This window comes from Mytilus galloprovincialis, chromosome 1, assembly GCF_965363235.1.
Source record: "Mytilus galloprovincialis chromosome 1, xbMytGall1.hap1.1, whole genome shotgun sequence".
In the NCBI taxonomy this organism is placed as follows: Eukaryota; Metazoa; Mollusca; class Bivalvia; order Mytilida; family Mytilidae; genus Mytilus; species Mytilus galloprovincialis.
The window spans coordinates 41,049,906-41,120,296 of record NC_134838.1 but is presented as its reverse complement, the minus strand read 5'-3'; the positions used below and the strand labels follow the sequence as shown (position 1 = coordinate 41,120,296).

Here is a 70,391-nt window from a genome sequence, read left to right as displayed (position 1 = left end):
TGCCATTTAATTGTATAAGACTAAATGTAGCATATCTTCATTACAATAAAGCAGACATTTTGCACTTGTTCTTTTATATGTATCTCTCAAAGTGTCAGAGAAAATGCAAAAACAAGCAAAAGTCACTATTGAGAACTTGACCTTGACCTTTGACCTTGACCTAATTTTCTAAGTTAGGACCCAGGGGACTCAAATAAAAACATTCCAGGGTTATACGGTTAACGGTTTATGAGTTAAAAAAACATACGAACAAATTTATTCCGTAAAGGTAGATAACTCGTATAAAATTTCATCGAATCGCTTCGATCCAAATACGCCAAAAATTACTGAGGATATAACGAACAATTTGTAAAAAGAATTTTGTCGATATCTTTTTTTGTTGCGAAGGAGATGCACACAGATGACAAACAGTGAATAGGGAGATAACTCTTACAAAGAAAATGGTTCGGCTTAGCAGGGTAAAATTTAAAAGCGCATAAACTATACGATACCATATTAGAAATATCTAAGTGACATATTGCGAAACAAACATTTATCGCAAGAACAAAATTTGGCGGGAAAAAAAATAATAATCAGAAGAAAAACAATAAGTCTTTCCACAGAAAAGTGGAAAGACTTAATAAGGCACACATTAAAGATTTTCTTTTTTAAACAAACTTGTAGTTAATTGGAATCGTGGACAGCACAAAGACATATATTATTACTAGGATTGAAACAAAATTAATTAAAATGGTTGCTATTTAAAAAAATATTTTTTCAACGAAAATAAAGTCTTCATAATACCTTATGGTTTCATATTTACATCTAATTAGCACCAATTATAGATTTGATAATTCTTTACAACATCAATATTTGCAAATTTTGTTACTTTTGAAATCATACATGTAAAATCCGAAAAATGCTTAATTATCTAAATAAAACTCCCGATCAATTATTTACGTTTAAAGCCTTATAGTGAGATTCTATCGAAATTTAGAGAAGTAAAAAAAAACTTGAAATCAAACCAATTGGATTATCTCCCTTTTCCCAGTACTTTTCATTTCAAGTGTGCAATATAGCTCTTCATCTTTTATATAAGCTTTGGATTTCAAATATTTTGGCCACGAGCATCGCTGAAGAGACATGTATTGTCGAAATGCGCATCTGGTGCAAAAAAAAATTGGTACCGTTAATTTTATTATAATGGTAAGATGCATTCTGGTGAATAATTTAATCAGAACTAAATATTTCTATACATTTATGAAAGCTTATCGTCCTACATCCTGGCTATTTTATGTACTTATATTTTTGTATTGCATTGTTGTGCATGCTTCTCGCAGACTGTTTCACACCAAATTGGTTGGAAATGTACCGATTATATGTTCTCTTAGATCGACACTATGTGTCTTTTTCTTTACGTTAGATATATTTGAATATGTAGTTTATGAGAATAATAGATTTAATCTGTAATATCCCGGGTGCTTTGTGCCAATCTGATTAGTTCTGAACTTTCCAACGTATTTTTTATTGTTCATATGTTATGCTGTTAAACCCGGGGTTAAACCACTGTCCCAAGTAATAATACTGTTCAATATCCCCACCCATGCATTCTATATGTGCCTGTCCAAAGTCATGAGTCTGAAATTCAGTTAATGTCGCTCCATGCATGGTTGCTGACTGTCATAATTATTTCTTATAGATATAACTAATAAGCGTTGATTCTTGAAAAAAATGATTGCATTTTCATAAATAGGGCCGTTGGATTTTTTGTTAAAATTGTTTTAAATATAATCAAAATTATGTGGAAATGTTTTCGAAAAATTGTATTTTAAAGTGGAGATATACTTATAAAGTATTATCATATTACTGAATGAGTGTAGTTTATAAATAATCATGTATGGACAAGGTTTAAGGTGTTACATATTTGAAATATCATGAATATTAAGAGATTGTATAATCAAATAAAGCAAAAGTCCTGTTTTGATTTTCTAAAGGCACAAAATTACATATTTTCACATATATTGGGGAATATTGAGCGCATGTTAGTAAAAAGAATTATAATTTATTGGGCGCATGTTAGTAAAAAGAATTATAATTTATTGGGCGCATGTTAGTAAAAAGAATTATAATTTATTGGGCGCATTGCATTTGCTGTCATGGTGGGTGATTTGGTTGTGTTTGAAAAAACGTCTCGTTAATTATATCGTGATGGAAAACAAGTGAAAAACTATAAATATTTGAACTAGATCTTACAAAGATTTAAATTTTTATTAAAATAATTGTTTCTCCAATAGCTCTTTACAACCATGACAGCTGTTTATTCGGGACAATTATATAATTTTTAATGTAAACTTTGTTGTACGAACGTACATGACTTTTAGAACGCACCTGCGCATGTGAGATTTCCGCGGCGTTTTGGTGAATGTAAACAGAAAGATACGAGGACCGAGAATACTGAACACAAACAGAGAAAACCTTATGTAAATGGTAAATCACTGGAGATTTAAGTCATTGTGCTTCTGAAGGTTATCGAAATGATAGTTTTAAACATATACTCAAATTTAAATACGTCGGATATCTTTTTTAAAGATAGTTCTTGTTAATTCCTTTGTTCGCAATAAATCTTCATCTAAAAAATCTTATCCACCTGCCTGCGAATCCGTGTTGTTTAGAAAACATCACAACAACTAATACCCCAGTCCCACTAGGCCACGATCGCACTACGATCTGTGAAAAAAATGCAAATTTTGATGATCGTGGTACGATCGTGTAGGTCGCAGTAAGGTCGTACCACGGTCGTGGTGAGGTCTTCAAGATCGTGAAGAGCGTGGCCAACTTTAAACATGTTCAAAACAATCGTGGTGCGGTCGTGGCGAAATTAGGTCGTAGTAGAAGCGTAGTGAGAGCGCACTTAGATCGTAGTAAGATCGCAAAGGTCGCTGTACAATCGTAGCGAGAGCGTAGCGAAAGCGTGATTTTATTCGGAGAGATTGCGCTACGATCTCACAGCGACGTTATCACGACCTTACTACGACCATCACGTTCTCACCGCGACCCAACTTCGCTTCCACTTCGACTCTACCACGCTGTTCACGACCATAGTACGATTCTAGCACGCCCTTGCCGTCCTCATCACGATCTCCTCACGACCTTACTACGTTCACACTACGACCATCATTTATATTGTCATTTTCACATAAAATATATAAAAAAAACTCCCTAGATTTTGTTTGTCTGAATGTATTTATCCATTTGCTCTAACGGTTCAACCATGCTTCTCGTTTTTATATAGATTAGACCGTTGGTTTTTCCCGTTTAAATGGTTTAACATTAGTATTTTTTTGGGCCCTTTAGGCAGCAACCATTTGATTTTCTGGGGGGGGGGGGGGGGCTATGGTTTTTTTTTCTGTGCAAACTTTTTTTTTCGCCTTCGGCGAAGAACAATCTATTTTTTTAGCGACAAATCGAAGACAATTATTTTTTTTCAATTTTAGCATTACATATAGTGGCAGCTGAGGGTGAAACAAACAATTTTTTTTACTCAGGGTCCAAAACAAATTATTTTTTTCACCAAAACCTGGAAACAAACTTTTTTTTCCAAAAAAAAACCATAGCCCCCCCCCAGAAAATCAAATGGTTGCTGCCTTATAGCGTGCTGTTCGGTGTGAGCCAAGGCTCCGTATTGAAGACCGTACCTTGGCCTATAATGGTTTACTTTTATAGATTTTTACGTTGATGGAGAGTTGTCTCATTGGCACTCATACCACATCTTCCTATATATATATTGACACATCTGTGTCATCTCTGCTATCGTTCACTAAAATATCGTCATTTGAGCTTTATGGACCAGCAATAGGTTGTAATTTAGGTTTGATTGGTCGTTCCGACATCTCTTGATGACAAGTATTATACTACTTATGTGTATAGTATTAGTTTAATTGAATTCTGGAGCTGGCATGTCATTTAACTGCTAGTAGTCTGTTGTTAATTATGTATTATTGTCATTTTGTTTATTTTCTTTAGTCACATCTTCTGACATCAGACTCGGACTTCTCTTGAACTGAATTTTAATGTGCGTTTTGTTATGCGTTTACTTTTCTTCATTGGCTAGAGGTATAGGGGGGGAGGGGGTTGAGATCTTACAAACATGTTTAACCCCACTATTTTTGCGCCTGTCCCAAGTCAGGAGCCTCTGGCCTTTGTTAGTCTTGTACTATTTTTAATTTTAGTTTCTTGTGTACTATTTGGAGTTTAGTATGGCGTTCATACTTTTCTCCCTCTGCCTCTACATCAACCCCTACAACCACGCCCACGTGTTATAGTAGATTTTGGTGGCATGACTGTATTGTTTCCGAGAAATCTCCGTTTTAATTAGAAAAAGAAGGAATGGAACTATATTGATATGAAACACGATTTTGACGGTATTGCTGAGAACGTAGTAAGATCGCGGTATGAACGTAGTATAATCGTGGTTAGAACGTGCTATAATCGCAGTAAGATCGTGTTGCAATCGGATAACTCGTGGTATGGTCGTAATGAGAACGTGAAGAGCGTAGAAAGATCTTTATAAGCGTAGTGAGGTCGCAGAATAAGCGCGGTGAGAACGTGGTTTAATCGTAGCGGGATCGTTGTAGAAGCGTAATTAGGACGTAGTAGCATCGTTAGAGCAACGAAAATTAAAATTTTCATGCCGCTCATACCGCGACCTCACCACGATCTAAATTTATTTTAGATCGCGGTGAGCGTGGTGCGATCGTGGTCTAGTGGGACAGGGGCTTAAAGGTCGTGCTAAACCATCGCACTTCAGCGTGACCATCGCATTTCAGCGTCCCCATCGCACCTCCGAGTCCTACATATAGATATAAGAAGACGTCAGGGTATGAGTGCCAATAAGACAACTCTTCATCCAAGTCACAATTTAAACCATTATAAATCAAAGTACGTTCTTTAACACGGCGCCTTGGCTTACACTGAACAGCTAGTTATAAAGGGCACCAACAATGACTAGTCAAACCATTCAAACATAAAAACCAACGGCCTAATCTGTATATATAAAAAGGAGAAACGTGAAATATTTATGAACCATATTAACAAAAAACGAAAACCACTAAACATCAGGTTCCTGACTTGGAACAGGTGCAAACAAATTCAGTGGGTTGATACCAACCTTCACCCTTACCTGAATCAAAAGCGTAACAACAACACATAAAAAGATACAATATAAAATATCAATTGAAATGGCTTAACTCAATCAAAAGATATATTAACACAAACAAGTGAACATACACTGAATGAATGAATTGATCTATGAAACAATGTAAATACAAAATCGATAAAATAAGGGGTGAGATGTTAAACAATATCAGAAAGACAACCATGTTTATTTGTTTAGTTCGCACATCGTTCTCAATACAATGGAATTGTATGCAACTGTCATACAAGTGATAAGTTTGGCTGGCTGTAGCTCTAGGTTGGGTCCGCAATTTTCTGTACTTGAGAAGATGACTGTGCCAAGTCAGTAGTGTGACAGCAGTATCAATTCGATGTTGTGTTTGAGCTTTCGTTTGGTTTTTGTCGTCTGATTGGGGTCTTTCCGTTTTGTATTTTTGTTATCTCACTTTTTGTGCATAAAACACGGGTACAATGAATCTCTTAAAAAAAACCCACAGCTTAGTAAAACAAATCACACCATCCACCACCATCACCACCATCACCACAAACAGAAATACAAACAAAAATGGTCCAGTTATAGCCTGACTTAGTACAGCTGGCAATATATATATATATATATATATATATATATATATATATATATATATATATATATATATATATATATATATATATATATATATATATGGACCAGGACCATAGATAATTTTTAAATCATTGGTTTTTTTTCTGAAATGCAAAGACATTTGAAGACCTATAAAACATATGTAGCAAAATTCAAAAATACAAATACTGTTCCCTGTTAGACAGTATAATTAATATTGAACCATTTGATAGATTCAAAATTATTGACTCTATTGTTGTCATATACGAATACGTTTACTAAATTAAATATTGTGACAATACCTCATGACTTCTGAATTGAAGGGGCAGCAAGAAATACCCTTGTCACGTTCCCCCGTTACGAAGTACTGAAACAAAAGAATGTTAACGTGTACGGGGTGAACATAGGTAAGTCCCAAGAATTCGTTTACGATGATTGTTTATTGGCCGAAGCATCTTTACACGTGTATCATACGTTCGTGCAGCATGTTGTTTATATCTCGTAAATCCAATGTTTGACACTTATAAGCTATTACACTCTTACAACATTAACTATTAATATCATGTGCACCAATTAACCAATAAAACTGTCGTTACGTGCATCATTTGTTCCTATTCAACAGTATCAACACTGACAAACCTAGTCTTAAGAATGTTTGGAATTCTAGTCTTACACACCTGCAGCTATTCAAAGAACTCTTTGTATTCTTTTTATTATTTATTCCAATATCTGTAGCGCATGAAATTATGATTGGTGAATTACGGCATTGTTTTAACACAGAATCTACTAAAGCATGAAAACCAACAAATTGATTTTTTCCTTGTACAAAGAAGAAGATATATAGTCCTTGCAAAAATATTATGTGCACCAATAAGACCGCAACATTTGCAAGAATTCCATATTCAAGCCATGTAAAATTATTGAAATACGGCGGTCTCTATTGAGATCAACGGTTTTGACGAGAAACAACTGCAGTATATTTTTAATCAGAGAGTATGTACATTATGAACTAAATCTAATAAAGAAGCAATAAATTATGAGTTGACACAAAAAATATAAGAAGCATAGACGTTTACCACTCTAATATATATAATAATTTTATAGAAAACTCAAATGCATTATTATTTTAACTCGTATATTTATTATTCTTAAATCTAAGCGTTGTCAATATTTTACCGTTTAGATTTCAATTAGAATATTTCTGTCTACAAAAACCAGTTTGAGAATTTTATGAAATCGAAAAAAATGAGTATACTAGACCTATTTTTCACATATATGATTCTCTTATTATGATAGACATGCATAACAAAAAAACATATACATTGTTTCTTTTAATCTTCTAAATAGAAAAATAAACTAAAAACGTTCGAATATATTTTAGAAAAAAATATCTGGCAAAATCACCTTTTAATCCTACAGAAAAATCTCATCATCAAGTTTATCATTTGAATCAATATAATATTCTCTAATTATATTCATTCGTGATTCTTAACCTGTCTAAGGGTCCGAGACCACAATTATTTCGTAGTGCATTTCTTTTAGAATATAAATGAAAATAAAAAAAATACCACCTGCGCTTTCTCAAAGAAACTTTTACAGTGTGTTGTACTACTTTTGGGACAAATTATGTCAAAATTATAGAAAACGTCATCGGCTCTAACTCAAAATATGGACAATTTTATGTTTAGGGCGTCTTGAAATCTTTTGACAGCTTCCGAAGTGCTAATTTTAAACCTTTTTTAGCTGGACCAAATCACTACTTTCCTTTAAAATTCTGGACCCTAATTTGTATACAGTGTACTTTCACCCCCCTACATGCAATTTGAGGCATTAAACATGGAGAAATAAATTTGGAAGGGGTATAAAAATTCATAGCAAGTAACCCACTGTCAACACTAGGGACTATATTTGTGACGAAAATCAAGGGACGACAATTGTGGTCTCGCACCAAAGGGATATCTTAACTGTAAAGCACCTACTCTGATATTATATATTCTGTTCCGAACCGAAATTTTTTAACAACAAAAGCCATAGGTGAACAAAGTTATATTCAACAGTTATTATTCTTAGGGGAGCTTTAAAAAGTTTGTTAATGAAGTCCGATAATCTTTTATTTGTCATAAAGTACAATGGTTGTCGTTTTTTCATGTCTGTAAAATCTTAATTTTTTCAGAAATAAGTTTTTTAATTGAATTGTTTCATATAATTCATGTCGATGCCTTTTTATTGTCTACCATACGATATCAGTTTTCTCATTGTTGCAGGCCGTATAGGTTCCCTTTAATTGCTTAAAATACACCGCATTTGAACTTTCGTGGATAGTTTTCTTGTTGGCAATCATACCACATCTCCTTATTTATATATGCCTATGGTTCAGCTGGGTATGATACTGAATAAAAAAAGTTTTATGTACTCGAAGATACAGAAAGTACAATTTGAAAACCGCATGTATTAAGTGCATGCAACTTTTTTCTTGAATTGAGAACCTTATATTTTTCGACAAACTCAGCATCAGATAAGAATTTAAAACAAACACTGGCTCTGTTTTCTTTTGATATTTAATATAAGTAAAGAAGGATTGCTCTGCATATAAAATAAACAAAAGGGTCAGCGTACTTTATGATGTGTGTAATTCAAATGAAATGGGATTATTGCCTTCACTTTTATCTCATAAAAATAACGCGGTATCTTTTCTTTGATTCAGTTTGATTTACGGCTTTCTGCCAGATGAGATTTGGTTCAAGATTGATAAGAAATTTGTTAATTTGTATTTTCAGATAAAACAAATGATTTCTAGAGGTATTTACTGTTTCAAAGGATTAAACAGAAGTTAAGATGATAGATCTAAAAATCAGAAATTATACAGACCGTTAGGTATGGTTGCAAGGAGAAGCGATTTTGATCTCTTCTTTGAATGTACCCTGTTAAAAAGGTCGTCTATTTTATAGCTTTTCTTATAAATTTAAATTTCAAACACGTCAAACATCAGCTCTGTAGAGTAAATTTTAAACACGTCAAACATCAGCTCGGCAGAGTAAATTTTAAACGCGTCATACATCAGCTCGGTAGAGTAAATTTTAAACACGTCAAACAACAGCTCGGTAGAGTTACTTTTTAAATGCCCTGCATTGCAGTAACTTTAACAGAAGAATTGTTGTAAGAAAAGTGTAAGGTACTGTGGTCGTGCAACACGGGTCAAAGTTCAATTGCTGACCGAACGTGACTATACATGTATACATTTTTAAAGGAAGCAGATGAAGCCTGCTTCCGGGTGCTGGTGCGGGATTTTCTCGCCGTGTTGAAGACTGTGCGGGACAGTATACGTACCAACTGGATATCGAAGTTGTATATAAAAGTGGTAAGACAAAAATGTACAAGTCATACTTATCCCCTCCTCTTCACGAACCAAAAAAAAAAAAACAAAACCTAAAACAAAGCAACAATAAACAAACAAACATCTGAACATCGGTAGTTTACCTATCTTCAAATCTCCTTATCCATTTTGAATATGAACCAAAATTATGCAAGTAACTCTATTTCCATATTGGATTGAATTTGAAGGTAACGATTAATGCTTTTGATAAACAATGTACAAAAAAAATATGATATCATATTACCCCCGGCATAAGGAGGGGTTCGTATTGCCTGGTCATTAGTTTTCGATGTTGCGTTTTGTGTTCTGTTGTTGTTGTTGTTGTTGTTGTTGTTGTTGGTTGTTGTTGGTTGTTGTTGTTTTTTTTTTTTTTTTTTTTTATCTTTTTCATTTTTGCCATGACATTGTTAGTTCATTTTCGACTTATGAGTTTGGATATCCATTTGTGATCTTTTGCTTCTCTTTTATAAGTACTCCAAACGTTTGAGTCGATCAATCGATCCATCGATCGAGAGTTCGAATACTAGTATATCGTACATACAAACCAAGAAGGTTAACCATTTCAAAAATTATAGCTTCAGTAACGAACAAATTGTTGCTGAAAGTTTTAGGGGGAAAAAAAACAACGTTTTCTCATGAGAAAGAATGATAAAATCTAGCAAACGAAATTTTGTCAAGATGTAAAAATTCTCAGTCCGTAAAATTACATAATTTAAACTTGAGAAGATGTTGTTTCCTCTTATTAACATCTACACACAATAAATATATCAAAACTTTCTTTTCGTTTTCTCATCAAGCATTTCCTGTAATTGTGAAGTACTGTGAGTAACTAAATACGTTACAAGTATGCTTCATGACTTCCTCTGCGATAGTATAGTCGGAACTACTGATTGTAATCAGTGGTTAAGTTTATGCATTTGTATTTAGTTATCGACACGTGTGTTGACAGAGGTTCATTTGAAGTATATCGTGATGATTGTACAAAGACAGCTTCAATGGAACCGTAAAATCTTGATAATGATGGATTTTAAAGCATGTGTTTGATTGGTTGATTTAAATACTAAATGTTTTATACATATGGACCTGACAGAAAAGTCTTGATTTTTTTAACTTGACGCCTAGTAATATATAATGTGATTTGCAGCTTTCTAGAATATAATTACAAAGGAATTGTTAAAAAAAATTCTAAATTTATAGTAATGGGATTAAGTAAGCAAAACTTGTGACTGTGCAAAAATAAAGAATTATTTAAAACATGTGTTGTAAAACGCGCAATCACACAAAGGGATTGGATTATACGTGATCGCTGCAAAATACAAAAATCACAAAAAGTTTAAAACATTATGTAACTTTCTGGAATTATTAACTATCCAAGGGAATGAACTTATGATGGCATGGATATTTATATTTATTTTATCCGTGTTCTGTTGTGTCAACTCTTCCTACAGCTATCAATTTGCCAATTCCCTTGATCAACAACGTAACGTAAGTACTTTTTATTACTTTAAATTTAGTATTAATGTACATGTACACAACTTTATATTTCATCTTATATTAATATAATTTAATCACACGTCAAATGTCTAAGGTATGAGTGTTCAGTATACATGTCATACATGTATAAAAATGTTTAATTATAAAATGTATAAAAAATATCATAAAAAAGTTAATTATCAGAAAGATGTTTTTGTAGTTTTAGTACTCAAAATTGGTAATGATAATAATAATAATAAACATGACTTTTTGCTATTCATTGTAATAAGGGTTACCAGCTTGTAATAAACTTTTAGAAATAAAAATTTAATAAAATAAAATCACATCATGCACATGGAAGGTTTTCATTGGAATATTTTATATTGATCTTTTCCATCATGTTCCAAATGCTATTGTGAAAAATTTCTCTTTTCAGAGGAATATCTTACATTTAATTTGAATAATGATTAAATAGATATCAATCTTATTGTCTGCAACTTTATAGCGACAGTGTAGCAGAAAATCTATTTATTTGCTACCTGTGAAATTATCTTCTTTATTGCAAACGCCCTGAATTTCGCAGCAAGATGCTATCAAAACCTGATCACCACGATCAAAATAATTAATTTCTGCAAGGTGATTTACGTAAATGTCAATACATCAAACGATTTGAAAACTGATTGCTTATGTATAATCGATATCTAATTGTTTTCTCTACGGTATACCTGGAGAGATGACAATAATATTATTTTACGGTTGTATTATTAACATATGATTAGTGTCTTGTAGTTCTTTGTTAGACTATGTATCATTTCTGTATCTACAAATAATGTAACTTGCACTGTCAGTAATTAGACATATCGTCTTTTTGTGGACCAAATTGTTAGTTATATATAATTATGATGTATAGACAAAAGTCTAATTGTGCTGCAGCACGACTTTTATACCAGCTCATCATATTATGCCATATGTTTTAAAGTTGTACAGAAAATTAATGTAATGAGTGTTAGTTGATATAAAAATTCATAATGACTTTCCCCGTTCTTTAAATACGAATGTGTTGCTTTTAATGAGGAATCGTCATGAACATTCATGAAATATTTTCCACTGGACGTTAAAGCAACCGATAATGAATGATTGAATGAATGAATGAATCAATCAATCAATCAATCAATCAATCAATCAATCAATCGTTTAATATCTTTTAACAGTCCAATTGGTACAATTACTTTTTAAGACGAGAGAAGCTGGTGTGGCAATAGATCAAACACAGTGTATACATCAGGACTTTGAGTTTATATGAATAACACACTAAACAAACCCCAACAATTTCCATTTCGCTGAACTAGTATACATTATTGCGTTGAAGACCTATAGGTGGCCTTGGACTTTTTTTCTGCTCTTTGGTCGTGTTGTTGTCTCTTTGACACATTAATTTCCCATTTTCCATTCTCAAATCTAACATTTGGAACTTATACGGTAAACTGTTTTTTGCTAGTCAACGAATCGCTTGAACAAAGCAATACTATAAGGACATATTGTATAATTGTCTATGAGACAACGATCCCTCAGAGTCCAAATGATGTGCATGTAAATAACTGCAGGTCACAATGCATACTTCAGCAATAATCGAAACCCTTGCCATACTGTACTGTATTGTTTGATAGTTGTATAACAGCAAAGCATAAGAACAAAGTGAAAAAAAAACAGTTAAAATGAATATATAGAGTTGACCTTTATTGCACAATATAGTACGTCCTCCTTTCCTGTTTTAAAACATTTGCGACTTGTCACCGACATTTTATTCGTCATGCGCAACAGGACGGGTGCCAGTAGTGAATCAAGAACTGTTTACCATTCCTTAGCACATGATTCCCTCTTATTTTTTTGTTTTGGATTGTGTTGTTCGGTAAGGGACGACATCAAAAGTTCAATGTAGGATAAAAAAAAAAACTTAATTCACATAGTTTTTCACTGACCCCCACACCCCCTCTTAACTTAATTTGGGAAAAATTGATTGACCAATAGGGATATATGTAAAATCGATTTCGGATTAACAAAACTTGCAGCAATGTTGACCCCCACCCCCAAACTATTTGAATTAAGTTTTTTTTTTTATCCTACATCGATCTTTTGATGTCGTCCCTAATTCCTAACTTGTCTTTAATCATTTAGTCTGTATTTCTGTTTTGCCATGGTTTTACGGCCTCTTGGTATCTTCGAGAGATTTCCAAGGAAAAAAAAAGATTGACATGATACAAGTACATGTATTATACCTCTCATTACAATCTCATTATACTCTCCTGTCGACAGTATTTCTGCTCCGTCATCTTCAATTCTAAGTATAGAATAAATGTCTCAGATTGATTACAAACGGTGAATATGATTGAGCAGATGCAGAATTGTTTCTGAGAGTATAAAACTACCTAATGTCATATAGATTTAACGATAAAGAATAACTAAAAGAGATTTGCAATAACGATATTATATATAATTGTGTGAACAAAGTTCCTTGTCCAAAAATAATGTTGTATTAATAGAATAAAGCGTGGAAAATTATTATTTCTACAAAAATAATTATGGAATTTAAAATAAAGGCAACAATTGTATGCCGTTGTTCAAAAGTCATAAATCGATTGAGAGAAAACAGATCCGGGTTACAATCTAAAACTGAGGGGAACACATCAACTGCAAGAGTATAACAATGGAACAACAGAAACACTGAAGTGCAACAAAAGTAAACGCCAACAAACATAGAAACGAACAACTTGAAAACAACTGCCATATTCGTGACTTGAAACATGACATTTCAAGAAAAAAATGGTTGGTTGAACCAGGTTTATAAAATATCCTAGGTGATATCGATATCATGTTTCACAATAAAGCAGATCCATTTTTCTCCTCTCACAAAGTGACAAATTTACTTATGGTAAGAATGGTCAATTCCATATACATATAGAAAACATAATTCATTGTGCACATTTACAATATTAAATGTCCTTAAAATAAAAAAAAAATGTTTTTGTTTGTTATAGAAATTATTTTTCTCTAATATACCAATCTTATAATATACATGCGAGTATTGGGATGGAATTACTCAATATGGTTCAAATTTAAGTTTTATGCTTTAAAATTGTATTGGGAGAGGACGTCCCTTCTGTTGTTTCAATTTGTATACCATCTCTTTCGCTATTCTTCTAAATAGAACACGTTTAAACTAAACTTTTTATTATAGGGGAAAAGGGGGGGGGGGGTCAACTGAAAGATCAAACTTAAAAATCAATCTTACACTTGGACAATGAAAAGACCACGCTTTCGCACACTATATATTTGAAAACCTAAAATTTTCTGTAGATTCTTCGATTTAACCAGACTGCGTCATGATAACATTGTAAAAATTGTTTCACTTTTGAACACAGTAAAAGCTAGTTAATTTTCCAAAAATAAAACTTTCAATCTTTTGATTAAATGATAAGGTTTTTTCTTTTCTGAATTCCGTTTCTTAGTACATTGCATTTAGTTTGTAAAACAATATTCCTGAACATGCAAAACATAATAAAGCAATTAAATGATAATAAGTTCCAATTATAGCTCAGATCTAAATAAAGATTTGAGAAAAAGCTGTTTCAACCTGTCAAAGTCGACTGCTACTTGACTTTCCCATAGAAATATATTTAGTAAACCGTTCTTTGGCGGAAATTTACTACCTACCACCTGCTTCTAAAAGAACCGATAAATGGACTTTTATCTTTAGACTATAACAATACAGATTCAGTAAACATTTTTTATTTTTTTCTAAATAATTTTCTAATTAGCATGATTAGTTGTGTACTGTATAATGTTATTTGAGCGATTAGTTAAATGCGTGGTGTATTCTTTTATTTGAGCGACGATTTGTGTGCTGTATTATGTCATTTGAGCGATTAGTTGAATGCGTGCTGTATTATGTTATTTGGGCGATGAGTTTTGTTCTGTATTCTGTTATTTGAGCGATGAGTTGTGTTCTGTATTCTGTTTTTTGGGCGATGAGTTGTGTTCTGTATTCTGTCATTTGAGTATGGGCGAGTGTACACTGTGCTATAATCATTTTAATTCCATTTGTAATAGTCGTTGTCTTTAATTTCAACAAATGAAATCATGTTGACCCGAAAAAATCAGTTCCTGCCTGTAACCGTTTTCTCCTACTTTATAGCCATTGTTGAGCAGCAGCGAAATATAACGACGGAATTATTCCGTTGCAATCGCCACACTGAATACTATATTCACTAAGTATATAAGGTATATTTCAGAAAAATTTTCAGTTTATAAAGTGCACCATATATAGCCGAGTAATCTATCAAAATAAAAATAAAAAATCTATCTACCATGCATGTCTATCAAATGACCGATGCCGTCAAATTATAACTTTTTCTACGAATATTTTTGAATGGTTGTTAACGTACGCGTCCATTTTTGTCACTGTTTTTCTATAATCAATATATCAAGAATCCCTGAATGATGCCTCACATTTCTGACATTTGGTGACTTGCACATAAAAAAGCATGTGAAATATTAGTGAACGACTGTGTCGCAAATGGTTTAAGTTTTATTTTTTCTAAAATTGTAAGCTACGTCGATCCGTTTTATTCATTTGTTTCATCCCTGATATATATAATACTTCACTTCTATTGTTAATACATGCAAATGAAAAAAATGGACGGAAAATACAAACAGAGGTCGGAGAAAGACTGACAAAATCATAACAGAAACAGATATACAAATCTACAAAACATTTAAAAAAAAATAACAAAGAAGGACCAACACGCACCCAACCAAAATCGGGGTCGATATTATGGCGCACTGGAAGGGTCATTACACAGATTATGCTTATCTAAAATTTCATTCATTATTCAGGTTTTCGAAGTGTGAAGTTTTCATCTGTTTTCTGATTGCGTAAAAATGAAACGTGAAGTCAATTTAAATGTAAAATATCAGAGAACAAGATTGTTTTTTTGCATGGGTTGAATCCCCAGATATGCCAGACGTTAGCAATAATCACAAATAAACTAAACACTTTCGTGTCAGAAAAATCGAAGGTTAAATTAAAGAACTGTTAACAGAACTATTTTCTTACAGTCTTGAATCACCATTTTAATGGCAATTTTTTTCCCTCAATATGCTACCCTTTTCAAGATCAAATATTTCGGAGTTTCTGTGACAGAAAAATGTCGCGGAAACTGTAAAATACCATAAAAAATAAGCAAAAGGCATCTTTTGAATGTATATATATATATATATATATATATATATATATATATATATATATATATATATATATATATATATATATATATGTTTTTTTTTGAAATGCGTAGTCTAAATGCTGATAAGTTTAGATCTAAAGCTTCTCCCCCGTAACAATGACAGTAAACACCTTTATTCAACCAGTAAAACATATAATTTAGCAGTTCTTAAATTAATTTTTAAAGCACACCGTCCGTGAATTCGTTTCAATTTAACATATGTTTGTTCCGAATTTATTTCAATTTAACATACTAGTACAACGTAGGCTTGTTTCTGAATTTATTTCTATGGAAAATAAACTTAACCCATTCACATAATAACTTATTCAGTTATATTAGATCCAGGCCCGTAGCCAGGAATTTTCAAGGGGGGTTATTTGGACTCACGAACTCGACTTTAACAGTCACAATTTGAAAAGAACGTTGACTTTAACAGTCACAATTTGTTTTCAAAGGGGGGGGGGGGGGTCGTCCTTCGTCCGAATCCCTGGCTACGGGTATGTTAGATTGCTAGATCTCTGTCTGAATTGTATTGCACCCACACCTATGTTAGTCGTGTTAAACTCTTTTCCGTCTTTATTATTAAGTTGATGTTCAAGGTGAAATTTGATGGTGTTAAGCTAGTACAAAGTTGATATGATGACACGATTTAGTGCTATAATATACTGAGTATTTCCTGAAGTTTTGTATTATTTCTTTAGGACACAGATAGTGCAATATTGGTTCAGAATATGGAAACTGTTAATGCTGCGAATTGATTGTGTTTTGTTTCTTTAAGGATATACAACATAATGGATTGATTCATGCTTGCCTAACTTATAGTGCATGGCAAATATTTCATGCATAATTGAAACGAAAACTTTGCTGCAAAATCCAACCATTGACCCCGAAAGAGTTTGGAAATGAGTCTTAATTACGCAGTGATCGTGATACTCTCTAAGCACGATACACAAGAGTTAACAACTGGCCTATAATCCTTAACTGTATAATAATAATGTTCGATGTGTGGTCGTCCTGAATATTAACCACAAATATATACAAAGCAACATGTCTTCTTCGATACTGGTATTGTGGGTTACAAGAGCGCCATTATTTGTTTACATTTTAACTTTACCCCTTAAGATGGTAATAAGAATAGAATCCTATACGGCTTCTGATTGGATGCTACAGGATAGGAATTACATTTAACCGAAAGCTTATATATCCAATTAGGTTTAAAAAATGCAGAAAATCATATTTACATTTTACAAAGTTTAGAAAATATCTTCCATTTCTGCACGTCGTAGCCATTAAAATATGCCTTTTTCATTCAGCGACCATATATATTTTTTTGGTTGTAATGCAACACTGACATTTCTAGTAACAGGAACTGCTAACCGTTTTCCCTAGTTTGTGTAATCTTCGAGGAAAAAAATACGGAACACCAGTGGTACCCTATGGAAAATGCATTACGAATAAATGCGCTCTTGTAACCTGTAACTGCTCACCTTGCACTGTACGTTTTACAAACATATATTTTGACTGCACGATATATCAAAACCAGCCTGACAATCTATCAAGAAATGAGTTTAAACCCGTTTATTCATAATCTTTTTACGGTCTGTTTCGTCCCAGTTTGACAGATGTTGTTACATTTTGCGGCAGCTACACTTGTGTTTTTAGATGTTATCGAATTTTAAATAAAAGAGTTTTCACGCCATTCTCTATTTTTTTATAATACAATTATTTTCATATACTTATCTAGCAACTTTACGACTTGCTTGACTTAATTTATATGTAATCTTTAATATATACTTTGATATATCATGTAATTACATCTGAGTAATGAAGCTTTATCGTGTATATAACAATTTTAAATCGTATCTGTCAGTCATTTCATTTCAAACCTGCCATTTTTATCAGTAATAATGTTATACTTAATCAAACAATCTGGCACAATCTAGAAGCACCTTTGGGGCGGTATCTTTTTTACCAAGCGAACAAAGAAATGCTAAGTTACATATTTGCTTTCGTTCATTTTCTTGTACATAAAATTGGACGTTAATTTTCTCGTTTGAATTGTTTTACATTTGTCATTTCGGTGCCCTTTATACAAATGTAGCTATAGCTGACTATGCGGTATGGGCTGTTTGATATGAGCCAAGGCGTCCTATAATGGTTAACTAAATAAATGTGACTTGGATGGAGAGTTGTCTCATTGGCACTCATATCACATCTACTTATATCTATTTGATCATTGTTGAAGGCCGTACGGTGACCTGTTGATTTCTATGTCATCTGATCTCTTGTGAAGAGTCTCATTGGCAATCATACCACACTTCTGTTTTTATACAAAACGGGGATAAATTCTGTTAACAAATTGAAGTGTAAATAACTGAGATAGAATGAATTAAAGTTGTCAGAAATCATCAAATTATTTTATAATTGAGAACTTATGATATAAATTGAACCGAATCATATAGATGTTTTTTTTTAATGGAATTTGGATAAGTTTTCAATATACATGTATATCATCAAGAGTGTTGTGTTATGTGGTATACTCTTGTTTTGATGTACATGTATATTCATGAAATATTTTCCGTGCACCAAAACTCTCTAAAACGAAATTGATTACTTGCATGAAAAGCATTCAAATGGAAAAACTGGAATTAAGGAATGTTATTCTGAATAACAAATCTTTCCATGTTCTAAATATTAATAATTTTTGTCTTTTATTCCTTAATGTTCCATCAAATTACAACACTAGTATTGAATTTGACTACACTATTATTGAATTTGACTACACTGGTATTGATTTGACTATGTATACTGTTACAACACTAGTATTGAATTTGACTATGTATACTATTACAACACTAGTATTGAATTTGACTATGTATACTATTACAACACTAGTGTTGGATTTTACTATGTATACTGTTACAACACTAGTATTGAATTTGACTATGTATACTATTACAACACTAGTATTGAATTTGACTATGTATACTATTACAACACTAGTATTGAATTTGACTATGTATACTATTACAACACTAGTATTGAATTTGACTACGTATACTATTACAACATTAGTATTGAATTTGACTATATATACTATTACAACACACAACACCAGTATTTAATTTGACTATGTATACTATTACAACACCAGTATTGAATTTGACTATGTATACTATTACAACACTAGTATTGAATTTGACTATGTATACTATTACAACACTAGTATTGAATTTGACTATGTATACTGTTACAACACTAGTATTGAATTTGACTTTGTATACTGTTACAACACTAGTATTGAATTTGACTATGTATACTATTACAACACTAGTATTGAATTTGACTATGTATACTATTACAACACTAGTATTGAATTTGACTATGTATACTATTACAACACTAGTATTGAATTTGACTATGTATACTATTACAACACTAGTATTGAATTTGACTATGTATACTATTACAACACTAGTATTGAATTTGACTACGTATACTATTACAACATTAGTATTGAATTTGACTATATATACTATTACAACACACAACACCAGTATTTAATTTGACTATGTATACTATTACAACACTAGTATTGAATTTGACTATGTATACTATTACAACACTAGTGTTGGATTTGACTATGTATACTATTACAACACTAGTATTGAATTTGACTATGTATACTATTACAACACTAGTATTGAATTTGACTATGTATACTATTACAACACTAGTGTTGGATTTTACTATGTATACTATTACAACACTAGTATTGAATTTTACTATGTATACTATTACAACACTAGTATTGAATTTGACTATGCATACTATTACAACACAAGAATTGAATTTGACTATGTATACTATTACAACACTAGTATTGAATTTGACTATGACTATGTATACTATTACAACACTAGTATTGAATTTGACTATGTATACTATTACAACACTAGTATTGGATTTGACTATGTATACTGTTACAACACTAGTGTTGAATTTTACAATGTATACTATTACAACACTAGTATTGAATTTGACAATGTATACTATTACAACACTAGTATTGAATTTGACTATGTATACTATTACAACACTAGTATTGGATTTGACTATGTATACTATTACAACACTAGTGTTGAATTTTACTATGTATACTATTACAACACTAGTATTGGATTTGACTATGTATACTATTACAACACTAGTATTGAATTTGACTATGTATACTATTACAACACTAGTATTGCATTTGACTATGTATACTATTACAACACTAGTATTGGATTTGACTATGTATACTATTACAACACTTAGTATTGAATTTGACTATGCATACTATTACAACACTAGTATTGCATTTGACTATGTATACTATTACAACACTAGTATTGAATTTGACTATGTATACTGTTTTGTTGTCTGCTGTTTGTCTTTTTTTCGTTTTTCTTTAACCTTTAGTATTCCGTTTTCTTCGATTTAGAAGAATATGATAATTTGACAGTTCAGAAAACCATCACATATATACATATAAGAAGATGTGGTAACGAGTGCCAATGAGACAACTCTCCATTCAAGTAACAATGGTTACATGCTTACTTATTAGAAGATTTAATAACTAGGACTATGTATAAACTTGAGATCGTACCGGTTAACACCCAACACTTTAATAAGTTGATAGTTGGAGGAGACAACAAGAGGTCATAAAATATATCTTTTAAATGTGCTAAAATTTAAACTGACACGTTGAAAAGCTGGTGTTTTGAAAGGGGCAGAACAATACATGGCAACATCTAACTTTCGGAATCTTCGAAGATTTGTAACAAGGGTTCTTTAACGAGCAGAGATTGTCTTATTATTTGACCTTTTTTTTTTTTAATTTGAGCGGTACTGATGAGTCTAATGTACACGAAAAGCGCGTCTAGCGTACACAAAATAAAAAGCCTGGTATCTTTGGTGGTTTTTATTCACCCTATAACAAACTAGAAGCATTAGATTTTACCACGCACTACTCACGGCTGTGTAAATGTTGAACCCAAACAATTCCACGGACAACTTTTTTGCACTATTCAGGTCCTATTCAAATTACATTCGAATCTCTCTAAAAACTATTATTCCCATGTGAAGTTTGCTTTCATACTGAGCAGTGCTTTCGGAGCAACTTCACGTTTTAATGCAGTTTCATTATATATGTATGTTGTATAGGACGACAATTTAATGCTAAAGGATTAACATTTTAGATAAATATTTTTTGGGGAAAATGAAGAAATTTAGTTCCATCAATTAACATAATGAACAAATGTCAATTAAAGTTACTATGAGGGAATATGTGCATATCACATTTTAATATAAAGAGAAGATGTAATATGATTGCCATTGAGGCAATTCCCCACAAGAGACCAAAATGACACAGAAATTACCAACTATAGGTTACCGTACTGCTTTCAACAATGAGAAAACCCCATACCGAGAATTAGCTATAAAAGACCCCGAAGTAACAAATGTAAAACAAATACGTAACATACAACAAACGACAACCACTTAATAACAAGCTCCTGATTTTGGGAAAGGCAATAACTATTTACTTTGTAAAGTAAAGTATTAATGCGTACATTTTGTTTGAGTCCTGTATATAACAAAGAAATTACACACATCGCATAAGAACCTTGCATTCTCACTTGCATGCACTGTTCACAGTGTTATAAGCATTTTCATGGTCAATGGTAAATATAAACAATGATTGGCAATCCTATATACAAGGTGTAGGTGTGTCTGCAACTCGTAAAGAAGATTATTATTTTAACCCATTCCTAAGAGGCGTGTAATTAACTTCATTCAACAGCTAATTAACTATCTTTCCCAACGTTTAACTTATTTGTTGCAAATTATTCCCAAGTATCCATTCATAAATTTACATCTTTTAAACTGATTTGCTAAAAAATACAATTTCTATTTTTTTAAACTTTGTGCCAACTTATGTATAACATTACAATCATCAGTAAGCATTCTCGAGCAGTTTTCTTATTACACCTTATTTTGAAAACGTTATAGAATAAACAATACGATATTGTACAATAGGTACATGCATCGTTTTTATGAACCATGATATCACTTTATTTGTGTACTGCATATTGTTTCGTATTCATCGTTTACATTCGAAATACTTAGGTATGTCTGAATCATTCTATAACCAATAGTTTTTCAGCTTTTTAGTCAGTTTTATAACTTTTTTGGCACTTTCAATTCTCTACAGTTTCTTCATTTATTCGGCTTTTAATTGGTTTTCTTTCGAGTGCCAACCGAGTCTTATGTAGACGAAGCACATTTTTAGAGTCATTATAACCATAAGATCTTTTGACGAGTGTGACACTTCTTGGCCACGATTCGTTCACATGGATATCGCCAACACAGTAGTAAGTGCTACGTGATGACATGAAAAATCATGGATGCAATTATTTTCTGTAAATTGACGTCTTATAACCCTTTTCAATCATGTAGTTTGTAAACCCAATGGCAAACTTGGCCTAAACGTAGTCAGATTTGACACAAATGTTTAGTACTTTATGGTTTCAATGCTTTTTATATAGTTACTGGTTAGTCACTACCGCGTCTCCTATCCGGCTGATCGACCCATGCTTATTATTGTCGGCCGGTCGATCATGAGATGTTTTACCCGATGACAAAATCTGTTTGTTTAAAATCCTTGCAAAAACTCTTTTAAGAGGTCAGTAGGTTGTCTGTTGTGCGGCACATTTCCGTTTCTATTCAAAACTTTTCAGAATCATCCTTCAATATGTTAGAAGCATTACTTTGCATGAAATATTTGTCACTGGCCATTTTTAAAACTAACGACTATTACTCAATCAAATTGAAGATAGTTATAATTATATATTTCTATTGTTTGCTTGTACGATTCAAAATAGTGAAAATGTTGGTTTTAATGATGTTCTAACTAACAGATTAGTTTCATGTTTTGCTTCAGAGTTTAAGGTCATTCCTTTTCATTAAACAGAATCAACAGACAACCTTGATAATTGGTACCTGTCTGTTTTGTAAATGATTATCGTTTAGGTATATGATTAGATATGATGTTTGTTATTTTTAGGATATCGACATATGATTCTGGTTTCAATCAAATATCTGAGGGCACTAAAACATTTGTATTAATAAAGATAATGCCTTGCATATCAATGGTAATTATTCCTTCTTACACATGTAATCCTCATAATGTTTATTTGATTTGCACTATTGCTGAAGTTACTACACATCTGATTAGCAAACAGCTTGAGCAACTAACAAAATAGATATTTTGGTTAAATGAGCTCATACTTAAGTAGACAGTGGTCTTAGTTTGCTCAGAAATGATTGCATACTAGTTAGTATCCGGAATCGTGAGCAACACCTTTGGGATTACCCATAGTTTAAAGTTAATGATTGGTCAATTTGGGTAGGTTCATTTCCGATACGAACCAAATGGGACCCACTGTCAATCTGATTTGGCCTTCTTATTGTCTTGATTAGTATTTTTTTTTCAGACAAAACACGTGTTTGTAGTAAAATCATAAAACCGTTGTCTTTAATGAGTGTTTTGATTTAATGTTTCTTAAGAGTTATATTTGTTTCTTACACAATTTTGCGTTAATGATCTTGAGTATAGATACTGGAAAATGTATTCATAAATTGATAGAGTCGGATAATTAAGAATTGGACGCATGGTGCTTAATGTCTTTTTTCAATGATTTGTGATAACCTCGATATGCATTTCTATAATTGTTTAATTAGTTTGCATGTATCATTGACGTATTCCCGGCATCATCATCATCTCTTTACAATGTCATGTTCCAGTTCTGTAACAACTGTTTTGATTTGACGAGAGCCACACGTGAAGCGGGATCTGCCTATCCTTCCAGAGCACCTGAGATCCCCCTTGGGTCGAGTTGCTTAGTCTTTATATAAGTTGTCTCTGTTGTGATTTGTGTACTGTTGTTTGTCTTTTTATTTTTTTTTTAATTTTTGCCATGGCGTTGTCAGTTTGATTTCGACTTTTGAGTTTGAATGTCCCTTTGGTATTTTTAACCCTCTTCGAAATATTGAGCCGTTGCTGAGACCTTATTTTAGTTCGATGTACATTTACCAAGAAAAAAAACATGTAGTTCTACTCCACCATTTATGCATATCGCTGATTCCTTCATTTTTAAAACATCTTTACTCTTATTTGGTTAATCACAAAAGACTGGTTCTTAAGTTGAAACAATTGTACAATAAGTATATTGCACTTTAATTTCAACATTGATCATGAGTGCCGGATACAATTTGCAGCTAACATGGAGATGTTTTAATTACAACACGGTCAATGATGAAGTACTTTTGGTATTTCAGGAAAAATGAATTTCTTCAATTGATGCGAATTTAATTCAAGTACAATAGTATGAACCACTTTAATTAGTATACTGCATGCAAATGGATCTAACGACTGCAAACCATTTTAATAGCACATATAGGGAGAAAAGAGATATAGAAGTATATAAAAAACACCCATCTAATATTTACAAGTCACATTACTCATAGTAATGAGATCATTTATGCATTACGGCAAGATGTATATAGCCAAAACAATGAGATCTGTATCACTGTGAGAATGTCCCTTCGATCCTTTATACGATATGAGAACATCATATGTTCGCCATGGACACATTCCCCATTTAATTCTATTTGCATTTGTAGTCGCAAGAAAATTGTCAAGGTATTCTTTTCCAAAGATTTAACTAACTTTTTCACCAGGTTTTAGAAGACTTATGAAGTCATCAATATGGTATAAATAATATATCATTTCAGGAAATTTCAAAGCCATTTTTAGGCACCACGAAAATAGTCAAATACTACAACTTAATAAACAAAATCCCTAAAAATGTTAACATAACATTAGAATAAGCAAATATTTTACTGAAATTGTTGTCTCTTATAAACACATTCTGGTTGACGGGAAACGAAATATGATCACTACAGGTCTTCTTCTGAGCGGCTTTAAAAAAGGTCAAAAGTGAGATTTCGTTTGGCTTTGTGGGATATACAAGTACGCAGCCACGTTAGATGCCTCGTTTATAGAGAGCCAAGCTCTCAACCCGTTAAGAACTAATGCAACAAATATTTGAGGGTCCTTACATGGTGGCCTGTTGCTAGGCAATATTTACAACCCTATCCAATATAGCCTTATTTTCAAGTGGCATGCTTAATATCCCGACCTTCACCCTAGACTGCCTCTATTACAAGACCTTTTTTTATTATTATTTATTATTAATTTATTTTCTTCCTGAAAATGCATGAAATGTTTGCAACTGGACGTTAAACAAGCGACAAACAATCAATCAAAATATTAAACTAATATAGTCACAACTTGCTTTTCAATATCTAAAATATGAATGCAAAAGGTAGTACTTCCAAATTTTTTTATTAACATGAAAACATTAGCTATTCAATTTTTATAACCTCATACCAGAAATCTGCCATTGAGACAGACACAATATAAAGGTCAGCCTGGTAATATTTATCTTAATGAATTAAGACTCTGATGTTATATAAACAACTAATATAGTAACCTTCACTCGTATAATGCATTTATGCATGTGTGACTAGGTTCCGTTAGAGTGCAGGTCAATGAAAACAAGTCATATGTTTTGATGCCAAAATTTACTCGATTGGTTTGAGGGATGGCGTAGCATCGATTCTGTTGTTGATACGTAAACATGTGCATATATATAGTGCTGCAAGTTCAACAACATGACTTTCTATTATAAAGAAGATTTAAAAATATAAATGGTGTTTACTTCTTACACACGGGATTAGAATGATGTTTTATTTCCTCCTAGTCCTTGATGAAGAGAATAAAAATATTTTTTTTTTATACATTATGTGTTTTTTTTGTTGCTTGGTCTGATGTATTTTGACATTACCATAATTTCTCATCAAAGGTATTCAAAAATAATACATTATAATTCAGCGATTGACGTTTGCTTACTGTCTAGTTCTAATTAAATATGACATTCGGGACGAGAACATCTTGAACAATTTATAAAAAAAAGAGTTCTGCTGCGAGCATATATATATAATTTATATACTGTGTCGACTATGATCATGTGATAGAAGATTGTCAAAGAAACACCAAAAGGTCTGTTCGTTTATGACATATAATTTCCTCACAACAGACCACCAACGTTCATCTTCCGAAAGGATGTGCCTGCGTATATATACATCCCCCAAACAACCAAATGAATTTCCCTTTAAATTATGTGTGTAACTGCATGAGGGAAAAGTCCATTGGATCACATTTCTGTCCCAAGTCAATATTTTTGGTTACGTAAGAACATAGCTCTATCCTTTACGATATTGCAGGCACATAGAAAAGGCTGGAGGTCACTTTCTTGATCTGTCAGTGCATGTCAGCTGAAGTATGTTTTGTGATTTGCACAACTTCTGCCAAAATCCTGTCGTTAAGATTGTCTGTGTGCCAGAACAGTGTAAACAAAAGGTCAAATGGCAATTATTATTAAAATGAAAATAAGACTTGTGGGAACTCGTCAATAACACAGAAACCCGACAACATCCTGTTAGTCTCTCTTTGCTTCTTGTGATTTTTAATCACACTGTTTTACTATATATCTAAACGGTCACAGCATAGTCAGTCAACAGTAATATAGTAATTCCTGTACTATTTCTACAGTACAACCCGTGATTAAAAAGGGCGTACGTTTGACTGTGTGTGATGCATAAGTACACAGCCACGTCCGATCAGAATGTGGACATTAAACCCGGTAATATGGGGAGAGACTGACATGCAGGCATTTTACACGTTAAAGAACTCGGTCAAAAACTCGTTTGTAGTTCCACATGTGGCCAGTGCCCATGTTCATACCACTTGGAATCCAACTAGCTAGTGGATACATTAATTTAGTCTCTCTGTGAATGTGAATTAAATATTTGCCATTGAACTTTGATAAATGGCCTTTTGCTTACCTTACCGTAATAAATTTTAGAGCACGTACTCAAACTTTGATATCAACCAATCAAATGATTGTATTGGTTTAAGTTGACAACTTATCGTGATTGTTTCTTATTAACTAAATTGTAAAGTTTCATTCGTTAATATGGAAAACATTTACGCGGTAAGGGCTTTGCTCATTGTTGAAGGCTGTACGGTGACCAATAGTTGTTAATTTCTGTGTCATTTAAGTCTCTTGTGGCAATTATACTACATCTTCTTATTTTTATATACAAGACCTAAACCAAATTCCTAAACCGGATCTGATTGTTTGAAATGAAAGTTAGCATTGCTATTTAAATGATAACGTGTGAGGCCATCAGCATAATTAAACATGCATTACTTAAAACTTTTAGTTGATAAATTGTAAATTGTTTAAAGCGTATATTCCAACTTCTTCCGACGAAGATTACCTTAAATGGTTTGTTTTTTTTTTGGTCAAGGAGCACCTCAAGTATTTATACACCACTTGATTTCATTTTGTTATTTTTTAGCGTTCCGGATCAAGCTAAGCCTAAAATACGCTGCTAATGCACCGAGTTTTTTTGTTTTGTGACTTAGTAAACTACACTTACATAATTTTCTCTGATTCTCCTTTATATTTCTATTGTTTGATATCCGAAAAGTTGAATACCTCACACTGCTATATTTTTGGACTATTCTTTTTTTTTTCAGTAATAGATTTTTAAAATGTAATACTAACATTGGCAAACATTCATGTACTAATAAGATATGCAGAGATTAAGCTTAAAAGCATAGTAAGCAAGAAAAATACTTTAAAATGTTTCTTTTTGACTACTCTATATACACGAATAAATTGACGCATTTTAAAATAAACATGGAACCTAGGAGTTTACATGTTTCTATTTATTCAATCCATTGAAGCCAGAGGTTCTAACATGAATTTTGGTTGTCACCTTTGTATCAATGTTTGCATTTTATTTTCATAATCTCTTAGCAAAAGTGCCCATGCATAGTATAATTGGTAGACTTGCTACAATTCCCTTTCTTTTATTTCTTTCTTACTAATTTTTATGTTTACTGATAAGTGCCAGTCCACTGATTGCCCTTGGAGAAAGGTCCTCCTGCAGATGTCACTATAATGGTAGTCTCCTAGTTATAGCAGTAAAATTGTTAAAGGGGCAAAATTGAAAAAAAAAAATTAGGAAGGGACATATAGCAAGTCTATATGATTGGTAAATAGAAATATGGTAACTTTGGTCTTCCGACCGGCAGTAAAACCCTCGCCGACCTGGGGCGTTCGTTTGTCCTCTACTACAAAACCTACCCATTTGTTGTTAATTTGTTCTCTCCTCCTGCTGAATATACATTAAGTACTTGCCCTCCAACGTTAGGCACCCGACAACAATTAATCTTGACAAAATTAGATGACGTTAGGTGTATTAACATCAATCATTATTACCTTGACACAATTTCAAAGACAAAAAATACGGAGGAAAATATAAATAAGTCTGATATATTGAGTCAAATGAAATGAGCAACATCTGTTTTTAAGTTTAAATATCCCAGCTGCTGTTGGTGAAACGATATAACAATAAACACATTTGATAAGATGTAATGTGTATTACATGCATGTTTGTAAAGTGCAGATTGGTCATAGAGGTAACATGCAGTTGGTTTGTATACATGCTGTAGCATTTACTGTATATAATTTAGATATAGTTCAGAAAGAGAAGTCTAATACCAACCGACAGCTCCGGACCTAGCCGGTTGTGACGCAAATAATCTGTCACTTGTTTTTAAGTGTCAGAAGTTTGAATAATCCGATGCCACCAATAGTACTTGTGAGACTGACATGCAGGCTCTCTTGCAGTTGAGATAACTCTTGCAATAACACTTATGCTTAAAGAAAACTGCATGTCCCTATACTACACACCCCTTTGTTTAATGTCATTCGACATTCCAGCCCTTTATTCCAGCAGACTTGTCTTTAATTGTCACTGAATTTGCTAGAAATATTTGTAACTGGGCGTTAAGATTATATTTGTGACTGGGCGCTTAGAAAGCATGACCGATCGCTCAAACACATTTAAAAACCTAAATAAGCAATAGTGTGACTCAAGTCAAAAAGCAACATAAATTCCGTAATGCAAAATCATTGCTTTACGCCAAATGTCTTTCACAACAATATACTCATACAGTTGCGGCACTCTCTTCCTGGATTATGGCATCACCTAGTGTGAATTGTCTCATAATTTCTCACTGGGATGACTTAATTATTGCAAATAGTAACAAGACCGGTGCCAATAACAGACACTACAAACTCCTCAGAGTCTGAATTGACCAGTTTTTGTGCTCGACCAGTAAAATCAAGCACACATTTTACTCGACTAGTCTCGACATTGTCTCGACTGTACTTAACTGTACTTAAGTGTACTCGACTAGGTCTCGACTTTACTTAATTAGTCTGATTCAGTACTTGATGATCTTTGTGTAGTCTGAAATGGTCTTGACCAAGGCTCGACCTGTCTCGACCTGTCTTGACTAGTCTCGACCTGTCTCGACTAGTCTCTACTCAGTCTCAACCAGTCTCGACCTGTCTCGACTAGTCTTGACCTTCAAATTTAGTTTTGACTGGTGTAAATCAGCCCATCTAACTAAATTAAATATTGATCTTACAAAATTCAAGCTTATTAGGTAGTTTGATTTATTGCTGTGAAATGAAAGAATTTAATTTTACAATATGTAAAAAAAAAATTATTATATAAAAATTCAGATAGGCATCTTTAATTTTTTTATAACTTTTTCAAATCAACTTGGATTTTCATCAAACTATGCAGATATCTTACATATATATCAAGCTTACTGAATCCCATTTCATTTAGTTTTTTGTTGTATTGCTGTAAAATTTAAGAATTATAGTAATCTAGGTATAAAAAGCTAGGATTTGCAATTCGGACAAAATAGAGATAGTACACTTTAATTTTTTTAATAACTTTTTCAAATCAACTTGGATTTTCATCAAACTATGCAGCTATCTTACATATATATCAAGCTTACTGAATCCCATTTCATTTAGTTTTTTGTTGTATTGCTGTAAAATTTAAGAATTAAAGTAATCTTGGTATAAAAAGCTAGGATTTGCAATTTGGACAAAATAGAGATAGTACACTTTAATTTTTTTAATAACTTTTTCAAATCAACTTGGATTTGCATCAAACTATGCAGCTATCTTACATATATATCAAGCTTACTGAATCCCATTTCATTTAGTTTTTTGTTGTATTGCTGTAAAATTTAAGAATTATAGTAATCTTGGTATAAAAAGCTAGGATTTGCAATTCGGACAAAATAGAGATAGTACACTTTAATTTTTTTTATAACTTTTTCAAATCAACTTGGATTTTCATCAAACTATGCATCTATCTTAGATATATATTAAGCTTACTGAATCCCAGGTTATTTTGTTTTTTGTTGTATTGCTGTCAAATTTAAGAATTAAATTAATCTAGGTCAAAAAAGCTAGAATTTGCAGTTCGAACAAAATAGAGATAGTACACTTTAAGCTTTTTAATAACTTTTTCAAATCAACTTGGATTTTATTAAAACTTTATAGCTACCTTGGTGATCTTACTAAATCCCAGGTTATTATGAAGTTTTAAAATATTTTTTTGTCAAATTTAATGACATGACACTATACATGATTTAATTACATCAGTACACGTGAGTTTTACAGGTAAAAAGAAAGCCCTACTTTTCTTAAACTCGTGTATTACTTATCTAGTGAATTAAAAGCCCTGAGATTTAGATTTAACAGGATGTTGCAACTTTGAATAAATGTTATTTAGAATTTAAAACTCTCTGGTAGATGTGATCTTTTTAATAAGTTTGCCCCAAGCAAAAGGTATTGCTTTATAAATCACCCCAAATCAGAAGAACTATTTTAATAATTTCTAATGTTTCATCCCTTTTTGATATATTTATATAGTGTATATCAAAAGGAATAAAACATTAAAGGAATTATATTAATATTTTATATATACTTTTTCCCAAATTATGAGAAAAGATATATTTCTAATATCGTAGCTTTTTGACCTAGGTTAATTAAATTCTTAAATTTGACAGAAATACACCAAACAAAATAACAACCTATGATTCAGTAAGATCAATATATTGCAAAGATATTTGTAGAGTTTCATGAAAATCTAAGTTGATTTGAAAAAGTTATGAAAAAAATTAAAGTGTACCATCTCTATTTTGGCAAAACTGCAAATCCTAGCTTTTTTTACCTAGATTAAATTAATTCTTAAATTTGACAGCAATACAACAAACTTTATAACAACCTGGGATTCAGTAGGAAGAATACATCACCAAGGTAGCTATATAGTTTCAATAAAATCCAAGTTGAATTTAAAAAGTTATAAAAAAAATTAAAGTGTACTATCTCTATTTTGTTCGAACTGCAAATTCTAGCTTTTTTGACCTAGATTAATTTAATTCTTAAATTTGACAGCAATACAACAAAAAACAAAATGACCTGGGATTTAGTAAGCTTAGTATACATTTAAGATATCTGCATCGTTTGATGAAAATCCAAGTTGATTTGAAAAAGTTATTAAAAAAATTAAAGTGTACTATCTCTATTTTGTCCAAATTGAAAATCCTAGCTTTTTTTACCAAGATTACTTTAATTCTTAAATTTTACAGTAATACAACAAAAAACTAAATGAAATGGGATTCAGTAAGCTTGATATATATGTAAGATAGCTGCATAGTTTGATTCAAATCCAAGTTGATTTGAAAAAGTTATTAAAAAAATTAAAGTGTACTATCTCTATTTTGTCCGAATTGCAAATCCTAGCTTTTTATACCAAGATTACTTTAATTCTTAAATTTTACAGCAATACAACAAAAAACTAAATGAAATGGGATTCAGTAAGCTTGATATATATGTAAGATAGCTGCATAGTTTGATGAAAATCCAAGTTGATTTGAAAAAGTTATTAAAAAAATTAAAGTGTACTATCTCTATTTTGTCCGAATTGCAAATCCTAGCTTTTTTTACCAAAATTACTTTAATTCTTAAATTATACAGCAATACAACAAAAAACTAAATGAAATGGGATTCAGTAAGCTTGATATATATCTAAGATATCTGCATAGTTTGATGAAAATCCAAGTTGATTTGAAAAAGTTATAAAAAAAATTAAAGATGCCTATCTGAATTTTTATATAATAATTTTTTTTTACATATTGTAAAATTAAATTCTTTCATTTCACAGCAATAAATTAAACTACCTAATAAGCTTGAATTTTGTAAGATCAATATTTGATTTAGTTAGATGGGCTGATTTACACCAGTCAAAACTAAATTTGAAGGTCAAGACTAGTCGAGACAGGTCGAGACTGGTTGAGACTGAGTCGAGACTAGTCGAGACAGGTCGAGACAGGTCGAGCCTTGGTCAAGACCATTTCAGACTACACAAAGATCATCAAGTACTGAATCAGACTAATTAAGTAAAGTCGAGACCTAGTCGAGTACACTTAAGTACAGTTAAGTACAGTCGAGACAATGTCGAGACTAGTCAAGTAAAATGTGTGCTTGATTTTACTGGTCGAGCACAAAAACTGGTCAATTCAGACTCTGAGGAGTTTGTAGTGAGAGCAGGAACTGATTACACTTCGGTTTTGTGTTGCTTAGTCTTTAATTTAAAAATGACGTAGACAAATGTTTGTTCTTTATTTTTTTTTAATTGTCATAAAAGAAAAAGAAATCAAACGAAAATCATATATATAACATGAGGACAGCAACCAAATACCAACCCTCTTGAATATCTTTTTGTAACTAAAGGTACCGGTTTTTTATCTAGAAATTTTATCATGGACGATTTTAAAATAAAAAACCTGCAAAAAAGTTTTTTCCTAAATCTAAAAGTGCTGAATTTCCAATTGATAGATTCAGCGAACACCACACGTCTTTTAAAAAAAGTTAATTCATAATGTTATGATATCAGAATCAAAATTTTGAAATTTTCATAAATTCACATTCTCCCAGGAATTGCTAACAGCTGAATTATCGAACCGAGACTCTTTGATGTTGAAAGGCAGGTTAAGCATTAAATATAATTTTAATGGATGCATTTAGTTATTTGATACCCCTAATTTTATGTTTTCAGTATGTCTTCGAATGCATCAACGTCAAAACCAGGTGTTCTGATTCTTATTTAAGTCTTTTGTTTATTTTGAGGTGTTGCAAATAGACACTTGTTATCGATGACAGATAGATTCAACACAAAGCTCCAATATTTTTTTCCTCCACGTCGATTTGAGAATGATAAGAACAATTTACGGTACTAAATTGCTAATTAATTGGCAAGTGAAATAGTAAAAACTAATAACAATGTTTTCTTATCAATTACCCTGACAGTATGCAACACGATAGCACAAGTTTATATACATATGTATGATATAAAATTATGTGTTGAACATATCAATATGTCAAAAATCAATGTGAATGCATTGTTATCAATACAAAGGCGTGCGTGGTACAGTGTAGACATGTTTATGTTCTTGAATACAGAACAGCAAGAGTATTAACTTACATGGCAATTTATATCTTCAGACACATAATGTCCGCCTTTTTTCTTGTATATAAGTCCAAAACATAGATCTTGGCATTTTCAATGGAATACATTTAGCAATTGTTGTCAAATAGTCCGTTTCTATGTATGATGGTGTTTGTTTTTGTTTTTGTTGCAGTTCAGTGTTTCTGTTGTTCGTTGTTTCCTCTGATGTTGCTGTGTTTCTCTCGGTTTTGGTTTGTGACCCGGATTTGTTTTCGCTTAATCGATTTATGACTATTAAACATCGGTATACTATTGTTGCCTTTACTTACTTTTCAAATATTTTTACAGCATCTCAAAATGCTTTTTTTTTCTTTTACACTGTTTCTTATCTAATATTTCAAAATGACCTTCTGTCACATTTAAAAAAATATATATGTGATGTAATTTTGATATATGCGTCGCTAAGTTGCTGTCTCATCAACGCATACTCAGCATCGGCTTATATTCATTTTGTTTAGAGCTGAAATCTTCAAGCAAAACAAATAACACACCCAAATGATCAAATGCATATTAACACAATTAATAAAGCATGCAGAGTGTGAACAAGTGGGTGTAAAAATTGACAATATCCATATCCATTCGATTGGAAAAAAACAAAATTGTTTTATGATTGAATCTTGCAAGCTATAAGTACAATTGTATAAATGTATAAGAACATGACGCATTTTTTGTACCAAAGTTACACATTTCTAAATTTCCTGTTATTTATTTGCAGAGATTAAGAATTGTCGCACTTCATATACGTTCCGAAATACAGTACAGATTTGCAACCACCCACGTGACGAGCTCTATTCTAAACGAAGACTTAAAAGACAGAGAAACCATATTTGACGTTACCCTACCAGAAGCTGCTTTCATATCAAACTTTTCACTGCAAGTATATACATGTAGTTATTTGATCATATTACTATAGATTAAAGTTTACACATTCGTTCAAATGCTCCATTTAACCACAATTTGGGTTTTGTGGAATTGTAGTATCTTAGAACTTTCACCTCTGTAAATGACTCGTGTAACTTTATTTTTAGTTTTCTATATGATGAGTTACAATAAGTTATAGAATAACTAATCGAAGAATTCAAATAGAGAAACATATCGAACGAGTGACCGAAGAACACATTAATTCACAAATGCGCGCAGTGTCATGCACTTACCCAATTCATGGCATCTGTTTTTTACCCGCACAACAGAAAGGGCAAACCATCAATAAGTAGGGATATTGTTAGAGAGAAAAAAGGTAGCCCACTACTTTTAAATTCGCTGTATTAAATTAACTCACAAACCTAACATATTCAAGTTCAAGTCTTATTCATTTCATAGGCAAGTTTTTTTTCAAAGTGTTCCTTTGTTTGACAAGTACAGATTATGATAAAGATTTATTGTTGTAAGAGGCGTTTTAATCAAAATCTGTTTTAGTACAGTAGACAAGTGCAGACTGAAAAAAAATGATTAATGTTTGTATGAAGAGATAATGTATTCTTTTTTCTCCATTCTGTTTCTTTCTCTTCTATTTATACTTACTGACACAAACAAAAGAAATCAAAGCAAGAAAGTCGCTGCGTACAAATGTGTCTACGTACAAATGATAGCCATTTGCACAGACAATAAGTCGATCTCGATAAAGAAGAAAATAAACTCGAAGATAAGTGGTTAAAAAATGCTTTTACAATTTATTAAACTTTGCAGAGAGATAATGGGCAAACGATATATTGGAGAAATAAAAGATAAAGAAACCGCAAAGAAGCAGTACGATCAAGCACGCCAGCGTGGACAATCGGCAGGACACGTTGGAATGAAGTAAGAGATTCAAAAGTTCCCTCAGACGAGGAGGTATGATACGAGCCAGTATTTGGCTCGTGAAACTGTAAAAGTATAGTCGAGATTTTCAAAACTATATCAATTCAATTTTATGGATAAAATGGGATAATATAAGCTAGAGAATTTTGTACAGAAGAGACTATTGTAATATCCAGAAGATGTCATAAACATGCAAAAGAAAAGATATCACTCTAAATATCGCATGTGAACAATTTATGCTCAACTCTCCTGCGCATTGGTTGGCAGTGATGGGATTTCTTATTACGCATAAAATAGAGCTTAAATAACATTGACGGTTCCATTTTAGATATGCATTCAGCAAGTAATGTCTCTTTGGAAATGCTCGACGTCAAACTATTTGAAAGTCCAAACCCTAATCTAATGTTGAAAGCAGATACAATCCAAAATAAGGCCTTACACTGGTTATGTAATATTTCCATTTAAGAAAATGTAAAACGCGTGTAGAAATAATCAGTAACGACTCAATGAGATTTATGTCTGACGTTTACTGGGATATATATATATATATGTTCAACAAGAACAAATAAATCAAAGAAACTCAATGAAGTTCACTAGCTATTAATCATAATACATTTTATTCAGTATCTGACAATACCGAAAGACGTACCAGTCATCGGCTATGTATATATTCCCGAGGGCGTTAGCCCGATGCTTTGAATCAAGTTTACACTATGATATAATTAATCATGATAACTTAAAGAAATTTAGAAAGAGGAGGGTCTATCTGAAACTTAACTTCATTTTTTGAATACAACATGAAAAATCAGGATATTCACTTTACAATGTGATCATAAAACAAATATATGCTTTCTGTTCTTTATACCATTTACTAAACAAAAACTTCATTTATTTTCAGACCAAGAGATACGAACAAATTCAAAGTTGCCATCAACGTCGCAGCCTTAAGTGAAGTCACGTTTTACTTGACATATAATGAGATTTTACAGCGTCGGCGTGGCAGTTACGACCATACCATTTACATAAATCCTCGACAGATAGTTGACGACTTCCGAATAGAAGTATATATACAGGAATCAAGAGAGATAACCTTACTAAGAGTTCCACCTTTGCGAAATGATATTCTTTCAAATTATAATACAGCAGGTACTTATACTTGAGTATGTACTTAGTTGAGGTTTTGGAAATTTGTGTCAGATGTTGGGACTCCTTATTTTTTTCCTACGAATACTTTTGCCCCATAACACCCATTTCCCAAAATTCTAAATTTTTTTCTTTTCGAGTTGAGACCAAAATAATACCAGTGCAAGTGTAAGGTAAAAGTCCGAGTCGGCCTTTTCCACGTCATTTTTTAAAACTAAAATATCTTAAAAAAGAACCCCATAACCTATCAATAATTTTAGCTCATTGTGTTCTCTTTAACTGATGCTCTTTCGACTTATAGTATACATTTTATAAACAATTTCTTGATTTTTCAAATTTAACAAAAGTACATCATTTATTTAACTGACAAATGGTCAAGTAAAATCTTTTTTAATTTATTATTGCTGCATGTATTTAAAAAAATATAAGCAGACAATTTCTCACAACATAAGCTGTTATAAGTTTTTGTATAAACCATGTGATAATTCTGTTCTCAATTAGTATGTATAGTAAGCAATCTAATAAGATCAAAGTTTAACGGAATCTCGAACGCAGTGGTCATAACATCAAAGGTAACAAGTTATTTTAAGCGCATCTTAATCGTTTGACTCCCCCCTTGGATAACCTTGATAGAAGTATCACTGCAATCGGGTTTTATAAATAGTGTCTTCTCTTTGAACTCGAAACAGTCTTGCAGTTTTTACATCTGTTTTATTGGTACCTTACAGGAAAACGATAAAAGAACAAAAAAAGTAAGGATCGGTGACCAAAATGTAGAACAATCTTAAATTCAAACTGCTAAAACGTATATTTATAATGAAAAAAAAAGTGCAGGTGTTAAAAATTGAGAAAAATACAGAAAAAGGTATCGGTACAAGCTTTAGATATTTATATGGCCAATGAAATAAAATTTCGACAATCAGAACATTGTTAATGTTACTAGGTTTCTTAATGGTAAGGTTGAAGCTCTTAAAGTTCTTTTGTCGTAACGTTAAAATGTTTGAAGATGATAACGAGAATGAGTTCTGATTATCATGGTCACAAACTCATTCATGAATTTTAATGAAACACTAATATTTTCATACTGATTACCGCTTCTGAATTTGACAGTTTTTTTTTCTAATATCTTACCATGCAAATCAAGAAAGGTTAAAAATGCGCATCTGGTGCAGAAAAATTGGTACTGTTAATGTTATCAAAAAGTGTCTATTTGCAAAGTCAAGGTGTACAACTATTTTTTGTTAAATGTAAAATTATTATCACAGTCATTATGACTAAAACAACTCAATTCATTAAGAATATTTCCCGTTGTTGGAATTTTTTGAAGGACTATAAACGATCTAAATATAGCAAAGTCAAGTGATAGTACTTGAAGCCCACTTGTAATATTACAGAGAACATGTAATTTATGCACTTATAAAGAATATCGTAATGAGGCCAATCAGTAGATCACAAACGATATTTGTTAGTATAATTGTTTTCTTTCCGTTGTATATTATGACTCCTGACCCGGATCATGACACGGAACACTGGAGGTGCGTTTTGTATTTGACGCTGGAATGTATCAATTTATAGGGATTCATGCTAAGTTTGAAAACTATAAATTCTCAATTATTTAAGGAATATGTGCTGACCGTAAGACTACACTTCTTATTTTCATACTAGTTGTCTGCATTCTTGAGTCTTAAGTATATAGTGCTGTAAATAAGATGTGGTATGATTACCAATTAGACTACTCTTCACTACTGACACAGAAATTAACAACTGTATGGGCACCGTCTAATGTAACCGTTGCCGATTACAAGTCATGTTGGACGACAATATTGCAAACTCCGGAATGTATTTTTTTGTTTAGTAAAATAATGTTTATGTCGTAAAACTGCTTTAGATATATATTATATACAGTATATGTATAAATATTGATTGATAGCCACTTGTTATACTGTAGAAATCAAAAAGCCTTTTTACATCAAATTATTTTATTTTTCAGCAGGTCCCCATAACATAATAATGATTATATATCAAAATAAATTATTCAGCTATAATTGTACTATGCATATATTAAGAATAAAAACTAGTGTACAATACAAAAGAGGGACGAAAGATACCAGAGGGACAGTCAAACTCATAAATCGAAAATAAACTGACAACGCCATGGCTAAAAATGAAAAGGACAAACAGACAAACAATAGTACACATGACACAACATAGAAAACATAAAGAATAAACAACACAAACCCCATCAAAAACTAGGGGTGATCGCAGGTGCTCCGGAAGGGTAAGTACAAAAATGCATGACCGAAGAATAACTGACAAGCTATTAACTCTGCATTTGCATGGAAGAATATAACTTTTAATTTATTTTCTGCACAGTTCGAAACAGATATGCGATTGTGGATAGAACTTCGCCGACATCAGCCTTTATAAGATATAATCCATCACGTGAAGATCAAATTCGAGCTTCGATGCATGGACTCTCGGGCTTGTTCATCGTTGAATATGATGTTGATAGAAAATTGGATGCTGGCGATGTGCTAGTAAGTTAGTTTTAGATCGAAATTGCATAAACACTTTTTTTATAAAGATTAAACTGTTGGTTTTCTAGTTTGGATTGTTTTATACTATTTTTGGGGCCCTTTATAGCTTGCTGTTCTGTGTGAAAGCAAAATCACAAAAATACTGAACCAAGGCTCCGTACTGACGACCGTATTTTGACCTATAAATGGTTTACTTTTACAAATTGTGACTTGGATGGAGAGTGGTCTCATTGACACTATTACCAAAACTTAGGGATATATATGTGACACGCGTAAGACGATTTTCACCATTTTGTAAAGTTTATCTTTAGTGGGAAAGTTAGCAAAATTTACTTGAATACAGCTCTCTATGATATTGAAAACCTTTTAAGATGCAACTGTAAGATATGCCAATCTTCATTTATACCAGAGCAAAATACAAACATCTCATGTTAACTATGTATGTTATAATGACTTTACAGTGGGTAATTAAATCTCGTACGATACTTTGAAACAGCTAATTGGGTTATGCAGATGTCATCTGTTTCTGAGCAAAATGATATTTTTTTTAAAACTAAAGACACACGAGTAAATACCGGTATTAGTGTAATTTATCAAGACCAACACCCAAAAAAATAATTACAAGATATTCCTTGTTATGGCTTTCCAAACGTTCACAATATTTCATTGCAATAGTTAGTGATGACTTACTCTGATTCTTCAAATGTTAACTAAATAAATAGAGATTTAAATGACTTCAGACTTTTTAAAAATAATATGATTTACTTTCTACTAAATTCAGTTATATTTCACAAAATTATGCTTATTCCCAAGTAAGAAATATTGTTAGGAGTACTTTTATTTATGTTTTTTTTTCTTTTCAGTAATATAATCTGGAATTGATTATATTTTTAGACTAGATTAGATCTTGATTTGTGTTATATATACTCGATTATTATTGAAGACCGTATTTTGACCTCAAGATACGCTATGTTTTTGCGTAACTTTTGTTTTTGTTTCAATATCGTATACCTCGCATCTCATCTCCTTTTTTACATCTGAAACTACGTGTGATACCTGTGACTTCCTTGTGCCAAGTTTATCAAATAGTCTTGAATATGAAACCAAGCGAAGGGAAAAGAATGATCATGCATTTTTGGACTTAATTGCTGACCATTAACAATCATAAAAAATATTGATGACCACTTATACTTATAAACTTTATTCATTGTGCAAAACCTTCCCGAAGGGAGTTAATAATTTTCTTCTATACTTAATGAAAAAGCACAATAATCAGAACGTTGCACTATTCTTCAGAATTAACAAAAAAAAATATTTCTGTGTATTTCACGAAAAAAAAATTCATTGTGACATTAAATTGTGTTTTGGTCTAAACACATTTGACATAAGCGGAATAACTCTAATCTGGCTAATAACTCTTTACTCTGACTCTTCCAAGAATGCAATAATTGACTCTGGTCGTTAAGCAAGCAACGATTAATCTAATCTTACTATTTATTTATTTATTTACAGATTGTCGATGGCTTCTTTGTGCATTTCTTTGCCCCGACTGGTCTCTATCGAATGGCCAGACGGATTTTGTTTATATTGGATACAAGTGGTTCAATGATTGGTACAAAAATGCAACAACTAAAAGATGCTATGATGCAAATTTTAGACGATTTACAAGAAAATGATTTATTCAACATCATAGAATTTAATGATAAAATATCAAGATGGTCAACCGATTTGCCAGTTGAATATGCCACACCTGATGCAATAGATTCTGCAAAAACGTTTATCAAGAATTTAACTGCTGATGGATGTAAGTATGTGAACATGTATACGGAATATATTGTTTCTATGTTGTGATGTTATGCTATTGTTTCAGAAAAAGGGAGACGGTTTAGTACCATTAAAGCGTTTAATCCCGCTGCAAATGTTTGCACCTGTCCTAAGTCAGGAATCTGATGTACAGTAGTTGTCGTTTGTTTATGTACTTTATACGTGTTTCTCGTTTTTATATAGATCAGACCGTTGGTTTCCCGTTTGAATGGTTTTACACTAGTAAGTTTGGGCCCTTTATAGCTTTTTGTTCGGTGTGAGCTAAGGCTCCGTGTTGAAGGCCGTACACTGACCTATAATGGTTTACTTTTGAAAATTATTATTTGGATGGAGAGTTGTCTCATTGGCACTCACACCACATCTTCCTATATCTATGTATACGGAAGTCGGCTAAAAATATAGATTGTTTAAAATTCGTTTCTCATTTAGCTTAAACAATTATAAAGTAAAACTACGATTCATGCGATCTCTGGATTGGTTTTCATAAAAGTCTAAGTCATAACAAAACCTAAAACATTATTTAAGTATTAAAGATTATCCACTTTAAAACCACTAAACTGTCTCCAACAATTTCCCATTACGCATTCCTGTTATTGTGATAAGCCTTTGTTAAAGATTTTCGCTAGAGAGAATGACATTAGAACAAATTTAAATGATGTAGACAAGTACAAGTTTTGTCTGCACATTTTCAAGGATCAGCTTCATTTAAATTTATATGTATTTTTATTAACTGAAAACCTGCAGCACACCATAAGTGAAGGTTTGATAAACATAGGTAAGCACACTCTTTAATATAGTATACTTATGGTATCTCCTTTTTGGTAGATAGTCTTATTAGCAATCGTATTACATCTTTTTAATATTTGTGTAAAGTAAACTAACAATAAATCAAATCAAAACTCCATCATAATTTTTTTTTTATTATATACATAGACAACATCATGACTATAAAGAAAAGCGAAATAGAAAGAAAACCAATCAAACAACAGCTCACAAAACCGTGACGTAAAACACAGAAGACCAATCAAACAACAGCTCACAAAACACGCCAAACACAGAAAACCAATCAAACAACAGCCCACAAAACACGTCAAACACAGAAAACCAATCAAACAACAGCCCACAAAACACGTCAAACACAGAAAACCAATCAAACAACAGCCTACAAAACACGTCAAACACAGAAAAAAAGAACATGATTGCAGATATGACCAGAGAACCATACCCGTCGTCTGCATATATTATATACGGTCAACCAAATCATTACGGTGTCCGTTAAACATTCAAAGGACAACTTCATGTTTACGATTTGTAACATTTTTTTCAATAGCCTCCCATCTCAATACACAGCAAATTCTATATTAGGAAACCTTCATTAAGTCAACTCCAGCAATATATTTTATTTATCTGCATACCCTTCCGGAACAATACCAGATTTTGATGGGGTTCGTGTTGCTAGGTCTTTAGTTTTCTAATTTGTGTTTTGTGAATTGTTGTGTATCTGTTTTTATTTTCTTGATTTAGTCCTGACGTTGCCAGTTTATTGTCTACTTATGAGTTTGAATGTGACTTCAGTATCTTTCGTCACTCCTTTATTAAAAATGTTTACTATGAACATTGAAAATAAAAAAAAATGATTGATGTTATAATTTTCAGGGACGAATATTAATGACGCTGTGTTAGAAGGACTAAGTGCAATACTGAATAAAAACATAAGTGATAGTGACACTACACCTGTGATAATATTTCTGACAGATGGAGATCCAACAGCTGGTGAAACCGATACTGCTAAAATATTAAACTCGATACAAGGACGAAACACAAGAGGTGTTCCGATTTTTAGTCTTGCTTTTGGTGAAAATGCTGATTATAATTTTATGAAGAAAATGTCGGCTCAGAATAATGCTTTTTGTAGAAAAATATATGAAGCTTCAGACGCAACACTTCAATTGACAGGTTTTTATGATGAAGTGTCATCAGTTTTAATTTCTAATTTAACATTCCAGTTTATTGGTAAAGAGACAGTTAAGTCATCAATTACGAATGCCTTAATTCCAAATTATTTTGAAGGTTCAGAAATTATTATTACTGGACAACTAGCCTCGCGAGATTTGCAAGAGTTGAGACTTTCCGTCACGGGTAACGGATTAAATGGCACAATGGAACTGAGATCAGCTTCTAATATTTATATACACGGAGCAGATCATAGTGAGAAAAAGAAATTTGAAGGATTTAGTTATTCTCACATTGCAGAGAAAATGTGGGCTTACTTAACAATAAAACAACTTTTAAACGATAGATTGCGAGAGTTGAATACGACAATGAGACATGACATGAAATACCGAGCTTTAAAGCTAGCTCTTAAGGTATGGTTTTTAACATCTTTTGACTACATTTCTTAAAGAACAAAATATATAATATAGTTAGTGGAAATGTATATAAAAAAAAACTCATCAAAGATACCGGGCTTATCATGTGGTTGGCCAGACACGCGATTCGTCTACAAAAAACTCCACATCTCCAAAAATTAAAGGCAAAATAAAGTGAAATAAAGTTTCAAAAGTGGTGATAGAAAGCAATACTTTATTTCTTTATGTACTCAATAATTACATCGTGTTTTTCTCTCACACATACATTGTATATATAAAAAAGACGATGTGGTATGCTTGCCATTGAGACAACTATCCACAAGAGACCAAGATGACACAGAAATCAAAAACTTTAGGCCACAGTACGGCCTTCAACAATGAACAAAGCCCATATTTAGCATAGTCAGCTATGTAAAACAATACAAACGAGAAAACTAACGGCCTAATTTATGTGCAAAAAATGTAAGAAAAACAAATATTTAACACGTAAACAAACGACAACCACTGAATTACAGGCTCCTGACTTTGGACAGGCACATACATACAGAATGTGGCAGCATTCTTTAGCGACAATTACGTATTATAATCTGTGGAAAAGATTAGATATCTATTTTATTTTACAGTATAACTTTGTAACACCATTAACATCTATGGTTGTGACTACACCTTTAAATAGAGGTCAAAACAACGTTATAGATCCTAACGGTAAGTATATTTTTGTTGCTCTTGCGCAGGGGAGAGGTCAGATTTCTCTTCTCCGAAACACATGTTCAAAATGTTAATTGTTTATACATGACTGCAATATTTTCTTGATCCAAATCGGGTTGAGCAGGTCAATAATTCTTACGAACGACAAGACCTATAAAAATAGCAACTTGTGAAAGTTGATACATGCATTATGTCAACACTGTGCAATTTTTTTTTTATCCAAAACTGGAATACTAAATGCATATGTTATAAAATAAATGCAAGTGTTTTGGTTCTAATACATCCTTGGCTTTCAAACATTCTGCTTTGGGCTTTCCTGATGAAGGTAAATCCAGTAAAGCGTTTTGAACGGATGCAATTTCAAATGTGTTGTTTTCATGTTTTCAAATGCTCTATTTATGTTTATTTCATTAATCAGTTTATCAGTATTGTCGAATTCTGGATGAAGCATGGCCATTTCAGTAATATTTATGTCAACACAAGGTTGATAAACTCTCCGCGAAATAAATTCGTAATTGACGTAAATGTATGTTACTTTGGTGACTTAAAAAACTCACAATAGATACTTTTAAACAATTAAAAAATTCCAGGAACTACATCAACATGGTATAATGGCGAGAACATCGTATTTGAAATACTTTTTTTATCCAAGATATAAGATGATTTTTTTCTTTCGAAATTTTGACTTGGTTGATTAAAGAGAGAACTTCTGTGTTTGTGTGGTTCTTTCCAATGTACTTATGTCGTACTATAGTGTGTATTCATCAACGACATTCTTATTTTATTATGTAATGATTTAATGGTATATATTATAGATGTATGTTATGCGTCGCTATAAGATACCAGGAAATGTCTAGTCACTGTACTACAGAATGTTATTAGTACAATGTATAGAGTTTATTAGTACTTGAGAATATCAAGAACGCGTTAAATGCAGTATATTTGAATTCTTAAAATACAAAGGTACCTTAATTGGTAGTTGATATTTTGTTTTTTGGTTTGTTATGTCGTTGGGTTGTCTCTCTTTGACATATACAGTGCACATCCTATTATCCACAAGAAATACGAAATGGTTTTTTATTCAGTTTTATTTATTTGACAGACATATTTAATGTTTATACCAAAATAAGTCCTGTGTGTTCATTTCTTGTAACATATTTATATGAATCATTTTGTTTTTTCAGACAACGAATTTGGAGCGTCAGATGATCCATATTCTTATTGGAGTAACAACATTCCACAAGCACAAGCTTTTACAATGACTTCGCCGTCCTTTGGTACGTATATATTTTTGTATTGATTAATGCTTTCAGTGTTTCATATTCAATTTTAAAATTGAAAAATGCATAATAAAATGAACTGTAAATACAGATATTATTGCGTGCATTTATTATTGCGATTTGTAATTTTAGACTTAAATGCGCTTTTTTTTACGATTTTGAGAAAAGTTTTAATTCATATAAAATGTTTCAAAATGCGATTTTAAATTATTGCGTTTACATTTCTGATGCATTTTTGTGTACATCAAAATATTTTGGTCATCTGGTAGTCATTTGAACGAAATAAAATAAAATGTCAGAAATTTCTAAATGGCTTAAGAGTCTTAAAAGAAATAAGGAAATATTTGATCTTATACTAATAGTACATATTTTTTTATAATGTAGTTGACAACGATCCCCATTTTATAGTACACATGAAAGGGATTGATACATCTGTATGCTTTGATATCATGGGTATACCTGGAGATATTATTAATCTAGTCAGAGACGAAATTTCAGGTAAATGGGTTATACGACCCTTACAGCTTATGTTCTTTGTAACCAAAGAGTTCAACTTTCCCACCATGTTAAGCTTTCTCGCGAATAGTTTGTTGGATATTCATTGTTTATCAGCTGAAAGCTTAAACAAACTTATTAACAATCTTTGTACTTGTTTGGCTTTATAAATATTTTGATATGAGCGTCACTGATGAGTCTTATGTAGACGAAACGCGCGTCTGGCGTACTAAATTATAATCCTGGTACCTTTGATAACTATTATTGAAGCAAACTTTATCTCTGTAAGTCTATTTGTAGGTTCTTCCTGGTTTTAAAAAAGGAGGGGCGAATAATACAAAAGGGATATTCAAACTCATTATTCGAAGGCAAAAAAGTTAAAATGATCAAAAGAAAAACAACAATATCCAAAATACAACCACGAAACTCAAGACTAAGCAGCACGAATCCCACTAAACCAAGAGTGATATCAAGTGCTCCGGACGGTTTAGCAGTTCCTACTTAACACATTGCACCCGTCGTGACAACAGCTACACACAAAACAACAAGACTTCACCAATCAAAAGTTGGTAAGAGTGAATCAAAAACTTAAACAAAATTTTGCGGTCATAAATAGTGATGTTTAAGTGAATTTTATGGTTTTAACAGGTAGGCTGGGTAAAAGCTATTCTTAACATTAAAATCTTTCTGTAGCCTCACTGCATTTACTAAGCCAATTTAATTGAGTCTTCATCTGCCATTTCGAATACATTTTAAATACATAGTTTCATGGTATTGATGGTATTGATGGTATTCAAAAAGGAACTTCATATTAGAAATTGGTGATACTTCTTTTCTTTAGGAGGTAACAGGCTTAAACAGTTTTGATTCTTTCACAGGTATTGTTGTTAATGGCATAATTGTATCAAACAAACGAATATTTATCAGAAAGAAACGAAAAGAAGATGACAGCAGCCAAGAGCTAAAAACCTATCTTGGAAGTATAGTAATTTCTGGTTTTGGAACGCATATAAGCATTACCCCTGAAAGATGGATATTAAATGGTGATGTTCATAAATGGTTGTCATCAGAAGTAATGACATCATATAAAACAAAAATTGTAACAGACGGGACAGGGGAAATGATTGTTGTAATGTTTCCAAACAGAATTACGTTATTAGTCATGAAACATACGAGAACCAAGTCACAAAAACGTGCAGGAAAGGTTGATTTCCTGGGATTTTATATTGTAGAAGATCGTGGATTTTCTGAGTCCACTCATGGTTTACTAGGTAAGTCATTCCATAGGCTTTTTAATTCTTAAACATACCATTCGCCATTATAACCGTTATGCTTAAGCATTTACTTTTTATAAATTTAATTTTATTGTCATATATATAAAAAAGATTTGAGACATAAACATTCTAAGAGATAACATATAAACGTAATATAAATACTAACAAGGACAAAAACACATATCTAGGAAAACATATTCCATAAAACATGTACAAGTAAAAAGCAAACAATCTTTTTATAAAAAATAAATCAAGAGTCTCTTGTCCTCCGTTCTAATGTCTTTTTAAAAAAGGACCAGAAGCCTTCTACTTCTTTTACGTTTGAAGGGCTAAGAAGATATTTGCTCATTTTCTAGTATTATACCGTGGTGGATACCAAACTAAATTTGTACCTCAACTTTTAATACCACGTACATGTTAATCATTAATTGAAAACATAGAAATTCAGTGGCTATCAAAGATACCTGATTTATGAAAAACTCCTAAGCTGAATGACTAATGACAGTAAAAGAGGGACGAAAGATACCAAAGGGACAGTCAAACTCATAAATCTAAAACGAACTGACGCCATGGCTAAAACTGAAAAAGACAAACAAACAACAGCACACATGACACAACATAGAAAACTAAAATAAACAACACGAACCCCGCCAAAAAACTAGGAGTGATCTCAGGTGCTCCGGAAGGGTAAGCAGATCCTGCTCCACATGTGGCACCCGTCGTGTTGCTTACGTGATAACAAATCCGGTAAATAGTCTTAATTCGGTAGGTCACATTTATGAAAGGGAAGGGAATTGTAGTTACGACGTAAGGAAAATATCCGTGAAACGGTTATTCCATAACGGTCAACCAACTCGTGATGGCGTAAATATATGCGGTATAGAAAAGTTCTTTTACAACCATAACCTATGATCGTCATTCATGATAACAATCTTGTTTAGCGAATACTCATCGGAATATTCGGAGCTTTCAATTTTCTCATCATATTAGTATTGTTTTTGCTCTCGCGTTGTACTTTCTCATTTTTCATTCAAGAAATACATTTTATATTACATTTTAGGGCAATTTTTATACAGAAAAGTGACATTAGAGAAGAAAAAGACTCTTAAAAATGGACGCACTCGTGGCAAATTAAAAGTTCACGGAAACACTAGAAAGCCACGAAAAGTGTTTGCATCACTAGGCAGACGGTTGAATTTAGCAACTAACTCTAAAATAGAATGCTGGATGGTACAAAATAATGGCAAACGATTATTAGATGGCAATTATATGGACTATATTAATAGGAGGAATGTTACCGATTACATTAATCGTCTAGGTGGAGGAGGTTGAATATTACAATTACTCTGTTATGGAGGAGGTTGAATATTACAATTACTCTGTTATGGAGGAGGTTGAATATTACAATTACTCTGTTATGGAGGAGGTTCAATATTACAATTGCTCTGTTATGGAGGAGGTTGAATATTACAATTAATCTGTTATGGTTATAATAATTTAGTGTACACTATTGTATATATATGGTAGATAAGCTGTACAGAACGAATCATTCATTTTCAAGTATAATTACAGAAATATGTAACGCATAAATTACTCGAACACAAACGCCAATCAAGTAGACACTATTAATAGATAACAAGTTTTAGTCTCAATTTCTTTAGTTTCTCGAAGTTCGAAAATATTTGCTAAATCCGCCCTTCGCGGCAGTAGTTAATTGTGTTGGACGTATTCGATTAAATATTTGAACACTACGTTTCTCGACGAGGATAGCCTCATGTACTAAACTCTAAAAGCGATACAAATGCATCTCGATATTTTGCCTAATGACCTGCAGAGTCCTTTTCTAATAACTTTGTATGGTAGTGTATAATTATGTTTAAAATCCTGTGAAATATGTTTTATAACACTGCAAAGAAGCAGGAAGAATTACAGATCTTTTATTGTATGATAAATTTTAGTTATGAATTACTTCAGTATTCTTGTCTCTTCAATTTTCCCTTCGATTTCTCAATAAAACTGTTGAACAGATGGATGATGATTGAGTATTTGTTATAAAATTTTCATATTATATAGGTGCAATAAGCGCACACGACTCTTTGCAATTGAAATGTGAATAAAAGGACGCCAACGAGACAATCCAACGTCATATATATAGAGCAATTGTTTACGATTGTATAAGTAGTAATGCACAGATACATATGAAAAATATTGTTATACACATGCACTGCACCATGAAAATATTTGCAATTAAACACATTTTAATGGTGAAAAGGTTGTTTATATCGTCAATGATGAGACATGTATTGTATGTTTCTGATCAAAGTCATATGAGCATATAATTTGATTACTTAGTAAAAACAACCATAAACTAGAGCTTTTTATTGCTATGTCATTTGATCACTTATGAAGAGTTGTTTAATTGACAATCATACCACATGTTTTTTCGTTTTTAAATCTATACGTTTCTGTATCTCAAGCTGTGGTCACACCTTACTGGATAGCACGAACGGACGTCTAACGGATAAAAGTCCGTTGGTAAATTTGTGTCTGGTCAAAACAAGGATGTATAACAGACAACGGATACAAAACGGACAACTACCCGGATGTTCAACGGACACTTCATCCGTTGGACGTCCGTTAAAAGTTTTGAACATGCTCAAAATTTTCCACCTGACAAAACGGGCGTCAACAAATAAAACGTACGCTAAACAGACGTCCAACAGATAAGAACGGACGTCTAAAGCCTCGGTCACACCTTACCGGATAGCTCGAACGGACGCCTAACGGATAAATAAAAAGTTATCCGTTGAAAAATTTTTATCCGTTGGGAGTCCGTTGGTGTACTAACGGACATGTAACGAATGCCTAACGGACACACAACGGACATTGAAAGTATGTGAAACGGATACGTACCGGACAGAACGTACGTCGAACGTACATCCAACGGACGAGTACCGGATAAAACGGACACCTAACGGAAGCGTAACGGATAAAACGGATGAACAAAATAATCTGAAAATTAAAGGCAATAAACCATCTAAAAATTAAAGGCAATAAACCATCTGAAAGTTAAAAGCAATAAACCATCTGAAAATTAAAGGCAATAAACCAACCCGCTGTAATATCTCGTCGAACATTTCTGTGGGCATTCGAAGGAAGGGTACAAAGGACTGCCACTCCCCCCGCCTAAGTTCTGTCATGAGTTGGTCATATAGACCAAAACTGCGTCGTCTTTCAGGACTAAGCCATGGTCGTGTCCACCATCTCCTTTGTCTTCTCCTTCTTCTCCTTTCGACAGCTATAATGTTTATATTTGCTACATTTAAGTTGAGTCTGGCCTGAATAAGAGCTGCTTGGTAGCGAAGACGTGCTCTTACTCCAAGATCCATCACGAATAACAAATATTCATGACGCTCAAGAAAATCAGACATACCAATTATTGGCATTTCTGACGCGAAATTTCAATTGGCATTTGTCCGTTTTACATCAGGTAGGCATCCGTTTTATCCGTTATCTTTCCGTTAATGTCCGTTTCACATCCGTTTTATCCGTTAGGCGTCCGTTAGGCGTCCGGTAGACGTCCGTTGGTGAATTGGTCTACCGGATCTCCAACGGATGCATAACGGACACGTAACGGATACAAAACGGACGAGTACCGTACAAAACGGACGCCTAACGGACGTTCAACGGACATTTTATCCGTTGGACGTCCGTTCAAAGTTTTGAACATGCTCAAAATTTTCCACCGGACAGAACGGACGTCAACGGATAAAACGGACGCTTAACGGACATGCAACGGATATGGACGGACGCCTAACGGATAAGAACGGACGTCTAACGGACATGAACTGATTGAAAAAAAGTTATCCGTTAGGCGTCCGTTCGAGCTATCCGGTAAGGTGTGACCGAGGCTTAACGGACATGAACGGATTGAAAAAAGTTATCCGTTAGTCATCCGTTCGAGCTATCCGTTAAGGTGTGACTGAGGCTTTACCAAAAAGTGGTAATTTGAAGGATTATGAGGTAACTGGACGTTACTATAATAGTATAAGTTGAATACATAGACCTTCTATAAACGAACACACGATTCATATGTTGTTTCCAAATTTTACCAAATAAATAGTTTGTAATAACAAATATGTAGCTGGATGGTAATCTGTCTGTTTAACGACTGTTCTGTCAATTTTGGTACTTTTTTTTCCTTGCTGTAATTCAAAATCCCAGGCTTTACGATTTGAATGCCTGTACATTATCATTATAAGTTTGTTTAATGGTGTTTGATATAAGCCAAAAATAAGGACAGACTACGTGCATCATGTGAAATATGTTTTATAACATTGTAAAGAAGCAGCAGAATTACAGATCTTTCATTGTATCACAAAGGAAATATAATGTGACGCATGATTTCATTGCATTGAATCCTTATGTACATGTATGCATTAATATTTTTCAGTAGATTTACCTATCTAGAAGTCTATATTAATTAAATAGACCGAGTAATCTGCAATTTTTCTTATTGTGTTTTATTGGTTATGAGTTTTAATACATTATCTAATAAGCTAACGTACACATACTAAGTAAGGATGTGCGTTTATATCAGATTATATTATTTCTAAATTAAAAAAAGAAGCTAATTTTAACAAATTTAATGACCCTTGGATTTCACCTTCCCTTTGGTATTAGTTTCTAATGAAGATAAGTTAAGTAAAGTGCTTTGAACGAACAGACTTTATGTAAATTTTTATTTTCAGGCATATTTACCTGCTTACAGGTTCAATGAAAATGATTTTAACGGTGTCATGGTATGAACAAACACAAATCAGCTTTTTTCTATTGTAAAAGACGGTTGCATTTGGTGCATAAAACGTTTAAAAAATGCTATCTAAAATTTGTCAATTTTATAATATCAAGATTAAACATAATAGTCGATTTTCGCTTCAGCCCCCTTCACTTTCTGCACTAACTTTTCATATCAGTTATCCAAAATCAAAATAGAATTATGACGACACTTAATGCTCTTACTTTTTGTTCTTTAAGTTACTTCTTAAATTTCTGTGATTTTACATTTTACAAAGTTATCTGCTTTGTCTCTATCACCATATTATTGTATGTTTATTTGACTGCTTTGATAATTTGTTAATACTTGACACAAAAGACACATTTTTTTTGTAAACTATGTCATATTTCAGAATACATGTATAATGTTTGATTGGTGTTTGCTTTACGCCACCTCAGTACAAATATGCTATATCGCGGAGATTCCAAGTTGCACCTTAAAAGTAAGAAAACAACTCTGATTGTACACTACAACGAGTGACAGCTAATGATATTCGTTCCTCCGTTCTCTTAAAAGAAATGTATTGTGGAATAAGTCTATCCAGTACAAAAATGGTATAATTTTGGGTCTTCAATGCTCTTCAACTTCGTATTTTTGTGTGTGCATTGCATTGCAAATTAAGTAACTTGACATACTATGAATTCAAAAAATGACCTTGCGTTGCCAACTAATACATTAATTGTGTTCCTTTTATTTTTAATACAAAGCTACACGTAGATCTTAAAAAAGTTATTTGCAGTACCACATAAATCAAAATTGTAACTCGAACGTGGTATTAATTTTAAATACACATTGTTATTATTTATACATGAAAAGAAAATAAACATCAACTAGATGTGTCAAAGCGACACGAATGACCCCGTCCCAAAAAGTTGAAAAATCTGCAATTTCAAAATAAACACATGTGGACACAAACATGATGGTAGTCTCACATATCAAACATCAGCTCAAAATCTGGAGGCGTATAGAAAAAAAATCTGTATAACTGTGATTTTCAATAATTTATCAAAGTCCAAAGTCCGTAATTTCAGCAAAAATTAGGGGAGCAGAACTTAACTTGACCTGTAACTCATCATGGTTAACTCACATACCAAAAATCAGCGCAATATCTGATGGCGTTTAGAAAAAAAGACCGTATGACTGTGATTTTCAACAAATTCTCAAAGTCCAAAGCCAGTAATTTCGGCATAAATTAGTGGAGCGGAACTAAACTTAAACTTGATTTGTAACTGATCATGGGTACATTTATAACTCGCATATAAAAAATCAGCCCAATATCTGAAGGCGTTTAGAAAAAAAGTCCGTATAACTGTGATTTTCAACAAATTCTCAAAGTCCAAAGTCCGTAATTTCGGCAAAAATTAGTGGAGCGGAACGAAACTTACACTTGATCTGTAAATCAACATGGTTAACTCACATATCAAAAATCAGCCCAATATCTGAAGGGGTTTGGAAAAAAAGTCCGTATAACTGTGATTTTCAACAATTTTTCAAAGTTTAAAGCCCGTAATTTTCGCTAAAATTAGTGGAGCGGAACTAAACTTACACTTGATCTGTAACTCATCATGGTTAACTCACATACCAAAAATCAGCCCAATATCTGAAGGCGTTTAGAAAAAAACTCCGTATAATGGTTTGTTGCGGAATGACGGAATTACGGAATATCGGAATTTCGGACAATGGTAAAACTACATGTATATGGCACCGACAACTTCGTTGCGGGGCCATAACAATCATGTAGGCTTTTTGAAATAAAAGTATGCATGCTCTGTAAATAAGATACTAATAGTTATCAAAGGTACCAGGATTATAAATTGGTACGCCAGACGCGCGATTCGTCTTCATAAGACTCATCAGTGACGCTCATTTATTTATAAAGCCAAACAAGTACAAAGTTGAAGAGCATTGAGGATCCAAAATTCCAAAAAGTTGTGCCAAATACGGCTGAGGTAATATATGCCTGGGATAAGAAAATCCTTAGTTTTTCGAAAAATCAAAGTTTTGTAAAAGGAAATTTATTAAAAGACCACATTATTGATATTCATGTCAACACCCAAGTGTTGACTACTGGGCTGGTGATACCCTCGGGGACGAAACGTCCACCAGCAGTGGCATCGACCCAGTGGTGTAAATAGTTATCAAAGGTACCAGGATTATAATTTGGTACGCCAGACGCGCGTTTCGTCTTCATAAGACTCATCAGTGACGCTCATATCAAAATATTTATAAAGCCAAACAAGTACAAAGTTGAAGAGCATTGAGGATCCAAAGTTCCAAAAAGTTGTGCCAAATACGGCTAAGGTAATCTATGCCTGGGATAAGAAAATCCTTAGTTATCCGAAAAATCAAAGTTTTGTAACAGGAAATTTATTAAAAGACCACATTATTGATATTCATGTCAACACCGAAGTGTTGACTACTGGGCTGGTGATACCCTCGGGGACGAAACGTCAACCATCAGTGGCATCGACCCAGTGGTGTAAATAGTTATCAAAGGTACCAGGATTATAATTTGGTACGCCAGACGCGCGTTTCGTCTTCATAAGACTCATCAGTACTAAGGTGCATTTAGAAATCCGAAAATCAGAACAAATCCAAAACAAAAGAAAAGTGCTCTTAATATAACACTATAGAGAAAAACTCAAGATTAAGCAACACGATGTGCACTTAAAATTAGGTCGAACTCTGGTACTCTTGATTATCGGCGTGTGTAACTTCCCACAGGGGTTTGTTACAATTGCCCGGTTTACTATCCATACGAACCAATCCCCTGTGACTTCCAGTGGTTGAGACATACAAATTCATGACAAAACATTTCATACAATAGGTAGCTCCATAGGCGAAATCTTTAGTTTGCCAAACATTTTCATGCAACGATTTCTTCTCGAACAGTGTGCGTGGAACCCTTCATTAAGGCCTTTGATTCACGTCACCAGTTCGGTCTGATGTGGCTGTATATTTATACATCCCAAAAAAAAAAACGACATGGACATCTTCTGCCTGGGTTTTACAGCCGGATTGGAAAATTCAGTCGAAGGAAGAATATGTTTTAATAACCCAGTCAGCTGTTTTAGCTGGAAGTGTTCTTAAACGTATTTCATGATCCATCATTGACACTAGTTGTTTGAAACATTACATTTAAACTCTGGAGAGAAGTCGTGAATATGGAAAATAGGATGATAAAGTGAGTATCGTGTGCTTGGTAGTGACATGATGTGATACATGCATTTGTGACTTTTTAACTTGAAATTTCTCCAACTATTTCTCTTAAATAATCAACAAGGCAATGCATAATGTTGATTCCTTTCTGCATAACTGCGTTTTTCTGTAACCTATTGTGATTAATCATAGATGTTTTAATCTTTATAAGAAAAGTTTCAACATATTGCAACACCAACTATTGTGCCAAATCCTTACAATCGAAGAATTTAACAGGTTTATCTTGTACATATAAAAATAACATGTGGTATGATTGCCATTTAGGCAACTATCCACCAAATTCCAATGAAGTGGAAGTAGCAATTATAGGCCACAGTAAGGCCCTCAAAAATCAAGAAAAAACACACCATATCGTCCGCTATAAAAGGACCCGACATGAAAGATATAAAACAAATTCAATTAAGAAAAAATTTACCAAAAACTAATACTATCAGAATGAACCAATGAGAATCACTGAGTCAAAGACACAGAAAAGATGGGATCGGACATGTCTATGAGCGTTGAACCTTCTAACCTGGAATAGTGGTATAACAGTACAATAATAATAATAAAAAAAAAAAAATATACACCTCACCTCAGAATGAGTTTTGATTTTTTGACCTTACATACCACTTTGCCTCTTATTCTTATTAAGAAAAAAATCACACACCTTATTAAATGGGCAATGCGTTTGATGGTGACGTTCCCTTGTCACCATCTTATGGTGTTTATACACCTCAACTTGTAAGATTCGCTCGTGTATGTAAGTTAATGTAACAATCATGTATTAGATTTTAGCGAAAAAAAAACTATGTATAACTGATAAAATTTTACACTTGATTTTCGATATCACAAACTAGTCAACACATTTACTAAATGTTATCACCGGTACAAGGACATCATTCGTAAATATAAATCAACATGCAGACATCTTAAACGTTCAGGTATTTTACATCCAATCTTTAATAGTAATATTCATCACAAAACAAAAAAATGTCGGCATTCGCAAATGTTTTGCTCATTGTTCACGGTGACCTATAGTTGTTAATTTCTGTGTCAATTTAGTCTCTTGTGGAGAGTTGTCTCAGTGGTAATTATACCACATACCACATCTTTGTTTTTTTTTTTATATTCACCTCAAAAGAACTGTGTGCCTCTCCTTGCCGATCTTTTCTTATTTTCATATGAATCGGAGTTTCTTCAGACACTTGTCAAAAACAAGAAGAAACAAAGAAGCCAGATAATTTAATTTCACTTTAAATTTGATATATTGATGATGTTCTTTCCATTAACAATCTGAACTTTTCTGATTGGGTTCCATTAATATATACTTCAGAACTAGAAATTAAAGAACAACAAACACGACTTCCTCCGCCTCCTTTTTAGACTAATATCTCGAATTTGACATACACAGTCATTGCAGTACCAGAATCTATGACAAACGAGACGATTTTAAATTTTGAAATTTAAAATTTCCCTCACCTTAGTAGCAAAATATTAACTTCACCTGCAAATGGGATATATATTTCCCAACTTATTCGATATTCAAGAGCTTGCAGCTCCTACTCGGACTTTTTAAAACGTCACCAGTGTCTGGGCAGGAAGTTGAAGCAAGGTTATGCCAAATACCGTCTCGTCCTTTTACTAAGTTCATTGGAATACCAAGACCTTGTTGATAAATATTCCTCGATTAACTTCACAAATAATACATGATTGTCTTGATGTATATATTCTACGTTCCAATAATATAACACGTTATTTATAATATAACAATGTGTTATATTATTCTTTCATTTGTCTTTGTTCTATTATCAATATTACTTTTTATTGTTTGCATGATTTGTTTTCTGTGATATGCATTCGACGTGACTCGGTACTTGTACATCCCATCAATGTGTTTATATCACCTTTCATTTTGGCTGGTGTGTTTTCTATTTCTTTGGTTCTTATAACGTGACTTTGTACCTTAAAATATTCCGTCATTATGTTATTGCTCTATTATGAATTTGAATATACTTTGAACGTCAAACGATATATTACCCGCGCAATGGTAGATATTGGAACAATCTTCCTAGCCATCTAAGACATGAACAGCCGTACGGCCTTCAACAATGAAAAAATCTAAATCGCATTGTTGGCCTTAAAAGGTACGATATGAAAAATATGAGACAATGAAATCCAAAAAAATCACTGGGGGCGAGGCGCGTTTCTGGCATTTTAAATCTGATGCTCTTTGTTTAATATGTTCTCTTATTTATTTGTATTGTAGTCCTGTAATATGATGTTGTCATTTTAATGTTATATTTAACATTGCCATTAAAGTGCGAGGTTTCGCATGCCACAAAACCAGGTTAAACCCACCATTTTTTTTCTTTAAAGTAACCCACCATTTTTTTTTCTTTAAAGATGTCCTGTACCAAGTCAGGAATATGACCATTGTTATATTAGAGTTCGTTTCTCTGTGTGTTACATTTTAACGTTGTGTCGTTTGTTTTCTCTTATATATGAGTGTGAATTCACATTACTATAAGACATGTCACGGTACATTTCTATCCCAAATTCATGTATTTGGTTTTGATGTTATATTCCGTTATTCTCATCGGATTTTGTTTAATGCTTAGTCCGTTTCTGTGTGTGTTACATTTTAATGTTGTGTCGTTGTTCTCTTGTTATATTTAATGCGTTTCCTTTAGTTTTAGTTTGTTAACCTGATTTTGTTTTTTGTCCATGGATTTGAACAGCGGTATACTACTGTTGCCTTTATTTGCACCATTTTTTTTTATCGATTTATATCTCGCCAGAATTTTGTCTCATTGATAGTTTTCTTTAAAGTCAAGACGGAAAACTATATTCAGCGTTATGACGTCGTAGGAAGGCGTCAAAGAAAAAATAAAATAGCTTGAATGTCAAGACGGCATAATTATTTGGACTAGGTAGAAATAATATTTCATGCAGCATGAATTTAGAAATATGTACATATATCATATCAAACATAGATACTGTTTCAGCTTTATTGTTCCATATAGGTGAACCGTAGGCACTTTATGGCACCGTCGATTAACCACCAGCATTTTAATCTATGCGAACAATCTATATAATTGATTATAGTTATCAAAGGTACAAGGATTATAATTTAGTACGCCAGACCCACGTTTCGTCTACATAAGACTCATCAGTGACGCTCATATCAAAATATTTATAAAGCCAAAAAGTACAAAGTTGAAGAGCATTGAGGATCCAAAATTCAAAAGTTGTGCCAAATACGGCTAAGGTATATTAAAAATTAAAAGTTTTTTTTTGTAAACAGGATATTTATAAAAATGATGGGGCATCTGTGTACTGGGGACACATTTTTGTTTATTTATGTATTTGTTTGGTCAAAGCATCTTTCAAAATTAGAAGTACTAAAGCACATTCATAGGAACTAGGCACATTTTTTAAGGTCAATACTTTAAAAAGACTAGTAATTGAAGAAAATCTCTGTTTTCTTGTAGAATGAACAGGTAAATTCCTAGAAAACTACTTACTCATTGGTTAGGTTTGGTCAATCCTTATAACGACTTCAACCTTAAGCTTTGATGGCTCAGGGGAAATACCCTCGCTTCTAACGATATTTCCTTAAAAGGTAACTTGTTTTCGGAAAAGTTGGGGTGTGCGTTTTATTTTTAGCATAGCAGTGTATAATCTATAAAAAATAGTCTGGTATCATGCTCTCAAAATCTTTTGAAAAGACAACTATATCGTCAAGGTAAACGACGTTAATCTCCCAGTGGAACGAACAGACGAAACACTATTCCCGCACCAACTTCGTTTGTCTCGGGAATAACCAGACTGAGTGATCATCTTCCCCTTAAAATATTTTGTCTTTGTAGACCTGTTGGTGACCTTCTGCTGTTGTCTGTTCTATGGTCGGGTTGTTGTCTCTTTGACACATTCGCCATTTCCATTCTCAATTTTATTCAATTGAACTTTACTTTTCAGCTTAATAGTCCACTTAACAGTTACTGTGAATCTATCCATCGGTATCATTCTTCAATGGAAATAGCTCTTAAATAACAAACATGCGTTGAAAAAGTGTAACGTATCATATATAGTTTATTTAGAATGAAATTCAAAACAGTGTGGCCATTGATTGACACATTAAATTCATCCATTGACTGGGACAATTTACGTGAACGTTTGTCTGTAACAACCACTGTTCACGACGTACCTACGATAGACATTTAAACTGTGGGGTCACCAAAGGTTTCTTAACGCCTTTAATTATAAAATAATTCGAAAAATTAATCAGGAATAACCTTTACGTTTTGATTTATATAATTGATATAAATCAAAACATCGTGTTATTTCTGGTTAATTTTTCGAATTACTTATTAGGGTGTTGAGAACCTTTGGTGACCCCATAGTTTAAGTGTCTTTAAAAAGTACATAGTGAGCAGTGGTCGTTACATACAAACGTTCACCTAAATTGTCCCAGTCAATGGATGAATTTAATGTGTCAATCAATTGCCACAGCCACACTGTTTTGAATTTCATTCTAATTGTGAACTAGACGCCGATATTAATCTGAACTTATAACTTTTATGTTTCAAGTGATAACCCGTTTTAATTTATATTTTCTATGAAGCAGATGCATGCACATGAATGATGTGTGACATAAACTTATATAAAAACGTAGTGGACATAATGCTGGATTTATTTTCGAACGTACTTGATCATTGAGTAGTAGACTTTCTGCGGGATAGCTTATTGTAGGATGATATTGAGGGGAAGCTTAACGTTTTGATCTTCATTGATTAGTGTATGTTTAGAAAGATTCTTTATATTTTCGAAATACCAGCACATACTTACGACCTATTTCTGTAGACAATCCCCCCTCTAAAACACATATCTGCACACACTAGTTGATTTGTATCAAAACATGGGTGTTATTTTGAAAGCGGGTTTGTTCTAGAGAACAGATATATCTTTGGAGAAGGCTCGTCAGGAATATTCCGCATCTTTGGGTTTCTCCTTTTTCTACCTCTGAAGTCGAATGGATGCCAGGCAATGCACTCATGTTACTCCATAAACGTAAATTATAACATGTTCATATATTCATATATATACACGAACAAATGCAGACATGCAGACGCTTAATCAGTACAGTGGCGGATCCAAAAAAAGGGGGAGGGGTCCGGAGGTTGGAACCCCCTTTTTTTGGCCGATCAATTCATTTGAATGGCAGCATATAGTTGGAACCCCCCTTTTTAAAATGGCTGGATCCGCTCCTGCGGTAATCAGTTTTCGGGACATTTAGGTCACTCAGTGTGGTGGGGATAACTGCCGATATAATTACTTTTCCTTAAAATTACTTCATCTTATATTAAATTAAAGCATATTAACCTGCTTGGCTTTTCTGTTGGACTAGGTCTGGTAAAAAAAACTTTCAAACTATTATGTTGTTAAGCTAATAGTTACACGTGAGCTAACAAGTTATCCACCATTTCACTGAGGAGAACCTTATTTATACACTTTTGAGATCACTGAAAGCCACTCCAAATTAAGGGATGTAGCCAGGGATCCCTGAGGGCCAATGAGAACCCTGTCAGTACTGACAGGAAAATGTCCGACAAAAAAGGGGCTTGACAGGAAAACCTGCATATTTTAAAATCACAGTAAAATGCCTGTTCTTTAATTATTATACAAATAGGCCAAAGTCCTTACTTTTCCTTTATCAAAATTTATCAACAGAAGCTTAAAACTTCGTCACTAGACTCTTTTTAATTAGTGCTAGCAGACGCCGGGAGTACTGATATTAAATTCCAGCTGTAAACTGGTTACAATATAATTCCTATTAACTAAACTTTTACATGTTTAAACAATGAAGCCTTAATAAAACTATTAATGTATATTTCTTACTCTTATAGAATACTTTAGAGATTCTAAATATATAATGACAACGACAAAAATATTTCCTACTGGGGTCACATGACCTGTAAAATGGCTCTTCACGGAGAAACAACAAAAATGGTTTGGACCGATAGTAAAACTTAAATATTTCCATACTTGAACACTTTCAGGACTTATAATTGGTTGAAATATAATTTCAGGTATATGCATATTTGTGCCAGACATCTAACAATCAATGAAAAATTTGTTATCTAGTAAAACGAGTTTGGTAAACAAGTGGAAGGGGCACTTGCCAAACGAAATGCCTAAAGTTAAAAAGTTGCAAATATTACAGTATGTCCAATTCAAATAAATGTTCAAAAAGAAAATAATATTTCTGTTGCAGGTTAATATCACCAATTAAAGTTTTAATTATATCCATCTGTAGTTTTATTTCTTCTGTTGACATGGTAAATTCACGGTTGTAAAGATTATTATTGTTATATTTGTTCCAGTTATAACAATATGCTTGGTCTATATGCCATCATATGAAACATACAAAGTCTGTTTATTAGACGAGATATAATCTTAAAGAAATAATTATTTGAATACTCTGAATCTTGTAATGACTGTGAAAGAGGGACTAAAGATACCAGAGGGACAGCCAAACTCATAAATCAAAAAAATAAACTGATAAAGTCAAACAAACAATTATAGTACAAATGACACAACTTAGAAAATAAAGAATAAGCACCATCGGGATGTTTAAGTACAGAGTCAATTTATAAATGTATTTAAAAACATCAAAAGACATAAAGACCAAGCACAAGTTAAAATGAAAGCCAAGCATTCGGACATGTTTTTCAACAGAACAATAACTGGAATATTATACAATACACTATTTAGAAAACACAAAGTGTTATCACTTGCCTCACAAGGTTATGGTTCCCATCTATGTTTCATAATTAATTTCGAACTGAAACCCTGAATTTTCTGGCCTATTGATCTCAAAAGTACAACATAATGAGTTAAGTGTGTTGCTTGCTTATTAAACAAGTAGGCATTCTCTCAAAACACTATCATATGCCTTTTCATGAGAACCTTCTATGTACAATATTCTTTGTAGAATCCATCCATTATTTAATTTTAACAGTGCATTTGTAGATGACCTGAAATGTCTGAATCGCTCTTCTTTGTCCAAAATATTTTTTGACTACTATATATACAATTCTGTTAGTTGTTATTATATCAGTGGTACATCCCGAAAAAATTGTAAGACTAATTGGACTATACAATGATGGATTGACATAATTTGATTTGCCGGGATCTATTAAAAGATGGACTAAAGACACCAGAGGGACAGCCAAACTCATAAATCGAATATAGGCTGACATATGGCTAAAAAAGAAAAAGACAAACAATAGTACACATGACACAACATAGAAAATCAAAGAATAGGCTGCTGCTGGAATGTTGCTACTTAGAAATGAAAAGTTCACAATTGGTGTTATACCACTAATTCAGACCCGGCCAGAAAGTAGTACATATTTAATACAAAATAGTTCCTACGCATGAGTGCATCTTTAAAATATGTATAATATTTAGTTTATCAAATGACAGCTTAAGGACTGGCGATCATTGTAGAACACTTTTGGACTTTGAATATTACAAATAAATAAATACACCAAATATTAAAAAAAAAAAGAGTACTGTTTGTCAGATCTGAGGTACCTGTTATGGTACATCCGAAGTTCAGGGAACCAGTTCTTTCTTATATGCCATTAAAGGTATGTTGCTTGATTCAGTACAAGACACCATAAAGTGTTGCTATGACATGCAATGCTTGCCACTTTACTTGAACTTGAACAAAAGAGGTGTCCCTGCTTGAAATATATAAAGCAATGGGACCATGAATTAGTGGTACACTTCCTTTAATTAAGAAATATTTAACATAGGTAGGCATTTTATTCGTGATAATTTTTGCCCGAGCGATAGTGAGGGCTAAAATAACACGAATATAATGCCTACCCATGTTTAAACTACATTAAAGTATAGCTTGCATCAATTATTCCGATTCTGATTAGGACAATTAAGGTAATTTCTATGTCCGATGTGTATCAGGGTAAAGCGATTGTGTAGGCTCTTCCATGAACCTCCCTTTTATGTTTGTAAACAGTTGGCACTGTGAATTTTCAGAAGGAGGAGTTTTTGAACAGCCAGCATAAACGGTTGTCGTATCTAGGTCAAATATGTCAATTTCGGACTGCAACACATTACACTCATAACAAATGAATTAATAACAACATGTGCATCATTTAAAAGTTTGGAAGTGTTTAAGTTAATGAAATCTATTAAATGCATGCCAATTTGATCAAATTCATTATTCTGCAGTAGTCAATATACGCATGTGCAAAAAAATTATTGGATTTAGAGAACGAGTTTATTCATAAAGCGAAAGAAGCACGTCATATTAAAATCATTTTTAAATGATGCCGTTTTAGAAAGTATCTTCCAAACTTTTTTTTCTCTAAAAGGATATTTCCATTTGATTTTATAAGTATTAAAAACAAATAATAATATTTTCATTTCTAATCATTTCTTTTTGTTAAATTTTGTTAAATTGACCATAAAATGATTATTCTATAAAATTTCGACTCCATTTAACTGATTACATAGACAACACAGCAATGATGATCTTTCTTCAACTGCCTCCCTTTATTGTGAACTAGCAAACATTAATTCAGTGTCCATTAATTTGTTAAACTAGTTGGTGTTTTTTTTACTTGAATTTCTATGACAATTGTTGAGCATGTGTTTTGATCTCTCTAATGATTTGTTTCACCAACACGGTTTGTGATGTTTTCTAATATTTCTTTTTGATTTCGGAATTGTGTTTTCCATTAATCTTCAACCATTTGATAACATTCTTCTTTTGACTGATGAAAAACTCTTGACTATTCAAAATTTCTTAGTGGTACCTTTCAATGCATCTAGATCAGCTTAATTTAATTCTTTTTTTGAATAGTCTTTTCTTTGAATGCACAATATTTAGACCCTACAACATATAATAAAAAATAATAAATATTCACATGACAAGACAGTACATGTAACATATGCGCAAAGGGGAATAACTACAATTCATATTTATTCCTTTAAATATCTATATACTCAAATAAGTCCTTTCTTCACACAAATCTAACTTTTTAGTTAACTTTCCAATACAATATACATATCTCATAATAATAAATATTTATATAATTCTCATTAAATTGTAATGGTCAATGAAAGAGTATCCCGTGCATTTGCCATTTAACAGGATAAACCAAAAATATTTTTGGTCTATGTTGTCGTTCACATTTGGATCAAATAAAATAAAAATGTTAACTATTTAGTTTAGAATGGGGTTCATTATCACTGAACCAGTATATATTTGTTTAGGGGCCAGCTGAATGACGCCTCCGGGTGCGAGAATTTCTCGTTGCATTAAAGACCTGTTGGTGACCTTCTGCTGTTGTCTGCTCCCTCAGTCTGCTCCATGGTCGGGTTGTTGTCTTTGGCACGTTCCCCATTTCCATTCTCAATTTTATAAATGAAATTTCGCGCTTCAAATTTATCGTATTTAAAAAAGTTATTTCACAAATATGCTGAAGTCTGATTTTAACCGTCGACAATTGGATTAAAAACTTAACAACTTATAACTTATTAAAAAATGATTTCTGTTTTTGACAATTGAAATATTTTAGATTTTGTGATACGGGAAATTGAAAAAGTTCAGATCTTAAATATCGATGAAAGAAACTGTAAACTGAATAATAAAAACAATTATTTTTGCCACTTAATTCAAATCCTTTCAGTATTAGAAAGACAATTCAACATGCTATGACATAAATGGCAATTTTAATACAAATGTAAGTATATAATAAAGTTACAAAAAATAATTAAGTGTGTATTCATTTTTATTTGAGAATATGGATACAATAACAGACGTGTGCGTGTGTGTGTTATATGATTATTTTAAGCTTTACCTGAGCTGCAATTTAATTTCCTTGTCTATTTATACATTAGTTTATTTTAAGAACGATCGATATGTAGGTGTCGCTTTTAAATCGGTATCAATGTTTATATATGAAATGCCACGTATACACGCCATTCCGTATGTTAGGTTAATTATCAAAACATTTTCATTAATATTATGCATATTATTTGTGTAGACGTTTTCTTATTTTTAATTGTTTATAGTTAATTAATCGTAGTTTGAATTGGTTTAAATAATATAAATTTACCACTATCTAATGGCTGGGAGTTGCGGCGTGCTCCTGTAATCTAGCTACTTGGAGGCCAGGATTGAGGACAGTTTGAGGGCAGGGCCCCTGCTCTCCGTTGTTCTATGTCGATCGGGCGTCCGCGCTAAGTTCGGCATCAATATGGTCACGTTGAGGGAGCTCAATGTGCCCAGGTTGTCTAAGGAGGGACGTATAGGTCCAGGGTGGAAACACAGCAGACAAAAGTCCCCGTGTCGAATAGTAGTGGGATCGCGCCTGTGAATAGGCAGCGGTTGGTAGCCTGTCCAATAAAGTTGGACTCGATCCTTTTTTTGCTTCATCTTTTGAACATAATTAAAGGATTTTGTATTATTTATATATTTTAATGTCAGTTATCAGTAAATTATAACATGTACATTTCGACCAAACAAAAAAAGGGGGGAAGCATAAAATAAAAAAAGATATTTTAGGAGAGAATTTAAGCTTGTAAGGAAATTGTTTGCTGTTTTGCAGTTTAATCGATGATTAATATAAGTTTCATGTGAAGTGAATTCTAATACAAATGAAATAATGGGCTATCGTATATGTTCTAATATACATCGTAGATAGTTGCTTGTGACAAATTTAACAATTCACTTTAACCATTTCATTGAGTTAAAATATTATGAAGCAAAAACTATCTTTCACGGTTAGACATTGATATTGTATATATATAATCTCTTACTAAATAAATACTTGAATGTGAACATGTTAAAGTGAAAAATATCGTTCATAAAAAAACAGGTGCAAGTTGCTTCATATATTAAAGTGGGTGTTCAAATTTGTGATTTTTTTTGGTGTAATTTATCTAAAATTTTGGCTGCAGTCATCTACCTTTCTAGCCGCGATAACGCTACAATTGCTTCCTGTCGATGTGTTAGATTGCTTCAAATGTGTTATTACAAATAAAGTAGATTTCCAGTATGATATAAATCTTATGTGAATACTATGGTTTTTTGTATTATATCTAGATAATAAAGTCGACACTTTTTTTCACATTACATGATTGTGTTATTATTCTCCTCGAATTTACACAAATAGTGTCACAATGCCATACTTCAACATTCAATCGGCCAATACAATATATGAATTCAAAATTTAGCAAATCCATGAAGACATTTTGAGAACAGGTACCGGAGTATAGTGATTTTACTTTTAAATAAGACTACCTTATTATCGATTGTTTGACTAGAGATGTATAAATACGCATCCTCGTCTGATTGAGACAGGGACATTGAGGTCACTGTCAATGGTAAAGTACAATGTTCTAGGAATGTTTAATATTCAATTTAAATGCATATCCTAATTGATGACAAATCAATCTTCTATACCTACGAAAATTTAATCCATAGAAACGTTTTATCAGTAAAGGAACTGAATTTCATTTACCATAATTTAATCTGAGTAATGTTTATAAGTTGGTTGAATTCAGGTTGACACAATCAATTATTTTCAATAACTTTAATTAGTAGTTGACATAATTAATTTTCTTAGTTTTATTGACATTTACATTTCAGGGGCACCAGTTGCATTTGTATTATATTCACATGAACAAGGCAGTTTATAATAACACAACAACTCTGCCTTTATAAATTAAACCAGAATTAAGGTATGTATAATGTCACACGGATGGATATTCCCCACTTCGTACATGCATTTTCCTATGTAGAAAATGGAAGATTAGACCTGGGATCACCTGGTTTAATCTCTAACCTTTCGCATCGAATTCTTATATATTGACAACGATGGGTGAACAATAAAAAGAAAATAATAGGCAAACAGGTCAAAAATAAGGGAACAGAACATCAGTCAACAGTGTGTTATAATCCTGTTCTCTGTTAAACAATAAAATGTAACTAAGAAGCACACACAGCTATATATCAAATTTAACAACCTCATTCATGGTTTTTAAATCATACGATTTTATTAATCTATGTTAATAGTTATCAAACAACTTTATCCCCATCATCTTGTGTCAGAACACTAAATAGGAGGAGAAATGTTACATGCACGACGTGCTTCTGTACTTATACATTCCGTCATTCTGTTATTGTACTTTGGCAAATCTGTGTGCACTTGGTCTTTAATATTGTGCTAATATGCTTGGTCTATATGCAATTTTGTGCTACTTTTTTTTTTACATATGTGTAGGTTTGATTTAGTGATTAAGATTTTAACAATATTTGGCATTTTTACCTTTTATATCGTTTTGTTTTGTTCACGCATCATTGTCAATGTAATGGAATTTGAAGCGACTGTCATTTAAGTGAGATTTTAAGCTATCTATAAAACCAGGTTCAAATTTGTTTTAATCGGAATATCACTCGTTCTTCCCGTGAAAAACTTTTTTTCCTAGTTTTTATCGTTTAGCTTTTCAATAATAAAAAAAAAGATAACAATAAAAAAAAAAAGTCGGCTTTCCCACGAAATTTTTTCCAGTTGGTTCCGAAAATCCTGAAGACAGAATATGCTGTTTTTCTTCATCCACACAGTAAAAACATCTTTGTATACAAATCCTCTAAAATCTGTACCAGTTAGGGACGGTGCATTATTTATCAAGCAGGGGGGACCGGTGCAAATGGTAAGGGGACATGTACTTTTTTCAACGTGCAAAGTAGTGGGACCTGATGATTTTTCATTATCTTAATGCATGGGACATACACTTTTTTCAAATGCTTAAGTAGTAAACATTTTATTTTAATTAGCCCAAAAATACACACAAGAAACATTCAAACACTTAACAGAAGCAGAATATGATAAACAATTTTAGTTTTGACTGGTGTAAATCAGCCCATCTAACTAAATTAAATATTGATCTTACAAAATTCAAGCTTATTAGGTAGTTTGATTTATTGCTGTGAAATGAAAGAATTTAATTTTACAATAGGTAAAAATAAAAATTATTATATAAATTCAGATAGGCATCTTTAATTATTTTAATAACTTTTTCAAATCAACTTGGATTTTCATCAAACTATGCAGCTATCATAGATATATATTAAGCTTACTGAATCCCAGGTTATTTTGTTTTTTGTTGTATTGCTGTCAAATTCAAGAATTAAATTAATATAGGTAAAAAAAAGCTAGAATTTGCATTTCGAACAAAATAGAGATAGTACACTTTAATTATTTTAATAACTTTTTCAAATCAACTTGGATTTTCATCAAACTATGCTGCTATCTTGGATATATATTAAGCTTACTGAATCCCATGTCATTTAGTTTTTTGTTGTATTGCTGTAAAATTTAAGAATTACAGTAATCTTGGTAAAAAAAGCTAGGATTTGCAATTCAGACAAAATAGAGATGGTATACTTTAATTTTTTTAATAACTTTTTCAAATCAACTTGGATTTTCATCAAACTATGCAGCTATCTTTGATATATATTAAGCTTACTGAATCCCAGGTCATTTATTTTTTTGTTGTATTGCTGTAAAATTTAACAATTAAATTGTAAAGTGTACTATCTCTATTTTGTTCAAACTGCAAATTCTAGCTTTTTTGACCTAGATTTATCTAATTCTTAAATTTGACAGCAATACAACAAAAAACAAAATGACCTAAGATTCAGTAAGCTTAATATATCTCTAAGATAGCTGCATATTTTGATGAAAATCCAAGTTGATTTGAAAAAGTTATTAAAAAAATTAAAGATGCCTTTATAATTGCAAATCCTAGCTTTTTTTTACCAAGATTACTTTAATTCTTAAATTTTACAGCAATACAACAAAAAACTAAATGACATGGGATTCAGTAAGCTTAATATATATCTAAGATAGCTGCATAGTTTGATGAAAATCCAAGTTGATTTGAAAAAGTTATAAGAAAAATTAGAGATGCCTATCTGAATTTATATATAAATAATTTTTATTTTTACCTATTGTAAAATTAAATTCTTTCATTTCACAGCAATAAATCAAACTACCTAATAAGCTTGAATTTTGTAAGATCAATATTTAATTTAGTTAGATGGGCTGATTTACACCAGTCAAAACTAAATTTGAAGGTCAAGACTAGTCGAGAATGTTAAAATGATTGTCAAAAACATTGATATCACAATAAATATTGTTGCTTTACGTTATTTAAGGTACAGATTGTGTTTTTATTCACTCAATATATTCATGATATTCATGGGACACATACTTTTTTAATGAATAGAGGTCATGGGACATAACTTTTTTTCCTATCACATCAGCATGGGACAATACTTTTTTCCAAACAGGTTTTGCGATTTGCACCGGTCCCCCTGCTTGGTTAATATTGCACCGTCCCTTAGTTTGCTGCACAAATTCTTTCATCAGATCCAGTGAAAATAACAGGAGGTGAATCTTTAGCTGGCATCATGATTGGTCCAAATGCATCTCCGCGAAATGGCGTGTCTGTATCTGTTTCTGTCGGAAACACACAGAATCAAATTTGATGATCTGCCGTTGAGGCCATTTTTTACAGCGTTGCTTGTCGTAGTTTTGGCTGTGACATCACATTGGTTGAGACGATAAAGCAAGTTAAAAAATTGAGCTGAGCCGATCTTTGGCAATGGCATTCGGAGGAAGCATACTATGATCGACCCTATGGCACATGGGAGGTTAATGGCGTGTGATGGTGTCCTTTTATTTATCTACATGAATTTTACTTTACTGTTTACGCTGGTTTTGGTGGTATTCATTTTGAGCTTGTACATCCCGTCGTTCTGTTGTTGTTGTTCTTTGATAGTTTCTTATTCTTGTCTTTCGTTTTTCCTGGTGTGCTTCAACTTAAAAATGTCTGTACCAAGTCATCATAACGTTTCGTCTACCGAAGACTTTTCAGTGAGAAGTTAAGAAGCCAAACAAGTATAAAAGGAAGTGTTTACCATTGATCGCAACTAAACCGGTCTAGAGTAGAAGAGCATATTTAAACATAATCCAAGGTCAGAACAAAAATCTACATCACCTCAACAGGAAGGTACCATGAATGGGAATCGAGCGTGTGGTATACTTTAAATTTAAAAAGTAAATCTTTAATTTTATAATATAATTCTTTATTTGCAAAACAGGTTTAGGGTTCGACCTCTGAGATCGCACGAGGCTGCTCTCAGCGAAAGGGACATAGTCAGTGACTTGTATATATTTTCGAATTTATTTTTCTCGTAATATAATTTACCTCAACTTATGATCAACCTTTGCTTGTACAGTTATGGCATGGTAACCTTTCTTGCTTACAAAGTTTGTTTCATCGTTACCAGAAAGGCCCTGGATTGGGATCAGTG

At 32.5% G+C, this 70,391-nt stretch overlaps 1 protein-coding gene across 3 annotated transcripts; it reads left to right on the top strand.

The window, feature by feature from the left end:
- Nucleotides 1–10,013: 10,013 nt before the first annotated feature.
- On the top strand, nt 10,014–49,308 carry LOC143074535 (inter-alpha-trypsin inhibitor heavy chain H3-like). Of its 3 annotated transcripts, none has more exons than XM_076249948.1 (12): nt 10,014–10,613; nt 34,224–34,385; nt 35,199–35,305; nt 36,204–36,451; nt 38,822–38,985; nt 40,498–40,789; nt 42,466–43,175; nt 43,802–43,883; nt 45,071–45,163; nt 45,551–45,664; nt 46,540–46,932; nt 47,996–49,308. In XM_076249948.1, exons 1-12 carry the CDS (start codon nt 10,515–10,517, stop codon nt 48,265–48,267), a joined length of 2,736 nt encoding a protein of 911 aa, XP_076106063.1. In that variant the 5' UTR covers nt 10,014–10,514; the 3' UTR covers nt 48,268–49,308. The 3 variants fall into 3 exon arrangements, with proteins under 3 accessions (XP_076106063.1, XP_076106059.1, XP_076106068.1); XM_076249944.1 differs by having other exon boundaries at nt 10,015–10,613; nt 34,224–34,381; nt 35,195–35,305; XM_076249953.1 differs by lacking the exon at nt 10,014–10,613 and having other exon boundaries at nt 34,249–34,385; nt 35,195–35,305.
- The last annotated feature ends 21,083 nt before the right edge of the window (nt 49,309–70,391 follow it).

Bases quoted from the DNA above. Each gene is read 5' to 3' on its own strand.
- LOC143074535 (XM_076249948.1), top strand. From the start codon at position 10,515: ATGATGGCATGGATATTTATATTTATTTTATCCGTGTTCTGTTGTGTC. The intron at 43,176-43,801 runs GTATGGTTTTTA...TTTATTTTACAG, and splicing joins CTTTAAAGCTAGCTCTTAAG to TATAACTTTGTAACACCATT. The intron at 45,665-46,539 runs GTAAATGGGTTA...ATTCTTTCACAG, and splicing joins AGTCAGAGACGAAATTTCAG to GTATTGTTGTTAATGGCATA.